The sequence below is a fragment of the Hydra vulgaris genome, chromosome 15 (genome assembly GCF_038396675.1).
Source record: "Hydra vulgaris chromosome 15, alternate assembly HydraT2T_AEP".
Taxonomy (NCBI): domain Eukaryota; kingdom Metazoa; phylum Cnidaria; class Hydrozoa; order Anthoathecata; family Hydridae; genus Hydra; species Hydra vulgaris.
This window is the reverse complement of record NC_088934.1, coordinates 40,908,596-40,969,543: the sequence shown is the minus strand read 5'-3', so window position 1 is coordinate 40,969,543 and position 60,948 is coordinate 40,908,596. Positions and strand designations below refer to the sequence as shown.

Below are 60,948 nucleotides of genomic sequence, written 5' to 3'. Positions count from 1 at the left end.
TACTTTTAAGTTTTAAAACTAAAATATTTACGTGCATTACTTATTTTTAATTGTAAAAGAAATCCCATGGTGATACCCATAAAATAGATCGTTAAAATTTCTGAATTAAAAAAACAGACAAGTTAATATAGCGTTGACGAGCTAATAAAAGTTTTAGTTGTACGAGATAAAAATTTGGAAAAGTTTAAAAATGTAAGCACAACTAAAGATCTGAGACATGGGGATATTTCGAATTTTCCGAAGAATTACAGAGTTCAAAGTGTAAACTCTGTAAAATTATTTTCAAAAAACCTGGCTCAACAACAATAGCTATTACAAGGTATTTTTAAAAACAAAACACAAAATTGAAATTCTTAAATGCAATAACTCTGCATTGGCTGCAGTAAACATTCCTGCTGCCAAAATACCGCAAGTTGAAAGTTTTTTCAAAGATGACCATTATACTCTTCCTTAAATTTTGAGTCGACTATTTGCTAGTGAAGGAATCAGCTTTCACACCATTGCTAAAAGTGAAACTTTGCGACCTCAAAGTCCTCAAACCGTTCACGAACTTGTCATTAAATACTTCACGTTAGTCAAGAAATAAGTTATAAGTTCTTTGAACATGAAATTTGAAGATAAATGTATATTTAGTTTTATATTTTATGAATATACTTCAGTAAAAAACAGAAGATATATGAACTTAAATCTACATCATAATGATGAATTTCAATCGCTTGGAATGATAAGAATCCAAGGTACAATGCAACAAAAGTTATTAAATTGATTAGTGATAAGCTTAATTCATTTGATTTAAATTTGGACAAAGACATTGTGGCTTCTGTTACTGATGGAGCTAGCTTAATGAAAAAAATTGGTCATGACACTAAACCTGAACATCAAATGTTTTACAACCACGCTATTCATCTATGTGTGATTGATGTGCTCTTTACAAAAAATATAGTTGATATACATGGTTCTGATAATAACCCTGTTGATGGTGATATGGAAGCTGTAGATTATGATCAAGGTTACAGTAATGATGAAGATGGGATTAAAGTTGGTGATTATATTCAATCTGTTCATGAAGTTTGTGAAGATTCTATTTCGTTGATGGAACTTTAATATCAAGAAACTGTGGTAAAAATAAGAAAAATTGGTTAAAAAATTTTGTAGATCGCCAGTGAGCAACGAAGATGAACTTCAACCAAATATAATTGAAAAGTTTGGAAAAGTAAAAAAGATATGGTTTGTGATTCAAGGACAAGATGGAGCAGCACTGTTGGTATGCTTGAACGTTTTTTTGAGAATGCAAACAGAAGTAAAAATAGCTCTAATTTGTTATGAATATTGATTTTCCTCTAACTAAAAATGAGCTTGATGTCATAAATAAACTTTGTATTGCTTTAAAACCAATAAAATTGGCCATTAATACTCTTTCAAAAGGATATGCTAATCTTTTGTATTGAAATTTTGATTGAATTTACAAAAAAAAAACTTCATGAAGCTAACACACCCGTAATTCAATTTGTTAAACAGACATTTGAATATAGAATAGTTGAAAGAAAAAACATTTATTTAATTCATCCATGAAGTACTTGTCAAATCCGAATGTCTTAAGTAAAGATGACCAATTTGGCAACAAGATTAAAAAAAAGACAATTACAAATCTTGCTACTTATCTCATTCAGCGATTATTTCAGCCATCTGAAGATAGCTTTGATAATAATAAGGAAGTAAATAGTATAACTGATAGTATAACTGATAATGTAAAAAATATCAAAAATGAATTGAATTTAGCTCAACAACTCAAACTTTTTACTAAACAATCAGACACTGAAACTTGACCATCAGGAAATTGGAACAGACGTCGTTGGGAAAAAGAAATGGCTGTTTTTGAAACTAGCAAAGCTAGGCCCAAGAATTTAAATTTACTTTTCAAAGCTCTTCAACCAATTTCTCCTACATCCGTAGAAGCGGAGAGAGCTTTTTCTAGTCTTGGACTTTTTGCTACTAAAATAAGAAGTTCTTTAAATGACGAAACTTTAAATGCACTAACTTTTTTTAAAACAAACTATAAAGAGTACTTTGATGTTATCTACTTTTTTCCTAATTAATGATAATAAACAAATAAATACTTTTACTTTGTATTACTTTTGTCTGATTTAACATTACTAAAATAAAGTTCGAAGTAGTTCGAACTTTTTCCGTATTAGTTCAAACATGTTCAGGTTCGAACTTTTAAATAAAGTTCTAACTGAAGTCCTATTGATGTAATTTAAAATACTTAATACTATTTATTATTGTATTGTTAAACGGTATTTTATATTTAAGATATCTAATTGTATTTGTATTGTTTTTATAAAGCGTATTTTTTTTTTGGTTTATTTTACTGCAGAAACTTACTTCTCATGAAGAGTTTTATTATCTTTTTTTTTGCACATAAGTCTTCAATTTGAAACATTTTTGAAAGTTGACGCTAGGATAGGGCAGCCGTAAATGTCGGACTACCGACCGGAACTTATGCAGAACATAATATTACAAACATTCTTCACTCCCCTTTACTCTCCCTGACTTCATTATCACTCTATTTTATTCAATCATATATTTCAGATATTCTGGTTTTTCGTAGCAGCTCTTTTTCCTTATTTACATAGTTGTAAAATTCACAACATAAAACTTTTAAATTCATAACACGTCGAATTATACATTTCATTGTGTCGATAGAAAGCAAATTACGCTCTTCTGTCCATTGAGTTTGAATTAATGAGAACACGTGTTCAACCTACACATTATGCGGTGGAATGGCGAACAAGTAATGGCACATTTTCAATAGATTACCTTTTCTTTCCGTCTCTTCAGTCTTAAAAAAATACATTACTATGCACATTATTTCTATTTCATTTTCATAAATAGAATCTGTAAAAAATATACCCTTTTCACTTAAATATGTAATGGTTTTTGCAACGTTTTCCCATTCAGGTACTTCATTGAGAAGCATCCACGAAAAAACATCATATTTGGCCATTGCAACTGACCATTTTGCTAAATAATTAATTCCAATGTTAAAAAAGTTTTTTACATCATTTCAAGTTCTTCTTCTTTTGTTATAGTAATTTCATTATATTTTCTAAATTTGTTTTACGCTTGGCTAGTTTGAATACCTAAAAACTTATTACTTAATCTTTCAGTTAATTGTTTTTTTAATTCCTCTAAAATATTTTTTACTTCAATAACAGTTACAATCAATTTTTTAAGTTTCCTAATTTGTTCTTCAAACAAACACATCTGACTGTGTACAAATAAAGTGTATACTTCTTATAATGGATTTTCTTCCAATGGAAAAAAATCCATTATTAAAATCTTTCTGATAATGGATTTTCTTCCAAGAAAAAATTCTTCAATGGTTTCTACAACTTTAGCATTCTTTCAATTGCTGGAAAGAGCGATAACCAACTACTTCTTGAATGTGATAATATGTTATTATATGTTAACTCGGCGGACTCGCAGAAATATTTAAGTTTTTTATTCCTTACTGTATTTATTTAAAAAAATTTATGAAATTTTAAAATTACAGATTCTATAGTATTTAACAAGACATCAACGGCAGTAGAAGCTGTATTATGAATAATGTGTGCAGGACAACCGACTCCTTCTATATTTGCAGACAATGTTTCTTTTAAGTTTTAAAACACATTACTTATTCCGTGCCTTTCTGTCCCTCTAAAATTAGTATTATCAGCTCCAAATGCCACCAGGCCTTTTGCTATTATAGCTGTTCAATGTATTTCTACAAAACGTTGTTATTGTATCGGCGGTTTCATTAGACAAGGTTTGTAACTCAAGGAGTTTAACTTTTATTTCATTTTTTCTTCTTTTAATACAAAGCCATTTTTTTGTAAAATTGTCTGAAAAGTGACACTACCTTTTTGGCATGCTTGTTAAATTACTCAAACTAAAGCAAATAATTAAAATTTAAAAACAATATTGTGCTAATAATAAAAAGAAATCAATGTCAATACGCAACAGATAATAAGCATGGTGTTGAGTCTTAAAATTTTAAGCACGCTTTTTTTAATTAAAAAAAATAGTGAATTAGGTAGTCATTGAATTGCCAAGCAAAATTCTGTTTCTTTAGAAAAATTTTATCAAGTTATCACTTGCGCAACAAAAAATGTTTCTTATTGTAAAAGGTGGTGCTCCGTGCGTTCGAATATCAATATTTTTACGAATTTTAAGAGATTTTTTAAATATGTCTAATCATTTTATATTGACCGGGACAACTAGACTTTTGACAGGGACACAGAGCTTAAAACCGGGACTTTTCCCGGTGTATAGGGACGTATGGCAGACCTAACGGTGGTATAACCGCGGAGAAGGATTTAACCGGGAAGCTCATCCATCTTTCCTAATCAGTGTCGCTGATTCCCCCTGAAACCACCTTAATAATCACTATAAGAAAAGGATCTCTTTACTCCACCACCATCAAGTTCTGAATCTCATTACCTTTTCCTTAGGGAATAAAAATATTTACTGTAACTTAAGAAACAGTTGATTTGAATTTTTGTAATAATGTCCTGCATAACTGTGAATGTATCTTTCACATGAACCAATGTTCTAGTAATAACAAAAAAAAATAGTTGGACATTTTTATTATTACACAATTTTCTTTGAATTAATTATTGTAAATAAAATTAAAATACACATAAATTAATATATTATATATTCTTTTATTCATTCATCATTATTTTCTTCTTCTTCGTTTTCTACTTCTTCGCCAGCTTCTTCTTCTTCTTTGGCTTTTAAAGCTTTTTCTTCTTCAGCCGTTGGATCCTCTTGCTCGGTTGTTTCTGGACCAGTAGGAAATTCTTGCTGGACATCTGGTGGAGCGGGTGGATTATAGTATGAAGGCAAATACTTTTGACCCCAACCAACATATAGGTTTTCAAAAAATCTAAAAAATAAAAAAGTATTTTAATAATTACTCGTATATTATATAAAAAAAGTAACCGTAAATACATGAACAAGTTACATATTTTACTTTATATGGATACAAAAATCTTTAAATGACCAAACTTATTGTTAACATTGTTAACTATTGTCAAAGAGTACTACGGAAACTTATCAAAAAGTTTAATTTAGCGGCGCACGGAAATATTTCTCATAGGGTATTGGGTCCAGAAGACAGGGGGTGAGGTCCTTCTACAGAGGAGAAAATTAGCATTCATTGAAAATCATATTCTTGTAAAAAGTCTAAAAGAATATTTATTAACATTACCAACACTGTATACAATTTATACTGTATAATCCAACACTGTATAATATATACTGTATATATTAGGAGATATTACCTCACCCGCATAATTCATCACATATAGTCTAAACTCATTAGTACTTGTTTCTTTTGATGAGCATCAATCTACAATAATGGTTCTTAACCTTTTCGTAGTCACGAACCACTTTCAAAATTTTAGCAATCTGATGGACCCCTTCCAAACTTAATTGCAAATGTATATATATAAAAAAGAAACTTAAATACGTTTATACATACACCGTTATTTATTAGTATCAAGTTAAATTAGGCGCATTACAGTTGTTTAATGAGATGGCTGCAGATGTTTCTTTTTGATAAGCACACTAAACTGAGGTGCTGTCTTAGACAACATAAGACGCATTTCGTCTTTAACGTCTACCGGTTACGATTTTGAGTTTTTTGAGAGGTTTTATATCATTTAAATAACTAAACATGTCGGCTAAGTAAGTTTGTCATTGTAAAAAATTTTCAGTCACTAAAATTTTGATACAATCCGCTTTTATTATTTTTCAAAAATATCGAGACTTCTACGCGTAACTTGAATAAACGCTTCAAAACTTGTCTTTTTGATAATCAGCAAACTTCTGTATAATACAGTAGTATTTACAGCAGTATAACGTGAGTCGCAAAGCAGAAATTTTTATTTCATATTTGGTGTTTCTAGATGTACATAACGTACAAACACTTAAAAGTGGCTACACTCTGATACATCTGGACTCTCATTCAGTTAATTGCACATATCTTACTTATAACTATTATTTAAAAATATAAAAATTTCAAAATATTTAAATTAAAAATTTTTTTTTTTATTTCGAAAATTTCAAATTTTAAAAACATAAAAAGTTCAAAAAAGCAAATTTTACGGACTCCAAAACGCATGGCATGGTTCTTTGAGGAGTCCATGGACCACAGGTTAAGAAACCCTGATAAACAAAATAAAGCTTTTAGAAACAAGACCGACTTCGCAGCTTATCCAAGCAATTTTTTTGTCTACAAATCCAGAATGTTCTATTAGCAGGTCATTTATTCTTTGCGTGCACATTGCAAACAGTTATAAACTAATGGAGCATATAGAATTATTCAATTTTATTTGTTTATTTTTTATTTAATTATTAAAAAATTAAGTATCTAATTATTTTTGCACCCACCCAATCTCTAAGTTTAATTATGGAAAAATATTAAAAAACTTTGACCTTAAAACTTAATTGGGGATCAAACCCGATTCCTTTTCTCCCGATTCCCTTTCCTCTTGCCTACACACCAACTACTAGAACTTGCAAGGTAAAGCCGATATAAAAATAATTACAATTATTACAAAAACCTTTTGGTAATACTTCAATATTTATAAGTCATAATAGTGCCACACCTAAATATGGACAGGAACAATAGGAAAATAACATGTTTTCTGACTTCTCGATAAGCTTACTTCAAATTAATAAAACATTTAAAAATTACTGAACTTTTCCATTATAATCTTAGTTAAAGTTATGATAGAAGACATTCTTCTTCATTTTTTAGTAAACTCTGTGGCACAAAAAAATTCAAACTTTTCCTGACAATATTAACTCTTTAACAACCTTAGGGCTAAACAAGAGGATTTGCTGATAATACAAACATACATTCCAACCTTGATAAAAAGATACAACTAACGCATTTTAAATGTAATTAAAACTGCACTAGCTTACTTATCTTGCAATTTTACAAAACACAAATGTTTAGACATATTTTCTGTGCAATTTAACTGTTCTATGGATAAAAGGTGTTGGCAGTGTGATGGGCTTTGAGATTTTTAGGTTCTGAATTAATAATGAATATATTTACTACGCAATTGTATTGTTTAGATATATTTATTGGATTTTAGTAAAAAGTTCAAATAAATAAATAAAATACGTAAGAACACTTAAACATACTTTGTAAGAACATAAAACATACTTTCCCTTAGCTATAGACACTGCACCTGGCCATAAATTAGAATGCGCAACTGCTACAGCATAGTCTGGTAAAACTTTTGATGATATACGAACACTCCAAGCTCTATGTACTCCAACATCTATAATGTAGAAATGAAAAAAACAAATGTGTTACTATTTACTATTACAATATATTATAAGAACCTTTATCGCAAGTATTAAATTTTAATTATTAATTTTAAAAACCATTTAACTGAGTTTGTACAAACTTATCTTTACTTTTTTATCTCCTAAACTAATCTTTACTTTTTTATCTCCCCTAAACTAGGTTAAACCTTGACAAGAAAGCCCATGTAGCGGAATTCAATATCAAGAGCACATGCACAGAAAAAAATCCATCACTACACCACTACCTCTTTCTTTTTTATTTTTATAGTAAAACAGATTGATAAAAATATTGTGAAAAAATACTAAACAAAATAAAATACTCGAATCATCTGCAACACTTGACAATATTGTTGGACCAGTTTCAGGCTTGATGGATTCTTTATTTTCCTCCTCTTCGCTTTCCTCTTCATCTGTATCTTCATCTTCTTTTTCGTAAGGATTAAACCAAGAACATCTACCTTGCGGCAAGAGGTAATGAGTATGGTGCACCCAACTTGTCATTGATGGGTCTGTTAGTTCATTTAGAGAAAGACCCTCAAACTCATCGTTGACCATATAAGACTTGTGAGCTAGAATAAATAACATTAGAAAAATCAAACCAAGATAGACCAAACATTTTAAGGAGAATATAGTTCAAACAAAACCTTCTTCAAGATCTTCCTCCTCTTCATCATCATTATCATCAAATATGTAGAAACCAGCAGGACTAATTTGAGTGCAGGCAGATATTCGAGAAATTTGTGCACGAAGTAACTGAGATTCATTACCTGGAAATGGTGGATACGATTTTATCTAAAGATGATCTTTAAAGTAGAAATTTTTAGGAAACGTTTTAATTAAAGTCCTAACAACCACAGAGCAAAACATTAACTGTCATCTTTGCTTTGTCACTTTGACACGCAAAAATTAAAACTTTAAGAAAAGTGACAAAATTGGGTTTAAAACGAAAAGCAATTTTTATTAATACTATAAAAATAGTTTGCTCATAAATAAGTAGCTAAAACATTAAATATGTAATAAAACATGTAATAAAAAATGTAACAAGAAAGAAAGAAATACTAACAAAATATCTAAAGAATTGAGAATGACACCTTGAGAAAACTATACAGGAAAAAAATCAGAATAACCATAGAAAAAAAAAATTAATTTTGTTTGTTTGTTGCATACCATTATAAGTCAAAATAAAATAAAAATTCATCATGGATTTGTTTTTGTATTTAAGTAGAATGTTGAAAAATTATTAAATTTATCCATTCATCCAATTCATCCATTTAAATAATGGTGCAAAGTTTTACATCATTTTGAATTTTACTTTAAAAGAAAAACCAAATGGGAAAATTTTGATTATGATTATAAAAATGGTTTCAAAACTTTTATAGTTGAAAACAAGTTATCAGATGAAATAATCATTTCCATCTCTTGTTCTCTGTTAGGGGTTAATCATTTTTTAAGTTTAAAATAGAACTCAAATTTAGTTTTACATAATTGATATCTTTACAGCTTAAAATAACACATCACAGTTATTTAAATTTTAAAGGCAACACTCTTACTAAGTCCTCTAATTTACACAATCTTAGATTATCTTTCACAACTGACTTTATTTTTTTTTTTTTTTTTTTTTATGTATATATTTCGCAGTTTTAAAAATACTGCAATACCAAAATGTATAAATAAATAAGTACATGGCAGGGGCAAAAAAAAGACAAAAATAGTCTTATCACTAAGTTCCGTAGTTTACATCGTATTTTTACATTATAAAGCAGTAGTTTTATAAGATAAATATTTTATTATACCGTTAAAAATTAATTGAAATATATTTTTATTTAATTAACAAAAGCCAAAAAACAAAAAAATATGACACAATTTAATAAAAGACAATAAAAATCTCAAGGTGTACAAAAAACAAAACAAAACAAAGTTATATATAAGAGCTGATTTGAAAATAAAGTTATAAAAAGAACTATTCGTTGAAATAATTTTATTGATTGTTAATCAATAATTATTAATGGGATTAAGAGTTATTTTTTACATTGTTTAAGTTAATAATATCAAGAACAGAAAAAAGCAAACCAGGTGGCTTGTTCGCATAAGGAAATTAAAAAGATAAATAAAGAAAATAAAAACCAGAAAATAATAAAAAAGATTAAAAAAAAAAAAAAAAAATTTTTAAAATAACTTAATTCATTGTCAATAGTAAGATGTTTTTGTTTAAGTTTATTTTAAATTTGTGAAAAGAAGTAGTAGTTTTGATGTCGTTATTAAATTAAGAATTCCATAATTTGGGTCCTCTATTTGCAATAGAGAATTTGGTGGCCGTATAATAGGTTTTGGGTTGAATGTAGTTTTGATTTGAAAATCTAGTAGAGTAAATATGATTTATTTTATTAAAAAAGGTATTAAATATTAGAGGTGTCATTTTATTATCAATTTTATACATACAATTGAGTATCTGATAAATGTTTAGATGATAAACATTGAGTATATTAAGTTTATTAAATAAACCTTTTGAGGGCGTTAAACTGTTTACATTTGAAACAATTCGTATAGCATGTTTTTGTCTTCTGAGTAGTTTTTTTATTTTGGTTGCGTTGGTGCTGCACCAAGCAATGTTCCCATAATTAAGGTAGCTGTGAATAAAAGAAAAGTATATATTTTTTAAACAGTTTTGGTCTAAAAACCTTTTAGCTTTATATAATAAGCCAATATTTTTTGATATTTTGTTTTCTATTATACTTATGTGTTCATGCCATGAAAGATTTTTGTCTAGAAATACTCCTAAGAACGCGCACGAGTGCTCTCTTTTTATAATAGAATTATCAATACAAAGATAGAGAAGTTTTAACAAAATAATTTTTTTTTCGTGGAGTCTATGAAAAAGAGTGTATGTGGTTATAATTATATTTAAGGATAGTTTATTCAACTTGAACAACTCAGTTAAATTTGTGAGTTCCTTATTGACTGTTTCAAATAAGAAGTTGATGTTACTATTAGAGTAAAACAAGTTTATATCATCGGCGAATAAAATTGAAGCTAAAATATTAGAAAACCTATGTAAGTCGTTTATATAAACAAGAAAGAGTAGTGGTCCAAGTATTGATTCTCAAGGAACACTGCATGTGACTGTCGTATATTTTGATTTTTCTTCGTTATACAATATATATTGTTTTCTATTTGTTAAATAACTTTTAAACCAATCAATGTTTGAGTTTTTTATGCCATAATGTTTTAGTTTAGCTAGAAGAATGTTATGATCAACTGTGTCTTGTGGAATGTCTTGACTTATTTCCGAATTGTTTGTTGTAAAGAATGTTATTACTATTTAGAAAGGAACAAAGTCTATTGTACATAATTCTTTCTAGTATTTACAACGTTTGAAACATCACCGGATTTGAAAATTGGTACAACTTTTGCAATATCAAGTTTTTCAGGACAAATGCCTTGTTTTAAAGATAGATTAAAAATGTGTAATAGTGGAATAGTTATATATTTTATCGATTTTATAATGACGCAACTACTAATATCATCATATCCTAAACTTTTTTTAGGTTTTAATAAAAACATTGCATCAAACAGATCTTTTTCCGTAAGTTTATTATTGTCTATTACATTGGTAATATTAGAATTTAAAAAAGATTCGAATTTTACTTTTGTTTTTTTTTGACTTCACATGGAAAACATATTTACAATCAAGTCATGTCTTTTCTCCTCTAGACAAGGTACAAAAACGTATTGTAAATGTAGTTGGACCTGCTTGCTACCAAGCTTTAACTCCCCATCATCATAATGTTGTAACTTTTTTTCTTCTAAAAATACTACGATGATCACTGCTCAAATGAGTTATATCTTGTTTCATCAACCAAAACTCACTTTGGCATGACTCATCTTTTTGCTTTATTTGTTTCCTTACGATCTAAGAACTTTATTTCGTCTAGTTTTTTTAAATAACTTCAATAGTAATAACTTTAACTAACTTTTTTCTTTTTTTTAAATATTTATCCTTTCACCAAACATTTTGTAAAATAAAAGCAGTAAATCAGGTTTGCATGCAATACTTTGCAACTAATCATGCAACTGCTGCTACAACTTGTGTTGTGTGAATCAAATTGTGTAACTGCTGTTCTTATGAGTATTAAATTGTTTCTATATTTAAGAATGTTTAAAAAAAATGTAAAGCAATTATTGAAAAAAGACAAAAGATATTGTTGAAAGTAAAATGACTGCAGTAAAAAATGTTTTACTATTCCATTTTTTAGACTTTTATTTCAATGTTGCTTAAAATGAAAGTAGGGAGTTTGATATTGTTTTGTTAATGTCAACAAAGAACGCACTTAAACTTTTTTTTAAAAATGCTTTAAAAATGTTTTGGTGGGTGACTTTATTATTTTTTTACTTTATTTTGGGTTGTAAAAAATCTAATATGTACGTTTAGTGTTTTTTTATGCTTTGGACTGGGTGTTTTACCCTATCTATACATACAAAAGAATAACTACCCCTGATATGAAAATTCAAGATCCATTTTACTTACTTGAGTATCTAATCGACCAGTAAAGAATTTAATAATTTTCCGTGCAGCAACAATTTCTGCTGGAGTAACATGGGGTAACTTGATCCATGGTTCACCAGCTAAAAAAAAAATTACAAAATTGGATAACTTGATCCATGGTTCACTAGTAAAAAAAAGAATAAAAAATAAACTGACAAAAATTTTATTTCATGAAATAAAAAAGTGAAAAACAATGATGTAAAAATAATTTTAAAAACCTACGTTCATTGCACACAAAATAAACTTTTTTGTTTGAACCAACTCTATGTGCTTCTCTTGGAATTGGTGGCTTTGGTTTCCATTTCTTTTTTAGTGTACTTTTCTCTCTTGGTCCATCCCCTTAATCATTAAACAAAAAATGTTTAAAAAAATAAAACATTGAAAATCATATAAACATTCAAGCAAAACAAAAAAACTGTAAACTTTACACTAAATTTATAAACTCTTTAGTTTAAATATATTATGTACTTTTATTTATTTTGTTACTTAGAGATACTTAATTTTATTTTCAAAAGATCACATCCCTAAGAATGGGGGAGTATTGGGGATAAGGAGTAGTGTCAAGGAGTATTTAAATACAGTCTTCTCTTAAACTATTGACCATATCCCTTAATGGATTATTATATGGATATATATATATCCCTTAATTTTTATCCGATTAGTTTTTTAATTATCGATCAGTCTTCTTTCTGTTATTAGCAAGGTCTTTGAGTTTTTGATCAACAAATTTTTCACATCCCATATTGAGTCAAATAAATTACTATCAGAAAATTAATACAGTTTTCGATCTTCTCATTTTTTGGCTGACTTGCTAATTGCTGTGACTGAAAGAAATTATCGTGCATTAGATGGAGACAGAGGCTAGGGCTATTGATCTTGACATATCTAAGGCTTTCAACAAAAATTGACATGCTAGTCTTCTCCATAAGCTTGTTTTATATGGTGCACCTGGGAAAGCCTTTGAGATCATCAAATCATTTCTTTCTAACCACTTTATTAAAGTCATCCTCAAAGGCCAACACTCTTCTTTATTTCCAGTAAGTTCTGGGATACCTCAAATTCTATCTTTGGTCCTGTTTTGTTTGGTATCTACATTAATGAACTTCCTGACAACCTTACATCTAAAGTAGCTCTTTTTGCTGGTGACTTAACTTTATAATACTGTCTTGATAAAAAGTTTTCTCTTTTCAATCGCTTAGAACAGACAGCCAATTTTGATTCTGATCTCACTTCTGTAACAGATTGGGGCTCACAGTGCCTTGCAAATTTTAACTCCAACAAAACTCAGTTATTTACTTCAAACAACTATTGCAGTACTGTCAACATTCCTATATTAATGGATGGCAACCCTCTCACTGAGTCCTCTGCCTTACGTCTTCTTGGATTATTGTTTACTACTAACCTTTCATGGAAACCATAAATACCATCGATTGCTAAATTAGCATCTGCTAAGGTTGCTTCTCTTTATCATCCTCACCATTTTCTCTCTCCTGATTCCATTCTCTACCTCTACAAACCTCTTATTCCTTCCTGTATGGAATACTGCTGATATATTTGGGCTGGTTCTTCTAATGATGCTCTTTCTCTTCTAGACAAGGTCCAAAGTCCAAAAATGCATTGTAAACGAAGTTGGACCTGCTTTGTTTGCTAAGTTTGAAGCTCTTTCCCATCATTGTAAAGTTGCATCTCTTTCTCTTTTCTACAAATAATATTATGGTTGCTGCACAAAGGAGCTATCATCTCTAGTTCCATCTACTAGAACTCAATCTTGCTTGACTCATCATTCAGCAAAGTCTCATTCTTTTACTGTATCTGTTCCTGCATGCTCTAAAAACTTTTATTTGTCTAGTTTTTTCCCCTACAACACTTTGGAACTTGTAGTAGTAGTGGTGTGTAGTAGTGGTGTAGTGGTAGAGCGCTCGCTTCATAAGCAAGAGGTTCCGAGTTCAATTCTCATCACTTCCCTGGTAGTACCGCGCTCAACTTGTTTCTCCGCACAGCGGCCTTGTTCGTCAAGGTTCCTGTTTCAGAGTTATAGAGTTGAGAGAGGGTTATAACCACATGTAGCCTCCTCATCTGTAGTGGCCTTCTTGGCCTTGGGGATGAATTACAAAAAAATATATATATATACATATATATATATATATTAGGGTGGCCCTAAAAACAACTTTTTTGAAAAAAATCTGCTCCCACCCCTTAAATGTGTTCTATATAATACGAAAACACTAGGTTTAAATTTTTTTTTGAAAAAAACATATTTATAGAGGTCCCCCAAGACCCTTTAATATTTAACGGGTCCCTAATATTTTCAAAAAAAAAGTTTCTCAAAAATAGGTCAACCTGGTACTCAAATGAAGCACAATTATATAAAAATTTCAAAAATAATATTCATTTTGAAAAATAAATTTGAAGTTTAAACTTATTTATCACAATTATCATGAAAAATTCACTTATTTCATTTTTTGCTAAAAAACAAGATTTTTACGTAGTAAAACCTAAAATAACTATATTATTTCAAAATGAATGTTATTTTTGAAATTTTTATATAATTTCGCTTCATTTGAGTACCAGGTTGACCTATTTTCGAGAAACTTTTTTTTTTAATTATTAGGGACCCATTAAATATTAAAGGGTTTTGGGGGACCTCTAAAAATATTTTTTATTCAACAAAATTTTAAACCTAGTGTTTTTGTATTATATAGAACACATTTAAAGGGTGGGAGCAGATTTTTTTCAAAAAAATTGTTTTTAGGGACACCCTAATATATATATATATATATATATATATATATATATATATATATATATATATATATATATATATATATATATATATATATATATATATACAGGGGCTATTCTAGGAAAAATATTTGGGCAGCCGTACCCCCGTCCTGGAGAAATTTAGCGAAAATATTGCCAAATATAAGAGTTTTTTTTGTGAAAGAAACAACATTTGCCATAAAAAACATGAAAAAAAAAAAAAAAGAACCTCAATTTTTAATTTGGGCGGCGCCCAAGTACGGTTGACACTGAAATGAAAACGGTTGTTGAAAATGGTCTAAAATAGCCCCTGATATATATATATCTATCCTTATATAGTAGTCGAAAGAGACTTTAATGGTAAAAGAAGTCTCTTTTTTTTTCTTAACGTTTTTTTTTTCACATTTAAGCAACATCAACAATTAGGCGACATTTTAATGTCATTTTATATAGAATGACAAAAAAATAATTGTACAATTAGAAAAGATAGAAACATTTTAAAAAGCATGCATTAAAAAACATATTATACTTAATATTTCCAATTTGTCGTATTTGGCAAGTGTTTTACATTAAAACACTTGTCTCTTAACATTACAATTCAAAGAAATACCAAAATTGACAATAAAGAGTTTTTTGTTAAATGATATCAATTTTAAAATTGTTTCGATAATGCTTTTCTAATATTAATATTAATATTGCTTAATATTAATATTGCTTTTGATAACACTTTTTTGCTACCTTTTGCAATAACTCTTCAATTTTAAAATTAAATAAAGCATGTTTTACAGAATAAATTTCATTAAATATATTCTAACATAATTAAATCAAAATTTTGAGAATATTTGTGTCCGATAAAAAGTTTAGTAAATAAATGCTGTTAATTAAACTTTTAAAAGGTTAAATCATTTGCTATTAGCCATTTTAACAAAAATCTTTTCGCTGCAACCATACATTTTTTTGAATAAAATTTGGCTGGCATAACATTAAAAACTAATTAAAATTTGATTAGTAAATCTCTTTAAAACCGTAACAAACTATATATTGATAAAAAGCTAAACAAATGAACTTTTCAATTAAATAAGTTATTAACACGCATCATTGAACAATAAGAAATGCAAAGTGCTTAAACCATTATAAATAATAACTAAGATATTAAAACTCATTTAATGTAAAAAAATAAATGTTTTTCTTCAAAAGACTATTGTAATTAGTGAGCAAAATACTTCTACACTTCTACAAGATAAGTTTTACAGTGTCTTTTTTATCAAGGATTTTTACTCAGGATTTTTCAACTTTGTCAAGTGATAACTTTTTATAATTACACAATATGGCTCTTTATTTGTTTTTGATTATGTAGAGAATTAATTAAACCTTAAGAACCAAACAAATTATGTGTCTAGAGTGAAAATTTATGTACAAAACAAGATAAATTGTGCTCAAACGCTGCTACCAGCAGTTTGCAGTCAAAATTTTATAAAATCAAAAGCCACTGTCAGCGGTAGTGAAAGAGTTAAATAATACAAAATAATTTTTTTAATAGAATCTTATTAAGAATAATAATCATTTTATAAGAATAAATATAACACAAAAATAATTTATAGCAACAGACAAGCTTGGAATATCTGAAATATTTTATTTATATTTTTAATTCAAAATTCGTAAAAATAACCAAAAAAAAGAGCTTAAAATGACTAAAAAAATTCTATAGTAATATACGATGAAAAAAAAACTTTTATATAACCATAAGTAACTAAACAAAATCTTTAGTAATCTTTAGTTATGAAATCTTTAGTAATGAAATCTTTAGTAATGAAATCTTTAGTAATGAAATCTTTAGTAATGAAAAAATAAAAATAAAAAATAAACAAAAAAAGAATTTTTAGATTTCTTATCGAATATTTTGTTTTACTCAAAAAAAATTCAGCCTAAACATTTTCTTTTATCATTCTTTTTAATACAAACACAACTTGACTCGGCACATTGGGATACCTTTAATAGTGGTTGCTTGCAGCCTTGTTGGGAGTGAATCAGAATAAAAAAAAATAATAATATAAGAAAAAAATGGATAACAATACCTTACAAAAGAAATTTAATACAATTTGGTGAGCCAAAAGATATATTTGACGGTCAAAGGTTGCCAACGACTTGTAAAGTTTTGAGAGTTTATTTTCACCATCATAAGAATGAAAAACTGTAACAAAAAGAATCTGTTAAAATGGCCGTTCAACAGCTATGCGAAATTTGGGCCAAACCAAGGGTACCAACAACTGAACTGAACTTTCTAATATCATTAGAAAATTTGAGGATTTATTAGACGGTTACCGGAACGTCTGTTGCAATAAAAGTAGAAGAGTTGTTGCTCTAGAAACAGAACTTGAGCAGTCTATCAGCGTGTTGTTTGACATTTCTCACCATGATTGCATGAATTTGATTACAATTGAAAAAGATAAACTGTTTTTGATCGATCAGCAGTCTTAAAGGAAACATGCCATGAGTGGTGTGAATACCAACTTGTCCAAGAAAGAAGAGAGAAAGGCGAAAAGAGTGTCCAAAGAGGTAGAACAACGATCCAAAGAAAAAGAAAGAAAGAACAGTGCTGCTGAATCTGCAACTTTGTCCAGAGCAGGCCTGTTCACTAGTTCTGAAGCTGAATCATTCCAAGATGAGGCATCTGGAGAAGAACAGGCCAGCTTCAATAAGACTCCAAAACGTGCAAAAGTAGTGGCTAAGTATGTTTTAACACCTAAGGTTTCAGCAGTGTTGGATCGTACAAATATCAGCGACAGAAAAGCTGCATTTATCCTCACAGCAGCAGCACAAATATTTAGCAACCAAGATGTAACTATCCTGCCACTGTCTACTAGTAGTATTAGTAGAAACAGAGGAATGCACCAAATCCATCAAGCTGACACCATGAAAGCTTCATTTGCTGCTGATGGCCCCTTGTTGGTCCATGTTGACGGTAAACTACTTCCAGCCATGCGCGGTGAACCAGAGAAAGAAGACTGTATCGCAATTCTGGTAACAGGTTGTCATACCGAGAAACTTCTTGCCATCCCCATAATTGGACAGGGAACAAGAGAACATGTGGCACAGTCAACATTTGCAACTTTACTGGAGTGGAATCTGACAGAGCAGATTGCTGGAATATCATTTGACACAACTGCACTTAACACAGGTCGTTTAAAAAGATCTTGTGTTTTACTGGAGAAGAAGTAAGGCAAAGAAATACTCTGGCTTGCTTGTAGACATCACGTGTTTGAAGTGGTATGTGGAGACATGTTAAGAAATTGTTTGGTCTGACATCTGGTCCAAGTATAGCACTATTTTGTTGTTTTCAGGAATTCTGGCCTCAAATAGACCATGCTGATTACAAGTGTTGTATGGATAGTCGATTAAATGCCAGTCTTGACAACCTCAAGCATGTGGTCATTTTCGCAAAGAATGTTCTAGTGGGACAAGAAGGATGTCTTCCTAGAAAAGATTACCAAGAACTTTTCGAACTCACATTAATTTTCCTGGGATACTGTCCTCCAAGAGGTAATAGTTTCAGAGTTCCTGGTGCATTCCATCATGCAAGATGGATGTCAAAGTTGCTATACAATTTGAAAACCTTTCTGTTTCAACACCAATTCAAACTGACAAAGCATGAAAGCAGTGCTTGCCTAGAGTTCAGTTTGTTTGTCACACTGATTTATGTGAAGGCTCACATCTCCAAATGCATCCAATGCTCTGAGCAACAATCTGAACTTCATTTGAGTCATTGCAGACTACCATTCAACTAATGATGCAGTAGCCAAAACAGCTGCCAGTGCAATTGGACGCCATTTATGGTATTTTAGAAAAGAAATGGTACTTTTTAGCCTCTTCTCAGACATGGTGACACTGAACACAAATCAGAAAATGGTGAGTTAACTATGAGAGCACCCAGCAGGGGTGAAGATCGTTCAGTCAGACATACAGGAAAAGAAAACCTCAGCACAAAAACTCTCAATCATTTCATTGGACCTGCATCTCACCTGTCCTTTGCAGCCCTTCAAATTGACACCACTTTTTTGTCAGAAGATGTAGATAAGTGGCCAGAACTGCCATCGTTCATCATTGGAAAGAACACTGCCAAACCTTTAAAAATAATCAAAGACAGCGCTGAGAGAGTCATTGCTTTAGCCACTACATTCAATTACTCACTGACTTAACAGAAAGACCAGAAACAATATCTGTTTTAAATTGTTGAACAACATCGTAAACGCTCTCCTAACTCAAAGAAAGCTAGGCTATCTATCTATCTATCTATCTATATATATATATATATATATATATATATATATATATATATATATATATATATATATATATATATATATATATATCCTTATATAGTAGTCGAAAGAAACTTTAATGGTAAAAAAAGTCTCTTTCAACACTTTTTTTTACATTTAAGCAACATCAACAATTAAGCGATATTTTAATGTTGTTTTATATAGAGTGACGAAAAAATAATTGTCCAATTAAAAAAAAGAAACATTTTAAAAATTGTATTAAAAAAATGAGTTGTTAAAATATTTAATTTTTTTCTTGATATCTTAAGAAGTATTTTTTTAAAAATCTATTTTGCAAACAAATTTGCTTGTCAAGCCTTTTAAAATTTAGCTAATAGATTCAATGCGAAATAAAACTGTCTGCAAAAAATTAATTAGCAGAAAAATTAATAGGCTTAAAAAAATAAATCATTAAACTAATTAAATAATCAAGCTGTTAAGTAAAATTGAATATATCACACTAGGCACTTACATAAATATATAATTGCTCTAAAAATAAAATATAATCAAGTAAATTGTGTCAAAGAAAACAACATTGTCTTCCCATCAACATAGGTTGATTTAAAAATTAAAAAAAAACCAAATTGTCCTTTTACTACAAAATACTATGAAAGAGTATAAAATTAAACTACCCATAAGTTTTTGAAAATCTAAATCACCCAGAAATTATTAAATAAGTAATATAAACAAAATAAACAATACATGCCGGTATCATCTTCTTTTTCTTCAGTTTCAATGCTATCCTAAATAAGTTAAAGTTTTCAGACATTGTAAATACAAGAATTAGCTTTATAAAAGTATCTCTAAAAACTTCATTTCTACTTAAAAAAGCTGAACAAAAAATCATGAAAACTCATGATTGATTAATTTTTTAATAAAAAATAGTTCACCCATTAAAGTATAAGTGTTTTGGGGTTCATCAATAAATATTAAAAATGCTGCAAATGATTGTAATCAATTAAGATACCAAATTCAGTGGTGTAACCTCAAGTTTTTTCCTAGTTGCCATTCTGGCAACTAACATACCATTAAAGTCTTACTCGAGTTGTCATAACATACCATTGAAGTCTTACTCAAGTTGTCTGCTATGATTATCAGTAATCCGGTATGTTAAATTTTTTTCTTAACTGTAGGGAAACAACGGAAAAAAATTAATTAAAATACCGGATTTCTAAAATATGAATAACAAAAAACTATTTAATTAAAAATAAATTATTTAGTAAAAAAAATGGAATTGAGGATTAAAAAATAGTATAAACAAATACTGAAAATTGTTTAATGATATTAAGTTAAGTTACAAAATACACCTAAAAAATGATCATGAAAAATTTTAACAGAAGTAATCTTCCATTTAAAAATCGGTTGCTTTTTATCCATGTAACAGGGCTTGTGATGAAGTGAGCGCGATTGCGCTCCGCTCGTAAAACGCGTCCGTAAACGCGTCCGTAAACGGTATTTTCAAACGTTCTAGGCGCGATAAACAACGCTCGTTCAGCTTAAAACGAGTGTATAAAATAACGCTCGTCCAATAGTTCGGGATTATTTTTTTATTTTCATAAAATATTTAAAAAAGATTTATTATTAAAGATATTCTGTTATCAAAGCACTGATATAAAATATAAAGCACAACGTCGTTCTCTTTTGCACTAACGTAATGAATGAGCAGTTTAAAGTCGTTAATAGTCACTAATTTCAATAATGGAATGTGCACGTGGAAACACAATGTGAATATAAAATGGGCAAATAAAATGAGAATAGAAAATTAAAAAAACCATTATAAGAAAATTGAAAAGAGTATTTTTAATCTTGTGAAAATATCAAGTAAGATTTTTTTGTTTTTTTGTTTTTCGTTATTCACCTCCTCAAGGCCGAGAAGGCCACTACAGATGAGGAGGCTACTTAATAGTAGTTATAACCCTCTCTCAACTCTATAACTCTGAAACACGAACCTTGACGAACAAGGCCGCTGCGCGGAGAAACGAGTTGAGCGCGGTACTACCAGGGACGTGGTGGGGATCGAACTTGGAACCTCTCGCTTATGAAGCGAGCGCTTTACCACTACACCACTACCGCATTTATTTGATTTATTGTTTGTAATATTCCACACATCGTTTATAATAAAAATAAATATTAATAATTGAGTAATTTTTAAATTAGTTTTTGTTCATGGTATAGGTTTTTTATTAACTATTATTTATTTTAACTCAAATTTAAAACGATTCTGTTGTTTAGAATGTTCGCAATCAAGGACATTCGAAAAGGAAACAAAGTAATGATGTCAACATTTATTAAATGGAAAGTTATTACTCTTATTTATTATTATTTCAAATTATTCTTGTGTTATTTTTTTAAGATAAAAAAACGTAATTTAAAAAAGAAATTTTTGAAAAAATTAAATAATTAATTTGAATAAAAAATATCAAGAAATATAAAAACCATTAACCGTTAATTAAGTTTACAGCATAACATTTTAAAATACTTATATCAAAACAACGAAGCAAAACTAAGTCACTAAATTATACTTCAATACTAAATCAATAAGAAGTTACGTTTTTGTTTGATATTATTTTTTTATAACATAAATAGTTAAAAATAAAATCGCGATCTGACAATATACAAGAAGTTTGGAAGTATAAAAATCTAATTCGTTGAAGTAGTTTCATGAGTGTGATACTAATTCAAACATTTTTTGATGAAATAATTATGTAACAAATAAAAAAAGATATAAAAAATAAAATACTTTTTATGAGCATCGCCTTCAGCAATTTTCATGATCGCGCTCGCTGACGTTATCTCGAGCGCACATTATCACACTCGATGAAAACATATTTTAATTTTACGAGCGCGATATAACACGCTTAACGATTTTCTTCATCGCAAGCCCTGATGTAAGCTGGCTTTTTTTGCTGTGTTGCACCCAATTTATTCCCAAATTTTGGTTTGAGAAGCCATGTTTAAAAAATTGTTGAGGGCTAAAGTTTTCTAAAGTTGGGCCATTAAAATATATTTTAAGTTGCATACTGAATAACCTGTTAAAGACAATAACTCTTTTATTCCCTTTTACATTTTTCAATGAGCTGAAGTCGCACTCTGCATCTGCTGAACTTACTGTTAAACTGATTTCTTACCAAGATTTTGGTGGATTTCTTACCAAGATTTTTTTTTACACATAGCCTAGTTGATCATGTGTTCTTTCAAAAAAATCTACACTGGTAAAATAGCACAAATATCTACACCTTTGCATAATATTTGATCATTGACAGCTTTATCAGTAACTAGAGGATTGGTGCTGGTGTTGAAAATATCTGTTTTACATATTTTTTTCATTTTAACTTAGAAAGAACTAACTGTTTTTTCACCTCTTACTGCAAAGCAAACTCTCTACAGCATCAAACCTACTTGGCAAATTAATACATATGGTCTTTGAAAATTGCCCTTTATTATTTTAACAATGCATAAATGATTGTTTAAAGAAATATTCCTATCATTAAAATTGTAGGAAGTCATAAGCTTTTTCCAATAAAAACCCAATTTTGAAATCTTTCTAAATTAAGTATCGATTGCTCTTACACAGACTTTACTTCAATGACAGTTACATTATTTTTCTGCGTAGAAAGAAAATTTAAAACAATTATTATAAGATAAGTTGCAAGTTTAACTTAAGAAGACTGCAGTACTTATTTTAGAAAATATTGCTATTGCTTGACATACAACTAAGAGGTAAGACTGATAATCAACAATATAAGCAACATGCTTTTGACTTCTGAGCTGCTCAACAGAGATTGCAAAGTAAGTAGCAATGTGAGCACTTTTCCTGTTTAATATATTTTCAAGGCGTTTACTATGGTAAATATCTACAGAGTTCCATTTATGTGGATCAATAAACTGCTGAAATTATAGTGAATGAATGATAAAATACGAAGAGCTTTTTGCAGAGTTTAGAAACTGCAGCCATTGCAGCTGTCTTTCCTTGCAAGTTGCAAACAATGTGATATACAATGCGTACCCATCATATAATTACATTAGAGTTTTCTTTCATCTTTGTAAACCTGAATGTTTACAAGTCAACACAATTGCTCCATCAGTAGTAATTCTATTCATAAATGGAAAAACTTTTAAGGATACTTAGCCATGTGATCACTTGGTCATCTTTATTATTAGTTGGTGTATCCAATTCTTCATCACGTAAGATTTCCAGGTTTATCCTCGATAAACGTTGAACTAATGTCATCATTGGCGTTTTGTTGTTCCTGTATGTTAAAACAACTGTATTGCGCATTATCAAACCCATCAGCTCCAAGAAATGAAACTCATGGTACCCACTTCAATTTTCAATTCAGTTTGTAAGAGTTTTAAATATAAAAATAAATTCATGTAATTTTTCTGCATTTGGTCTAGTAACACAATTGATGGCTAAGAAACTTTACATTAATAACATTAATTTATTAATGTTATTAATGTAAAAATATATACAATTAATGTAAAGTTTACTTTACATTAATTGTATAACAAATGTATAATAAGCATAGCTCAAATTCAAAAAAAAAATTTTTTGGCTTATTTTTTAGCTTTTCTTTTTTTAACTTAAAAATATATTCCCGATAGTTATACCAAATTTAAGAACAGAGTTTCTGTTGTGATATGTGTTCCCTACATCTATACATGGAATACAAAATCTGTAAAAAGTTTCCATTTTACTAAAACAACATACACGTTTTCAAGTCTTTTGATATTCTGTAAGAGCAGTCTGAACTCACTGTGCTTCACTTAAGAGACAATCTTTTTCTTTCAATTGGTTTTGTTTCTTTCAATTGCTAGTCCATTTAAAAAGTTCAAAGATTTGCAATCGTTTCATACATTTTCAAAACGGAAAGTTATAGCTCCAAAAACAAAAGGATACTGTTTCAAATCACCAAGTAAAGGAATATAATTTGCTTCCAAGTTGTTGTTTGCAAAATGTTTTAGCTGACAATATTTACAGATCATAACATAGACAATCCTTTCATCTTCTTTTATCAGCTTCTCTCCTGTTACTCTTTATGCAGCATCAGTAACTTTATGCTTACAGAATCTTTACAATACTCATAATATAAGTTGCCTAATTTTGAGTATCGAACCAAAAAAACTCTGCAAGCCAAGCGATCTAAAATGTTCTTACTTGTTTGTTTTTATCACACTCTATGTCATTTCCGTTTTGTTTTTTATTGTGCTTTTGTGGATCAAATCTGAAAAAAAATAAACTTTTTTATGAAAATAATAATATTTTAATATTATCACTCAATCTTCAATCATTTTATGTTGAATGTTTTTAATTTAATTTACAACAATTTACAACAATATACAACAACTTTTTTTAGAAAAAGTTTCTGCATTATTAATTCAAAAAAAAATAATCAATGTTTAAGCTTTTGATTTATAATGAAAATTATTTTAACTCTGAGGAACAAAAAGTTATTATATAAAAAGTTATTATAGCATTAGTAATGATTCATGTACCCATTTGCTGCTGCTGCCCAGCATGCTATGTTTCTTAAATGTAAAACTAACTAAATATATCGGAATTTCAGTTACAGAGCTGTCTTTAAACCTAGTGTTGCCACACTTCAGCAAACCAGGTGTTTTATCTTTAGAGATACAGTACCAACAAACTAGCCCACACAAACCAATAGGAATGAATTTGGATAATGGTCAAAATCTAAAAACAGGTTTTTGGAAACTAATAATGTGTTTTATTCAAATAAAAAATTGACGTCAATATAATGTTTTCTTTAACGAGTTTTTTAAAAACTTTGTAAAATTATTTTGTTTTATAGTCTGATGATGAGACTGTCTCTATTGGTCTCTAAGTATTACTAATAAATAAATAATTGTTTTGAAAGTCTCCATAAAAAGAAATAATTTAAAATAAAAAAAACAATTTTACTCCCATATTTCGACTAAATTGACTGTTAGTTAATTTAGTCAATTTTAAAAATGTATTAGTTGACTTTAGTTGACTAATTATCATAACAGACAACTTAAGTAAAAAATATACGATATTTCAGTGGCCCTGGAAAAAACTGGAGGTTCCACCCCTGCTATATACTAGCAAAAATTAAAAAAAGAAAAGCAAAAATTAAAGAATTTTTTCTAACATCAACTTCTTTCTCATCTTCCCCTTCACCTTCTTTGAATTCACCTTCAGCAATAATGTAATTAGCTTGGGTACCAAATATTTTACCTATATGAATAGAATCAAATAAAAAACGGAAACAAAAATACTGGAAAGTTTTAAAATAATGTTTTGTTAAACAATATATATATTATTTATGCAAAAATAGTTTAGTAAAAGATAAGGTTACACTATTAACAAAAATTCTTTAATTGAATTAAAATGATCTAAACAGAATATATACTATAAGCAGATATATTGCCCATCATCATTAAAGTACATTATGAAAGGTCATAATCAACAACTGGCACAGCAACAAGTACTGGACCACATGCAGAGAAAGAAATTTTTCACAAAAAGTGTTGTGTCCCAGTGGAATACCCTGCTGCAAACAGTAATTGATGCAACCTCTGTTAACATGTTTAAATATCGTGGGATTTAATTATTATAAATAGAATATTCAAATTGGTAAAAGAGAAACATAAAAAAATAATGTCTTATAATATATTCTTATAGTATGCTAATAGTGTGAGATAGATGTGTTTGAGTATTAAGACTGCCAGTATAGAGGTGCTTGATGCAGCATTTCTTTATTGATAATTTTTAAACAAATAGTAGCAAACATTGTTTTTATTAATTTTCAAAATGTCAACAATTCTTACTCTTAGATTTTTAATATACAGGAGGGGATATTAAAAGTAAGCTTATTAAAAGTAAATCTTGTAAATTTAAGAGAAAATCATGTAAATTTCAATTTGTCAAAAATTAGGTCTTTATTTATTTTTCACCATAGACTTTACCAAAACTTACATGAGCATATTAAATCCAATTGAAATTATTATGAAACAGCTGTTAAAATGCGCATTTGACCGCAAGCCACACTATTATTAAAATTCCTGTTTCGTAAAAAGTTCCTATCTTCCTTTTTGGTGGTGGTGGTTTGTGATGATAATAATGATAATAGTAAGGATGATGATGATAATGATGATGGAAGTGGTGGCGGCTATAGAGATTTATGGCATTACTTAAGTAAATGAACGTGACAATGGAAATGGCAATCAATGACAATGATGAATGACAACTAACTATTGATAATGAAAAAACCAATATTAAAGTAAACATAGCAGAAACCAGATCATGTATCTATAAAAAAATGGAGCCATACCCCAAAATCGAACGCTTGCAAGGGGAACATTAGAAATAAGCTCCTTCAAAGACAAAAATATATGATAAATTTCTTCTTTCCCAATGCCAATTGAACCTTGTTCAAAGTAAAATGCCAATTGCGAACAATTTGGTAAAGAAACTTCAAAAAATTCTTCCTCATTTTCAACACTTTCATCTTCTATTTTCTAAAGCATAAACAAATGATCGTATATATTCGTTTTACATTTATCTCATTTATATTTTTTACAATACAATTTTAATTTTCATTTCTTGAACAAATAAAATAATATAATTACCTCAAACAGCTTTAGTTTTAAAGCAGCATACTCGATTTGCTTAGATGAATCAGTTAACATCTACAAAGAAATTTGCTTATATAAATCAGTAAAAATCTACAACAAAATATTGTTTACATAAATCAGTAAAAATCTACAACAAAATATTGCTTAGATAAGTCAGTAAACTCAATAAAAATATTTTGCTTAAATAAATTTTTTACTTTTTTTATTTATTTAAGGAGATAAACTATTAAGAACAAGAAAAGTTCATAATTATAGATAAATAAATTCAAACTAAAAAAAAAAAGAAAATCTTATTTAAGATATGTATAAGAAAATCATATTTGAGAACAAGGAAGTTTAGGATTTAACAAACCAGCATTTAGTCTCCCTTTTACTAGTTTTTGTTACTCTAACAGAAACTCTTCTTAATTACTAAAAGGGTTATACTAATAAAATAACTAAAAATACTAGAGTTATACTAATAAAAAGACTAAAAAAAACTATATATATATATATATATATATATATATATATATATATATATATATATATATATATATATAGTTTTTAAAACAGAGCAATAATAAATGGGAAAAAAACACATACTAAAACTTTTTAGTCCCTATGTAATAAGTTATAAATAAATTGAAATATTTCATGACCCAAAGGTAAATTACTGCTGTAGAGTGGTAGCCCTCCGATGAAAGAATATGAATTGGTGTATACAATTGCAAATGAACTACAAAATCTACAAGAATCCATGATTATGAGTGTAATCAATAAAAAATCGATTGAAGAAATAAATAATGAGGCCCTAGAGCAGACAAAAATAGGACTACCCATTAAGAGAGTCAAATATAATAGCCGTAGTTTTTAAAGAGTCTGAAAATAGAAGTAATGAAGATCTTAAAAAGAATATTTTGAAGCAATCAAAGTCAACCACAAGGAAATTATTCACGTTCATTGTTACAAAAAAAGAAACAACCCGCCTAGCAATCACCAGAACATGAACCAGGACAACCAAAATCCAATTGGTGTAATAAAAGTTGTGTTCAAGTCAACAGATGTAAAATGAGACACTCTAGCAAAAGTTGCAGACCAAGAAGCTTTAATAAACTATATAACAAAAAGAAGCAAAAGAATGAAGACCTTATGAAAGCTAACCTAAATGAATCCTTTCGATGGGTCATCCACAGACAGACTGGATCTGTGCGTTGCATTGACACATTCCAATCTGCCGATAACAAGAAGTGTGTTTAGATTAACAAACAACAATCAGATTAAACAGCAACAACAAAACTCAATAAAAATTATCCTTAAGCCCTCACTAAAACCATTAACACCACTACCACCATGTCAATCAAGACTATTGCTGGCCGCCAGTAAATCAAACCAAACTAAAAAAATATTTCTTAATCCACATAAAGAACTTTTTCTGGGCAAATAATCCTCGTCTGCTAAACAAAGACAATGAGATAAACTAATTGCAAGAGTTGATAACGAGATAGCAGGGTTAGGGTGGTACTACACCACTTTATCAGAGTTTACAGCTAACACTTTATTTTTACATGATGGTTTTGCTTGTTAAACTTTGATTTATGAATAAACAAATTCAAATGAATAGAAAATCATTTATCAAACTTTTTTCATTTTACACTGTGTTTTATCAATAAAGACTCATCAGAAATGAATGTTCAAATTACTAAAACTTTAATTTATACCAAATATTAAGTTATAGGAAATCATTAATGTCTTAACTTATTTCAAATTTTTCCTGTAGGCATAACATGCATTTTTTGGAAATATTATTATATATTATTAGGTACTGTTTTAAGGATGGACCAATTCAATATAAATATTTTTCTTTCAACTCCCATATCTATTTTGACAGCATGGTGTCTTTTGAATAGTTTTTATTTTTAAAAGATTGCTTATGGTTGGCAAAACATTTTTCCACATTTTTCCATTCACCCTCGGTTAAGCTAATATATTATTTATCAGGAAAATTCTTAGAGGAAACAACACATTTATGTTGTTTTATGTACCACACTTTTTAATAAACATTTTCCACTCATCGGGCAATTATTCTTTGTTTACAATTACAATTTTCTGTTATTTTTTCATTTAGGATTTCTTTTTTGTTTAGCAAATCATTATTGCAACCATTTATAACTCTTTCCATATTTTTTGTGCAACTATAGCTAACTTCAATAGTATTTTGATTAAAAAATTTATGTAAATTATTAGAGGGCAGGAAATGCTTATTGACCAATTTTAAAAACACTTTTACTATGTTAGTGGAAATATTTTTGCAATATGGGGGGTTGAACCAAATTACATTTCTAGTTCTAATTCTCTTTTTTGTTTTCTTTTTTTCTGGGTCAAATTTTAGTTCAAACACTTGAAATTCACTTTTTTTAAGGGTATTTTGTAAATTCATTCAGAGGAATTTAATACATTTTCATTAGAGAAATTTTGGTTTAGCCTGTTATTAATTGAAATTGGGATTTGTTTTAGAATTTGGGGTTTGAGTTTGATATTAATATACAACAATTCGTCATTTGGTTTTTTGAAAGGCTATTTTAAATTTTCAGAGAGTTAATGTGGCATTACTTCACAATTTTTAAATATTTGTTTAATTCAATTTGAAACCCAATATTTTAAAAATTTTTTATATCTTTTCTAATTTTATTGAGCTGTGGACCAAATTGTTCATGCATTACTATTAAACCATTATCACAATAAAAGCCTAAATCAATAATATTGATTATTTTACTTAATAAATCTATAATACATAGTCCAACAAATTCACAAATTTCTGCTCCATCGTAACTGCCCATTATTACATCAAAGCAGTATGTTTTTCTTTTTCCAAAAAAAAACAGCTCTTAAGAGCTAGCATTTTTTTTCCCCGAACACTCTGGTTCATCATCAAGAGACACTCTAAAGAGCCAGCCTCTTTTATGCTATCTACTAAAATTCATTCTCTTGTTACTTATAATTCAATTAAGTCTTATCCTTTTACTGTGACTGTACCTAAGTGCTCTAAAAGTTCTTATTTATCTAGTTTTTTTTTCCTTGAACATCAGTTCTTTGGAATTCGCTCCCTTTATCTTATTTTCCTGATTCATATAATTTGCTATCTTTCAAGTCATCTATTAATCATTATCTTGCTCTATAAACTTCATTTTTTCTCTTCTGGTAACTTCCAACTCTAAAAGTGGTTGCATGCAGCCTTGTTGGAAGTGAAGATGTTTAAAAAAAATTATATAAATCTATTACAAAGGGTTAATAATTTTTGTAATTTTACTGATGATGGACTATGTAGTTTGAAACTTGTTTAAACAGTGTAATTAATTAGTTTAAACTAAAGTTTAACTTGTTTAAACAGTGTAATTAATATCATACAAACATTTATTTCTATTGTGCTTAAGTAATTTAAAAACAGAAAAAAAAACTGTTAAAAAAATACAAATTTGACATTGAAATAAGATCAAACAATAGTTTTCATGTTAACCAGGAACTGTTCTAAGTGTAAAATATGCACAACACACTAAACAATCACAGGCAATAAATATTTGTGTAGCTGATCGAGCAGTTATCAATTAATAGAACATTATCTTAGGCTCTATATAGATAAAATTTATGTGTGATTCAATCACTGTTATTTTAGCGGTGCGCTTTAAAGGTGAAATAACTCAAAATAACTTGAAATAACGTACAAATTAACTGTAATAAACTTAATCTATTAAAATAACTGACCGATAAGACAATATGGGATACGGTTGACAAATAATTAACCCAAAATAAACTGAAATAACATACAAATTAAATTTAATAAACTTAATCTATTGAAACTCTTATAATTGACTTATATTGATAAGAAATGAAGTAATGAAGACATCTGCAACAGTAGCTCATCAACTTACATCCAAATATTTATAAGATACCCAAATTAAGGGCATGCCGCTTTTTTAAAATATCAGTTGTCTAAAAATATTTTTCTGAACATTTATTGGAAACCGCACCCTCTTGGGTACACCACTTATTAACAAATTTCTTATTATTTAAAGTCGTTATAAAGATAAATTTAAAGAAGACAATCCAGTTAATTTCTGTTCATTTGCCAAAGCATGCTTTTTTTGCTATTTCAGCATGGTCATTGATCGTTCAGCTGTTGGGCTTTTTTTTTGACCTGATTTCTTACTGCCTTTGGGCAGTAATTGAGCAGCACTTTGAGTTTTCTGTCAGTTGATGTTGTTTGGTATCCTTGCACAGAATAACTTGTTCATTGCTTTCTGTTTGTCTTCAGTTGACATCTGTGACCATTGCTGTGGAGAAATAACATGCTGTTGATACTCTGGTGCCAGAGTGAATGATCCTGTACCAGTAATAGCTCGTTACTGATCCTGGTAAACAAAATTAGTTTACCAATGTAGGTTATGAGGTAGTTAGTAGCATTAACATGACACTTTTGTTGAACTTGATCTAGATTCCAAATTTGTGTGATTAGTTCCATTAGTGGTTATGGTTTCCAATTAACTGCACATTTCAGAATATGGTTGGCAGACACTGCATTATTGTTTGTCCAGTTATCTTGGACATTTTTGTCAAGACAAAGTTGGATCAACATCTTGTCCTTAAATATCAGGACTAGACATTGATCCAAATGCTTTAGAAATTTGTCTCTTTTTTTTGTTTTTGCAGATGTTTTGGACAAACTTGATTTGTTCTTCAAATACTATTGAGTCATCTGACAACACTGCACCTTGACTTCTAAACAAACCATATATAACCACTTGACGTACTTTTTTCTCCTGTCCTACTTTGTCTGCCAGATATAGCGCTACATTTTTTTTAGATGTCGGATACGCAAGACCTGATTGGATTTTGGAAAAGCAAATTTTTGGGGTGACATCATAGCCTTTTCTTGATCAGTACAAAAATTAAAATTTTCAGTTTTGCATGACAATTCTTTAAATTCATTCCGTAAATGCGTGAAGAAATGTGCACATGTACCATCAAATGCATCACCATGCAGGAACAATGGCTCAATGAAGACAATGATCAGATTTAATTGAAGATCTTTGCGGACTACAACTGGCATCTCAAATACTGTAACAGTGACATACACTTCTCCAAGATTAAAAGATCAATCAATCCCAACTACTGATACACAACCACTTGAACACGTAGCGTTTATTTGCTGTATTTTTTTTTCCAAATAAAGGATTACATTTGGAATTTTATTCTTTGTCTGCTCTAAACTTTGCACAAAGGGGTGATCATGAAGAACATAACTGACTTGTTGAACATTACCTATGAAGTTTCTTTGGTTTCCTGTTGATCTTAATGTCTTGTTTTTCAACTTATCATAATATTTTTCATGGTTTAGTAGTAGATCTTGGTAGATCGCTCTAGGTTGTCTGGTTTTTGCTTGTTTAATAGCATTCATTGCTGATCTGGATGTTCGTACTTAAGTAGATTGTGCACTGTTACTGTTTCCGTGTAGACATGATCTTGGATGTTTTCCAACATATTCAACAACACAGACATGTCTGTGTTGTTGAATACATTGGAAAACATTCTGGATCATGTCCATATGGAAACAACAACAATGTTTCCATGTGGACAGCAAATACATTGGAAAACATCCAGATCAGCAATGGATGCTATTAAACAAACAAAAATCAGACAACCTAGAGAGATAAAGTTGGCAATGTCTCTTCTTCTATCCAACGGATGCATTGTTTAAAATTATTGTTTGCTCGTAAACAAGCATAGTGCTGATGAAGCTGTATGACTGCAGATGGCAATGGCTGTGGCTCTAAAACATTGTAAGTAAACATTTGTTACTTTTAACAGTTTTAGAATATTTTCCAGTCCTTTTTATGACATTTTTAAAGTGACCTAAAGATAGACCAATTTAAAAAGAAACCGGAGAAATTCCACTTGCTCCTGTCCATGCCCCACAATCATCAACAAAGCAGCTTCGCAAACCATTTGTACATCTTTGAATATTTTCTTTATTCTTAACAAGAAAATATACATTTTCTTTTGGAATGGTTTCTGATATACATTTTAAACAATTGACTTTTTGAATATATTGTTAACCTCTGAAGCTTCTAAAAACTTTAGATTGTGAAGACTGTTGCTGGCATTTTGCTGTGCCACTATTTTTTGGTCACTGGCACCTTCAGCTTGTTTTTTGTGAATATACCTCTATTTCATTGTCTGATATGTCTGTGTCATTGAATGTTTATGTGAGATCATTTTAATTGGCCAGTGATGTAGTGCTTCTAAAGAAAAAAATATATTGTGGATTAATCATTATACATTTATATCTTGTTATATCTATATTTATATAGCTTGTTTAATAAAATTTACTGATTTTATTTTTTGGTTGACCTATATATTGTTTGCAATAATTATTGATTGTGTTATTTAGTCAGCCTGATTCTGTCTGAAACACATTTATCCAAAATGTTGAAGTCAATCTCACTTGCAGGTAGGCGCTTGTCAAGATAGACAATATGGTTGTAAACTTTTGTTTCTTCACTGGCATAAGTCCACACTTCTGCAGTTTCAAGATCCAATATTATTCTAACTCCTAATCCATAAACAACAACAGTGTGAGAATGTGCGATATTGCAGAAACTGCTATCAGCAGAAAAAACAGAATGAATCGATATTGCAAGAGCAGGACTTAATGCATAAATATGCATTAGTTCACTATATGCGGAAGTGGTGTAGTGGTAATGCCCTCGCTTCATTAGCGAGAGGTTCCGAGTTCGATCCCCACCATGTCCCTGGTAGTACCGCGCTCAACTTGTTTCTCCGCGCAGCGGCCTTGTTCTTCAAGGTTTGTGTTTCGGAGTTATAGAGTTGAGAGAGGGTTATAACCACTATTAAGTAGCCTCCTCATCTGTAGTGGCCTTCTCGGCCTTGAGGAGATGAATAACAAAAAAAAAAAAAAAAAAAATCTACTAATAGACACAACAGCATGCAACAACACTGGATATGTTGGTGTTTAAATTCTGGTGTCTGTGATTGTGCATATTTTTTGGATGATGAATCATAGCAATCTAAAAATAAACCTTGTATATTTATATATGCAATATATATCATAGAGAATTCAACCTTGTACATTCAATGTATACCTTGGTTTTCATTTTTTAAACTATTTTAATGATATAAAAAAACTGATATAAATGTACTAACATTTATATCAGTTTATATCTCTCCACAATAATGGATTCTAACTACTATTTATTAGAAACTAATTGGAAGGAAATAATGACCAGGTAATATAATTTTTATTTTTATAAATTATATTTACCTAATTTATCCATATAAACAATATCTTACATTGACTTAAAGTTAGATTAGATTTCAATCTATAATAATTCATCATTAAAAATAAAAAAATAAAACAAATTACACGCAACTTGATTCCTACATACAGTATACATGCATTCTCTGTTTTATTGAATGAAAGTTTGAAATATTTGTATAATAACATCTTTAACAGATTGAAATCTTTAATAAATTTTTGAAAGCCCTACTTTGCTTTGCTGGTGGTTGCCTCCACGGGGAGTTAGCTACAGCTGCTCAAACAGCATTTCAAAAAACATTATAAGTCACAACAAAAAAAATAAATTAAAAAAACACAAAATATTTGTATTTCACCTGGTGATTGCAAGAGCATAAAAGTTAAAGATCACATAGTTTTATTTTATTTATTATATTTATATAATCATACTACTTTTAAAAACTGAAGATATTAAGTTAGTTGGATTCTATGGCAAATTGTGTGCAGAAAGTTAAGCAGCGCAAGGAGGACACACAAAATATTAGTGTATAAGTTTTTATTATATTGGAAAAATAAAACTTAAAAACTTCTGAATTTTTATTGTTTTTGATTTTGATGCAATTAGTTTGTACAATACTGTATATATATTTATATATATATAATCCATACAGAAATTACATAGGACACTATTTGTCTAATTAAACATTGTAGAAAAATTATAAAATTTTTAAAATAAACTTGCAGGCTACTAGATTTTTCAAAAAGTGAGCTAGAGCACGTTAGTAAAATTAAGTAGGACAAAAAAATAATAATATTCGAAAAATATTAAACTGTGGAAAAATACCACTGATGTTATTAATTGGTTTTCTAAAATAAGTTACAAAAATGAATGCACATTTACACAATTTGATAAAATAATTCAATCTAATCAATTGTATCATGATGATGGTTTTATAATAGAACAATAAAAATTATTAATTTTATTAAGTTTAATGCTGGTAAAATTAATTAATAAAATTAATTAATAAAAATTAGGGCCTCAACCTGACAAAATCAGAAAAAAAAAACACTATAAAAATTTTGGCTTCTAAATTGAAATAAAAATTAATTTGAAAATAGTGAATTTTCTTGATGTTATATTTAAACCTGTTAGAAAATTTTCACAAGCATTATAAAAAATCTAATGATGAATTATTGTATATTAACACAAATTCAAATCTTAAAACAAATTCCTATTTCAATTAATGATAGATCAAAATAAAACTCTTTTGATAAAAATATTTTTAACTTATCTAAACTTCTTTAATTTAATTTGGTCCAACTCACAACAAAACAACAAAATGATTTCAACAAATATTGGAAAAGCATTTTTTAAATTAAAGCATTTCTCTTTCTTCTAATAAATTGCACAAAAGTTTTAACAGAAATACTATTAAAATAAGTTATAACTGAAGCTACCGAAGGAGAAACAGCCGGCCAAAACAAAAAAAAAAAAGATAAGTGTTTTTACTAATATCAGAAATTATCCAGGTCATATTTTAAAGATTAGTAAAATTTTTTCCTAAAATATTTTTTAAAAATATCTGGAAAAAATCAAGAAATATAAAGGCATTTTGTGTAAATAAGAAAATCTCATGTGCTTGAAAAGAAATTTATTATTTGCACATGAAAAATGTTTAAATACTTTAATTTCTTTAATAAGTAAAATAGTTACATTAATAAAATGAACAATAATAAAATTTAGCAATTTTAATAATAAAATTTAGAGGTGCGAGTAACAAAGTTGCAGGTTTGAATCATCCATTGAAAACTTATTTTTTTCAATTTTAGTTTTTTTTCTTTTTTAAATTATATTTTAAAGTAGTTTTATTTTTTTAACTTTTATTGCTGTTTATCATTTTTTATTTCAATGTTTTATAAAATAAGTGCATCAATGCCTACATAAATCCAATGTAATAACCATAGTCATAGTGGAGTGTACATACATTGACTAAGGGTTTAGGTTTTGGCAAGCATTCTTTTATATAAAAGAAAAGTATTTCAACACTTATTTAAATAGAGTTTATAAATTAATTTAATTTATATAAAAAAAATTGTTTAACTAAATGACACTAGATTTTTAAGTGAAATAGTCAAAATAATTAATAATAAATATGCGCATACAAATAAGAAAAATTAATTGTACACACATACAAATAACACTCAACCTAAAAAAAATATTTATTTCATATTTACATACATATATACATACATATATATATATATATATATATATATATATATATATATATATATATATATATATATATATATATAAATTATGTTAGTGTATTTTACAAATAGAGTGCTCAATGTTCTTAAAGAACAGACCAATAATAAATTAAATATATATATTATATATAAAGAGCATGCTCACCACCTGTTAAGTTTTAAAATCAGTTTAGCAAACAAAATTATTAACTAATTGTAAACAATAACCTGTTAAATTATACGAAAGGTTGAAAATATTTTCAAAATTATTATTTAAAAACTATTTAAAAATGAATCAATACATTCTAAATATTGATCAAAAAAAATCTTTTACAGAAAAAATCTATTAACAACTGTTATAAAATCTTTTTGGGTCACTATCATTTAGCTCGTAAGTCATATATGCCAAAAGCTAATGGATGAAATGATCAAAAAAAATCCTTGGTTAAACTGTGAGTTGAAGCAAACAATAAAAAGCAAAAACATTATGTATTTATGAAACAAGAAGCTCAACTTATATAATAATGAAGTTGACTTGAAGAGTGAATATAACAATATGAAAATGTATAAAAAAAAAAAAAAAAAAGAAACTATTGTCATTAATAAAGTACAATTAGCATGCACCTTTAATGACTATTTTAATTCTGTTTACACATCTGAAAATTGAGAGACACTACTAGAATTTAAAATTAGATGCCAAACTATATTAAGAGAAATATGTTTCTGAAGAACTGGTAAGAAAATATATACTAAAAACAGACATCTAATATCTATGGGTCCTGACTGAGTTCATCCATACATGTTAAAGTACTCTGCAAACAGTATGAGTTTACCATTATATCATATTTATACATAGTCAATTTCAAGTAGTTTGATCCAGGAAGAATGGGAAGAAGCAAATGTAACTCCTCTTTTTAAAAAATGGAAATAAACATAAACCTTTTAACTATCATCCAACATCGTTAACTTTAATCCCCTGCAAGATCTTAGAATAAATCATATCTGGAATTTAAACAATTGATTAATCGAATTATTCAATTATTTTCAATAAACTTTTGACTAGACCTTTTTGATTTCAGTAAACACAATCTAAACTTTGACTATTTCGTGACTAATAATGAGAGATCAAATTACTAACAACAAATATTGAAAGAGATTTAGGAGTTTTGATACCAGACAATTTCAAATGGACTATGAAGATCAGAGCAGTAGCTTCAAGAGTAAATAGTAAATTAGGTATTATTACCAAAGCTTCAAACTATAACATTTGTGAACCTTTCAAAAATCTATAGAGTGCATGCATAAGACCATATCTCAAATTCACTGTTCAAGTATGGAACTCTTACCATAAAAATGATGTTGATATACTCGAAATGTGCAGAAACATGCAACTAAGTTGTTACCTGAAATTAGACAATTATTATACAATGAAAGATTGATCAAACTGAATCTAACAACATTGTCTGAAGTAAGAAAACGTAATGGTTAAATTCAATTTTATAAATTTTCTCACCATTTTGAAGACATCTCATAGTACAACCCACCTAAGTTTTGCATCATTTTTGTTACCTGGACCAGTTGCCAATACAAGAAAGAATCATATAGTTTATTCATTTAACAGGCTAAATGCCAAAGTTGTCTCATAACTAAACTTTATAAAACATATAAATATTATTTATTTATTGTCTAAATTAGTAATTGTTAAATTATTATCCTTAAAGGCTGTCATTGATTTAGACATGGTGTTAAAAAATGGTGTGCAATACTTAATATATATATATATATATATATATATATATATATATATATATATATATATATATATATATATATATATATATATATATATATATACATGTATATATATATATATATATATATATATATATATATATATATATATATATATATATATATATATATATATACATATATATATATATATATATATATACACACATATATATATATATATATATATATATATATATATATATATATATATATATATATATATATATATTACAGCAAGAATAGTAATAAAGTAATGTATTTCATATCAACTTTCATTATAAAAAAGTCAAAAACTATAAAATAAAAATAGTAAAAACTTGTTAAAAAAACAAAAAAACAATATACATTTGTTTTACCAACAGATAATCTCTCATCTCTCATGTAACTTTCAACCAGATCTGTAAATGATTTAATATATTATGTTTTTATATTCACACATACATACATACACACATACATACACACATACATACATGCATACATACATACATACATACATACATACATACATACATACATACATACATACATACATACATACATACATACATACATACATATTTAAATAATATTTATAAAGAACATACACTTTCAGTTATAAAAACTGTTATCAACATGTGTCCTGTTTAAAAACTACAACAAAAATAACTTCAATTGCACCACGCTGAAATAGATTGCCTGCATATAAAAATTTTAAAATCATGCATGTTATTAAAATTTAAGTGAACTCTGAAAGTTCTGATAAAATTTAGCATAGTACATTTAAGAATTATCTAAATAAAATAAATTTGCTGAAAATAAATTTTGGTTTTTAATAAGTTTTTTATATCAAAGTTGTCAATTAAAAAAAAAAATCTTTTTTTAAAAAAAATTGAACTAAACAATTTTGTTTCATAATTTTATTATAAAATAACATTAGAAAACTAGTTAAGACAACTTTTGGTGTTAAATTTGTGATACTGTGATGTGTTATGGGGAAGTTAAATTTGTAATATTGCAATGTTTTGCAGGCCTTGTTAAGAAGTATTACTCATCTTTCATTTCACATACGAAATGGTAAAAAATATTTAAATTATCACTTAATATTGTTTATCTGGCGTTTACTCAGAAAGTGTTAAGTCATCAAAAAAAAGCAATTAACCGCAACTGTGAATTTTTTTGTTGATGAAACTAATTATTTTATATAAATTTTTTTTAAGTAAAAGACTTTAAATTAAAAATTAATAATTAAAAACTCAAATTTAGTTTTGAAGGAATATAAAATAGTTGGCAAAACATAGAATATAAAATTTAGTTTCAAAGAAATGTAAAATAGTAATACTTATTAAGGATGTTTTTATTTTTATCATTTTATTTTTACAATATAAATTAACAATATAGTTATCTGTATAATTCGAAAAAAAAAATTAAAAAACATTTATTTATGCCTAAGATATATATATATATATATATATATATATATATATATATATATATATATATATATATATATATATATATATATATATACATGTATATATACATATATAGCAGTTAGGTCGGCATTGCCGACTCTAATTCCGAGGGTTGTATATATATATATATATATATATATATATATATATATATATATATATATATATATATATATATATATATATATATATATATATATATATATATATATATATATATACAACCCGTAGATGTTGTCTGAAAGTTTTTTCCATATTTTGTTGACAAAAAGTAAAAATTAAAATGCAAGACCGGAATTATTTTTTTTTATTAATTGATAGACTGCCTGCCCAAACCAAACCCTCAGTCGATGTAGCAACACTCCCTTGCGAGTCAGGCTAAAAGATAGTAGATGTAGCAGCACTCCCTTGCGGGTTAGGCTATTTGTCAGTCAATGTAGCAGCACTCCCTTGCGAGTCAGGCTATTTGTTAGTCGATGTAGCAGCATTCCGTTGCGAGTCAGGCTATAAGATAGTCGATGTAGCAACACTCCGCGCATGATTTAGAGTAAAAAAAAATAAAAATAAATACATTTTATTAAAAAAACTAAAAATAAAAACATTTTATTAAAAAAAATTAAAATAAAAACATTGTTTATATTGTTAAAAACATTCAGAATGTTTTTAAAACATTCTGGTCAATTAAATTTGTGTTTTTGTGACTTTTTTAAAAAACGATTTATTTGTAATTAAATTAATGGTTTTTACTTTCGTCCAACACGCAAATGTTGGACGAAAGTCAAAAGTAATTAAAAGTGACGTATGTGTTGGCGTAAGAATCACTTTTTTCCTTCCGCTCTTCCTAAAGACAACAAACTATAGATATATATATATATATATATATATATATATATATATATATATATATATATATATATATATATATATATATATATATATATATATATATATATATATATATATATATATTCATAAAGTTTAATGTCCATGGTTCTACTTTTGTGTGAATGAGTTTCCACAATGCCATTTTCTAACTTAAATAAGCCATCATGGAAGAATTAAAGCAATCTTTTATAACTAGATGCCCTTACTGACATTAACCTGTTTGCAGATCAAGACCACAAGAATGATTATCATCTACTATAGAGTATATTAATGTTTGCTTACTTTTTTTGCTAATCTTTATAGCATATAACTTTTTCAGGAAAAAAAAAGAAAAAGAAAATTGCTGCCCCAGCCCAAACCCTGATTCGATGTATCATCACCCAGTACCAGACTATAAGTCAATAACTTGTTCACCCAGTACCATACCAGTACCAGGCTAAAAGTCAATAACTTGTTCAGCTGTTCATTAACATAAAAAAAAAAAATTAAGTTAAATTAAAAAAAAAAAGTATAATACTAAAAATAAAATCCACCAAACAGTAACAAGCAACTATATGTAAAAAAGTTTATGAAACAACATACCAGCAGCATTATCAGGCCTTTCAGATAAAATTCTTTCCAGTAGTGCACAAAGCTGCTGATGTCTAAAATGAGTTTTTAAAATTCAGAATTATTTACTTGAATTAAAAGATTCATTTGATAATAATTAAATAATTTTCAATCAAAAAACAACTTAATACAGCTTTTATTATAGATAAAATAAATAAACTTATTTATTAAACCATTGCTTTCTATTTAATTAAGCATTAATTAGTTTAAAAAAATCTGAACCTTTGTGCTTTTTCAAAACTGTATTTTAAACAGAAATGTAATAATAAATTATTATTAATTAATATTAATCATAAATATAAACAAAATTTTAATGTTTCATAAAAAAAAACCACAATGAAATTTTAATTGTTTCTTTTTTTTTAATCACCCTATTTCCTTTTATATTACCAGAGAATGTTTAGTGAAGCATTTGAAGATACTATAAGGTAGAATAGTGAAGGATTGGAAGATACAGAGGAAGAAAAAAAACAACCACTCAATCCAATGTATCCACCTATTGTCTTATCAATTATATTTAGCAGATTCTCTTTGCCATTTATGGACTATGCACTATTTGGAACAAGCTTAACTGTTAAGCACATTATTCAATATAATAATTATGATCATGTAAAACATTGCTGCTGATATTAACAACAAATTTCATTGACTCTGAAACTCATTATTTTCTGGAAATTAAATTAAAAGGTTTGAAGTTTCATTAACTGTTATTGTTTGATTACTGGAATACTATTAATCAATAAAGATTCTTGTAAACATGTAGTTTAAAAAAGTTGACAAAATTGATTTAAAAACAAAAAACTATAGTATAATAAAAATAACAGACTATTATAGTTTATGATATAATAGAAAAAACATATACTTATTTAGACTAGATATTGCGCTTTAGGGGTAAGCATAATTATTCTGCTAACCAGCCTCAAACCCCTTCTTCATCTATCAGGCTGGTGTATGTGTAAACCTGTTGTACTTTGTTTCCTACCTAAGATGATGAATGCTGAATCTTCTTGACTCTTCTCATAGGTTTTTGTTTGTGCCTCCTTGAAAGTGACTACACCACTCTTCCTGTTATCTCCTTTATGAATGAGTCAAGTTCTCCTTAAATTTAAATCATGACAAAAGTAACCCAAAATATTAAACATAAAAAACTATTCCCACCACCTGTCTTTTAATATATCTTTTACTAATATTCATGATCTGCGAAGTAACATTCCACCAGTTGAATCTTAACTCTCGCAAAATTTACCAGACTAATTTAAATTCTATTATTCCTTCTACTGATCTTAGTGTTAATGGGTACTGTCCTTTGATTCTAATAGTCACATGCTTGGCTTGGAGGTATACATACGCATCAATTCACCCAATTGTCATAAAATCAGGTTCAATTCCTTTGACCATTCTTTTAAGTGCTTCCGCTTAGCACCTCTTTGCTCTATTACCTTTCTCTTTGTTCTTTATCAGTCTCCTTCTACCCAAGACTGTACTTTTTTAGATGTAATTTCTGATCAAATTGACCATGCCCTCTCTCTTTACCCCTCTGCCAATATTGTTGTTATTGGTGACTTTAATGCTCATCACACTGAATGGCTTGGCTCTTACGTCACCGACCCTGCTGGCACTAAAGCCTATAACTTCTGCATTTCTCAATCTCTTAGTTAATTAACTTTGTGACTTATTTTTCTGACAACCCTAATCATTTACCTTCACTCCTTGATTTATGTCTGGTCTTTGATCTTAACTTGTGTTCAGTTTCTCTTTTTTCTCCTTTAGGTGGTTCTGGCCATCCAATGATCTTTTTAAAACTTTTTTCTTGTACTTCATCTTCAGACTCACACTATCATCGCACTACTTACTACTACCCTAAAGCTGAGTAAAACTCTTTTCATGATTTTCTTCGTAATGGTTCTTGGGCTGATGTCTTTTCCCTCTAAGCTAAAAAATACACCTCCTATGTGACCTTCTGGATTCAGGCAGGAACAGAAGCTTTTATTCCTGTTCTTTTATCTGTTGTTCCAACTTTAAAAACTCCAGTGAACATTCTGAACCCTTCACTTATCGTCCAATCAGTCTTCTTTCTGTTATTAGCAAGGTCTTTAAGTCTTTGATCAATCGTTATCTCACATCCCATCTTGAATCAAATAACTTATTGTCAAACAATCAATACGGTTTTCAATCCTCTTGTTCTACGGCTGACTTGCTAACTGCTGTGAAAAGTTTTATCGTGCATTAGATGGAGGTGGAGAGGTTAGAGCTATTGTTCTTGAAGATTTTCTTCTAAGATTTTCCACTAAGTTTGGCATGCTGGTCTTCTCCATAAACTTATTTTATATGGTGTATCTGGGAAAGCCTTTGAGATTATCAAATCGTTTCTTTCTAATTGCTTAATTAAAGTCATCTTTAAAGGCCAACACTCTTCTTTATTTCTAGTAACTTCTGGGGTACCTCAAGGGGCTATCCTTGGTCATGTTTTGTTTCTTATCTGCATTAATGATCTTCCCAACAACCTTACATCTAAAGCAGCTCTTTTTGCTGATGAACTTTATATCAACTTTATACTTCTGTCTTGACGAAAAGCCTTTCAATTGCTGAGAACAAGCAGCCAATTTTGAATCTGATCTCATTTCTGTAACAGATTAGGGCTCACAGTGGCTTGTAAATTTTAACTCCAACAAAATTCAGTTATTTAATGCACACAACTATTGCAGTACTGTTGACATTGCTATATTAATGAATGGCAACCCTCTCACTAAGTCCTCTTCCTGGATTATTGCTTACTACTGACCTACCATGGAAACTATATATAGAATTGATTGCTAAATTAACATCTGATAAAGTTGTTTCTCTTTATTGCGCTCACCATTTTCTCTCTCCTAATTCCATTCTCTACCTACAAATCTCTTAATCATCCCTGTATGGAATACTGTTATATTTGGGCTGGTTCTTCTAGTGATACTCTTTCTCTTCTAAATGGGGTCCAAAAACGCATTATAAACCTAATTGGACCTGGTCTATCTGCTAAACTTAAACCTCTTTCCCATCATCGTAAAGTAGCATCTCTTTCTCTCTTCTACAAATACTATAATAACCGTAGCTCAAAGAACCATCTCTTGTTCCATCAACTAAAATTTATTCTTGCTTGACTCACCATTTAGCAAAGTTTCATTTTTTTACTGTATCTGTCCCCTTAATGCTCTAAAAACTTTTACTCGTCTAGTTTTTTCCCCCGCACTTCAACCCTTTGAAATTTTCTTCCATCTTCATGTTTTCCTGATACAACCTTCAACTTTTGAAGTTTTCTGTTCACTCTTTCCTTGCTCTATAAATCTTTTTTTTTCTTCTCGTAACTCCCAACTTAATAGTGGTTGTTTGCAGTCTTGTTGGTCTTTGGACTGATGTCTTCTCCCTCTCAGCTGAAAAAGGCGCATCCTACATAAACTCCTGGATTCAGGCAGGAATGGAAGCTTTTATTCCTGTTCTTTTATCTGTTGTTCCAATTTTCAAAAACTCTGGTGAAATTTTGACCTTTTTGCTTATCCTCTAATCAGTCTTCTTTCTGTTCTGAGTGAATCAGGATAAATATATATATATATATATATATATATATATATATATATATATATATATATATATATATATATATATATATATTGGGTTGAGGAATAATTCATGAGCGTTTTTTTCAAATTTAAAAATGCATGCAGAAATAAAATGCATTGGCAAAATGTTTTATGTTGTTTGAAAGAGAATGTTTTGCTCTACAAGATAGTGTGTTTTGATTTGTTAGTTTTTTTTATTTTTGTGTATTTTCAGATCATTAAAATGGAATGTCAAGTGGACAAAACTGAACATTTCGACACCATTTGCTTTTTGCAAATGGTGTCGAAATTTTTGACGGATCACACACCGGTCTACCAATTGAGTTCGACGAAGAGCGATTGAATCAACTTCTTCACGAAAATCCATGTCAAACGACCAGAGAATTGGCGGAGCAGATGGATTGTGATCAAAAAACTGTGGTGAACCACCTTCACTCAATGGGCAAGGTTCATAAACTCGGCGCTTGGGTGCCACACACTTTGAGCGAAAACAACAAAAATCAACGTTCCACAATCGTCACCGGTTTGCTCGCTCGACATCGCTCAACACATGGTCACAAACAGCGTTTTCTTTACCGCATTGTCACTAGCGATGAAAAATGGTGCCTTTACGTCAATATGAAGCAGCGAAAAGAATGGCTCAGCCCCAAAAAACAAGCGATTCCGCGAGCAAAATAAGACCTTCATCCTCGAAAGATCATGTTGTGTGTATGGTGGGATTGGGAAGGCATAATTCATTACGAACTGCTTGAGCGCAACCAAACAGTCAATGCGGAGCTCTACGTTCAACAACTGCACCGACTCAACGAAGCAATTCAGCAAAAAAGACCAAATAGGCGAAATGGCGTTCTTCTGCAACACGACAACGCCCGTCCTCACATCGCCAATATGACCAAAGCCGCGATTCAAGAACTCGAATGGGAAGTGCTGCCTCATCCTTCATACTCTCCAGACTTGGCGCCATCAGATTTTCATCTGTTTCGATCGCTTTTGAATGCTTTGCACGGTAGTATCGCTCAATAATGACGTGGAATTGAGGGCTTGGTTGGACGAATTCTTTGAGTCAAGACCGGGAGATTTCTATCGCCGAGGCATCGAAAAACTTATTGAACGATGGGAGGAAGTCGTAAACAACAACGGAGAGTATATTATTGATTAAATCGTTGTAGTTTTTTTGTTTAAAATAAATTTGAAAAAAACGCTCATGAATTATTCCTCAACCCAATATATATATATATATATATATATATATATATATATATATATATATATATATATATATATATATATATATATATATATATATATATTAACTATAATAGTTATTATATAACTATTATAGTTCTATAATATATAATAGAGTTATATAGTTATAAACATAGCAATAGAATGCAGGTTCTCGAGTAGGAGAACATGTATCTGAATGTAAAAGTGTTATGAGTGGAGTTTGCCAAGGATCTGTACATTAGGTTTACTACTATTTATTATAATAATAAATGATTTATGTGTTAGTCTAAACAAAGTTGTAAAGCAGTTTGCTGATGATACAAAATTGATTTTGGCGATAGTAGATCAAGAGAACAACATAAATCTTCAAAATGATATAGATAAATTAAACAAGTGATCAATAAATGGTTAATTAAATCAAATGAAAGAAAAAAAACAAAAAACTATGCACTTTAGTAAAAGTAATCAAAAACATGATTATTAACTAAAGAGTTTTACGCTATTAAAAACTCAATCAGAAAGTGATCTTGGTATTATCATAACAAATGGCTTAAACTGGAAACTTCACATTAAAAATGTGATAAAGAAAGAAAATAAATAACTTGGTTTGATTAACACTCTTTTAAATATTTAAATGAATCAAAAAAAACTTTTATATAAAACTTTCTCATCTTGAATATCTTGCAGTAATATGGAGTCATTTTAGAAAATATGAAATTGATAAAATCCAAAAAATTTAACATAAAAGGACAAAAATGGAAAATCTAAAAGGTTTATTTACAATGAAAAAATATCATCTAAAAATCAAAACTTTAGAAAATAGAAGGAAAAGATTATACTTTATTCAAATGTTTAAAAAAATTTCCATAACCCTATCAATCACTTTGTAACAACTGCAAGACATAAGAATTAGAAGAGAGATACTAAGTACAGGTTCAAAGAATGAAACAGACACAACTTCAAAAAAACAAAATATCTAATGATTGGAACACCTTGCCACAAGATGCAACAAACTCAGATTCAATTAACTCTTTTAAAAACAAGATCAACTCAATATTCAAATCTATATTTAAATAACAAAAGGTGAAATTGAAATTCTATGAGATTTCAGTCTTAACTCAATGAGTTAGGTTATATGTATATGTATATAATTTATATACTATATACTCTACTCCGATACTCTAAAAAAGACACATCAGAAATGAATGATCAAATATGTTTATGATTGACGAAATGTTTTTCCATTCAACCACTGTTAAGCCAATATTTTGTTATTGGGTACATTCTTAGAAAAAACAACACAATTATATATTACACTTTTCAATAAACATTTTCCACTTATTGGAAAACTTAATTTTTGCTTAACAATGTAATTAGTAATAACCAAGATAAAGATAATTACAGAACTAAAACAAAAAATACCCCACCTTTTACATCTGATTTTAAAAAATGTGCAAATATGACCTTTTGTACTTAGAACAAGTTGTGGCATATAAAGTAATGAATTTCAAAAAGAACTAAAGGTAGATATTAAAAAATTAAATCAAACCTTAATGTTTTGGTTTGTTGATATAACAAATAACATTTACGTGAAAATATTACTAATTCTTATGTAAAAGACCCTAAATATTATTATTATCTACTTCTATTTTATTAGTTATTTAGGTGTTCCAAGGAGTCATAACAGTATTATCACAGAGCACCGCTGAATAGTATTTAATCAAAAAGTTAATGCCTCTTTCCTTACCAATGATGCATATACGGCCAAACTCAGTTTTGAACCAAAGACCCCCACTGAAACCAGAACTCTAACCACTACACCACAACTGCACTGAAAATTTGGAAATTAATAAGAAGCCCAAAGCGTTGTTAAAAAAACCAACCCTGGAAACAGAATTGAACCAAATCTGCCCAAGCATTTGTAACATTAAAAAAAAAAAATCATTTTTCAAAACAATAAACCAATTTTTTTAAATAAAGTAAAAATTTACTGATAATGATTTTTTTTTAAAGTATAATTGACAGTTGTATATAATTTTTTTAATTTATAATATATAAATTGCTTAAGTATATTTTTTTTTATAATAAAGGTTATTCAAAAATAAAAAAATTATTTTGTTTTTATAAACGATGACTTTCTTCAAAAACAAAAGTCTCTTTAACAAATTTTAGTATAAGAATAATTAATGTTAATACATTTAAAAAGATAAACAAAATTTCATTGAAAAAAAAAAAAATTATAGAAAGTGGTTACAATTAAATGAGTTTGATCTTTAATGCTTTTATATTATCAAAACGCTTTTTAATGAAGTAACAAAACACTTCTAATGAACTTTTAACATAAGAATTAATAAACTGTTGTTTTTTTCAATATATATATAATTATGCATTTTTTATGATAAATGTTAATCTTTTGAAATAAATTTAAAAAAAAAAAGTATAAATGTTAAAACAAAGAATGAAATAATTTTAATGTCTAATTATTTACTCATTTACATTTACATTGAAACTGATATTTTTAAATTAGTAAAAAAAAAACACTAATTTAAATCAAGAGTGAGTATATTTTAAACAATCATTAAAAGTAATTTTTTTCTTTGTTTATTAATGTTTGTTAATGTTCTAAACATTAATAAAGATAAAAAATTACTCCGAATGTAATTAAAAACATTAAATAAACTTTAAATAAACTTTAAAAAAATTTAAATAAACTAAGCATTTTAGTTTGTTGAGTTTTGTTTTAGTTTTTAGTTTAAGTAACTTCCATATAATTAATAGGTTTTGTTAAGTTTTAAACAAAAATTGGATTTGATAAACAGTTTTAATTGCATCAATACAGTTTTTTTGTCAAAAAAAAGTTTTTTTGATATTTTAGATTGAAAAATACTAAAATTTTCTATTTCAAACTTTAACTCAAATAATAAAATTTAAATTAATATAAATAATATATAAATAATATTTATTATTTAATAAGATTGACCATTAAATTAAAATTAAAATTAAATTATAATAAATCTGCATGTGTAAATAATAAAATAAATAATACAAAAATACAATAAAATAAAAAAATATTGTTTAAATGCATCTTAGACCTTAAAACATCCTGTCTTTTTTATTCCTAATTGTACTTTTATTGCTAATTGTATTGGACAGTAAACCATTGTATAATAATGTTCTATGTCCGCAGAAAAAAATTTGATTGTGGTTATGTTTTTTTACAAATTATTATTTATCTTTTTACAAATGAATTTTTTTTTTTTTTTTTTTCAACATCTTCACTTATAACAAGGCTGCAAGCAACCATTATTGATGCAAGCAACACACTATTAGATGAAGTTTATAGAGCAAGATAACAATTGACAGACAACTTAAAATATTGAAAATTATATGAATTAGGAAAACAAGATGAAGGAAGGGAATTCTAAAAAACTGATGTTTAAGGAAAATAACTGGATGAATAAAAATTTTTTGAGCACTTAGTAACAGTTACAGTAAAAGGATGAGACTTAACAGAATGATGATTATTCTCGAGTCCTTTAAACAAGGGGGGTGGGGGGGGGGATTACAGGGAGGGGGAAATTTTAGTCCAGATCTAATAAACGGATGGGTTTTATTAAAAGGGCAGATGGAAATTTTTTAATGTTACAATAAGTATTTTTTATAAAAAATTCAAGTATATAAATCCAAACTAATATTTTTTACAAAACTTGCATAAAACTATATAGTTCTAGCGTGGCTTGCGATCGCAAGTCTTCCTGTAAAACACTACTCTTAGAAGTAAATTTTTACAACTTTTTACTTTTGCAACAGCAGAAAAATACTATTAGACATCATAAACTGGTTCCCAAAACTGAAAATAAAAAAGACTGTACATTTATTCAATTTTAAATTAATGGTTTTTACCACTCAATGACATGCCAATCAATATAAGCATCTGCCATTTTTATCTGCTTTACTTAAACAAATATTTTTAACTATAAGTATTCCTATTTCTTAAATGCTAAAATACTTTTCATTTTTAAATATCTATTATCTAACATGGACTCCACACTTTTTTAGTTTAAGACATTTTATGACACTCAATAATTTAGAACAGCAATTACAAAACTTGTGGATCTTCACTATGCAAAGTGTGAAATTTGAAATTAGGAATTTAGCATAAATATAAAAAATGTTATATTTATTTAAACCTAATTACATTTTGATTATATTTTTTATTTCCTTCAGGCATTGCCTGTCAGACTAATTTTATAGGATTTTCAATATTTGACTATTTATGGTCATAAGAAGAGGAAAGTTTGTGATGCTTTTTCCTTTTCATAATCTTATTGCTAGTTTCTATAAGCCCACCTTATCAAAAGTGGCTGTGTTAGTTTTGGGTTGAGTATTCAATTTTTGTTATTTAATTTTTCAAATTTTTTTTTATCCACTTTTTCTACCTGTTTTAAGTTACTTGGTTTATCTATTTTTGTGGTGTCATTTTCTGTAATAGGCTCTGGTAGAGATATTGGGGTTATAGCTCCTGTTTCTAGTAATTTTTTAACTTAACTTTTTTGTTTGTTTTTTGTTTCACTTGTATTTACCGCTTTTAGTGATGTAGAGTCTGGTTGCTCTGTGTAGGTTAACATCATACCCATCAATTTTGGTATATATATATATATATATATATATATATATATATATATATATATATATATATATATATATATATATATATATATATATATATACATATATATATATATACATACATATATATATATATATATATATAATATATATATATATATATATATATATATATATATATATATATACACTTTATTATTATCATTATTATATTTTATTTTAATTCACCTCCCTAAACCAAGAAGGCCACTACTGACAAGGAAGCTACTAAATTGTGGTTATAAATCTCTCTCAACTCTATAACTCTGAAACACGAACCGTGACAAACAAGGCTGCTACAGAGAAAGAAGTTTAGCACGGTATTACCAATGGCATGGTGGGGATCCAACTAAGAACCTCTCACTTATGAAGCGAGTGCTCTATCACTAAACCACTACCTCATTATATATTATGTATACAATACATATATATATATATATATATATATATATATATATATATATATATATATATATATATATATATATATAAATGTATATTGCATACATTGACTATAACGTCTACAGATGGCTGTTTTAGTATAAACTTATTAGTGCTAGTTTATGTGCAACATTACATTTGGGATGCCATCTTATTGCTTAAAAAAGAATAACGTACCCAGTTCAGATTTTCTGTACCCAATCTAATTCTCAGTTTGGTGCATATAAATTTGATAAAAAAGGATATACAAATGTAGATGAAACCACTGCCGCCAGAAAAAGTAAGTTCAAAAGTTATTATGCTGCATTAATCAATCTTATTGACCATAAATCAATCTTAGTGGAACCAATCCAATAAACTTAAACATCAAATCCATGCATAGATTTGACATTTCTATTAATTTTATTTCTCTAGGGTTTAAGTTAAGGTATTTTACACATGCATATTCTAACTAAGTATATTTTCCTAATTCTGGATTTAAATACTTAAAGGTCTTCTTATATGTAAGAGCATTGGGGCTTTAATGGTGCTTAATGTTAAAAAGCAAAAAAAAATATTATTAAAAAAAGGGCCTCAGCTTGTTTTGTTTCCTGGTGAATTAATTAACAAAATTTCATTGTATTAAATTCAAAAAACTGTGCAATTCAATTATAATTATTTAAATTAGAATGAAAACTTACATTAAATTAGGAAAATGTTTTTGAAATAGCAGTCTTTAAAACCTCATTTAATTCATTATTTTTATTAGCAGTTTTCCTATTATTAGTATACTATATAGAAATTTATTACACAAACCCTTTAAAAATAAAAATCTTACATAACAGTTCCATCACTTGATGGTTTTATTAAATAACTTCCAGCATTTAACAACTCGTTTTCCAAATTAAATAATGCTGTTTCGACCATTTTTAATGTAAAAATGGATTGAAAAAAAACTGTTTGGATATAAAGACTTTTCAATAAAAAGGTATTCTGATAGTTTCCAAAAAACCTGCTACATAATAAAGTAATTTACGATTGTTTAAAACTAAACTCAAAGTATATTATAATCACACAAACAAATAATTTCTAGGGTACTGCGTGCAATAAAAAAAACTTAAGATGTTCATATTTGTTGCTAAGAGTTACGTAGGGACACAACGAAATAACCGTAAGTTAATCAACTTTTTAATTACTTGACAAAAACAGCTTTTAAACTTTTTAATTTATTGAAAGAAAATTAGACCGTCTGCTTTTAAACAATGTAACTGTTTGGAATGGCATCTTAACATTTTATTTAAAGAGGTAAAAAAAATTTGATTTTTTAAAATTGAAGACTTTTGACTTTTTTCTGGCATATTTGAAAGTAAACCTATTAAGAAATTGAATAATGAAACCATATTTGAAAACTATCATTTTTTGTACAATATATAACATTTTTTATGACCAATTTCATATAGATTTTGTTATTTCAATTTTTGGCGTCAACTATAAAACAAGTATGTTAAATATACTTAAAACTACGTAGGGTAAACCACCCGGTCCTCGACGTTTTTTTTTAACTTGTCTTATATAAATAATAATTTCTAACTCGTTATTTCATAAATGATCGATCTTAAAGTTTTATCGTATAAAGGGATAGTTGCTGTTTACATTACACTTAGAGTGAATGACATTCGAAAATAAATAAAGGACTTATAGCTCCTGAAATGCTTAGCTTCTTATTAATGCTTACGAATTGCAAGCTCAGGAGACGCACGTTTACAGCCATTAAGATAAAAGTTAGCTTTTTAAATTTTTTCATTGAAGGAGTCTAAGCAACGAATACCTCTTTTGATCCCAAAATTAATACAGAACAATAAAAAATAGTTAAAAAACACTTAAAAACACTTGTTATTATGTGCTTTTGAATTCGAACTGTTAAATCTCTTTTCTCAAAACTTAAAAAAAAAAACATAAAATTACGTTCTATATCTGACTTGATGATATCTTTAAAGTAACTCTGTTTTGTAAATTTTTTTGCAAAATTTCAATAAAAGCGAACAAATTTTTATGGGAAGCATGTTTTTTTGGATTTTTAACGCAAGCTTACCACTGTGACATGTTTGACCAAAAAGCTGGTTTCCCTGTTTTAAATTTCTTTTTTGTTTGACTATTGCAGCGTTAATATAAAGTTTGATGTTTAAATAATTTAAATATCTAGAAGTTCTAAAGACCAATCATTAATAGTATAAGGAGTTTATCAGGTTGTTGGCTTGTAGAAAATGTGAAAGTTCTGTTTGGAAATTTTTGATTTAAGAGTAAGTAACCAAGAAATTTATGTGTCTAGTACCGAACAAGAATAATGAGTGCGCGAGTATTACAACTCTTGCCAGAAAAAATTCCAGTAAATTGGGAGCGCATCTTTAAAGAATACATAAAGACACACTCACAAAGTTTACATGGAAGAATAGAAAAAACGAAATGCAGAAAAAAAATTTATGAAAATACAATTAATGAAATCGGTTCTACATCTTTCCAAAATAGTGGAAAGACAAAAACCCAGACAATAGGAGAGTGCTTTGACCGCCGAATTGATACGTGGCCAAAGAGTCAAGTGCGTCAGGATAGCGTGATTGAAATGGCTGTCAATACCAGGTTCCCACTGACATTGCTAGGTCAGCTGTCATTCCTTAAGGTGTTATTTATGATTATATTAGATCATTTTAGGTTTACCATAATTTACGTAAAATTACCGTAACTTATGGCAAAGTAACGGAATTTTAAATATAAGAGGTCGTCCATAAATTACGTCACGCTTTAAGGGAGGGGGGTGAGTGGTTTGATTCTTGTGACGACTCATACGGGTCTTGTTACTAAAAAGTGATAAATTTGTGACTAGGAAGAGGCGAGCGGGGTAAGGGGTCACAAACTGTCGAAAGTTGCGTGACGTAATTTACGGACGACCCCTAACCATTAATTGCAGTAAATTTTCATTGAAAGTAGTTCACCGATATTTAATTTACCTGTAATTATAGTATCATTAATGAAATATTAGACTAACTAACAACACTAACTGTTTTGCATTAAATTTTAACTAATATAAATATTTCAGGGTCTGCAACGCTGAACAATGTAAACAAACGTTTTTACTACTAGTAAAACAAGACTGAGAGACAAGTTGAATTGTGCACGCAAAGTAAAAGTTTGTTTTGATGGGAAAACGAAGATGGGTCTTACAACATCTTTCCTTGGAATATCTGCGTGTTTCTATATCACTGTTAATCAAGCACAAGATGCTTGATTAACAGTGTTGCTACTATTATTTCTTAAGTTGTTTGTTTTTATCATTAATAACTCATTAAAACTTTATTTGTAAAATTCTTTTAACACAAAAAATGGCTGACAGAGCCCTATTATTCTCACGCGACGTTTTGTTGATTATTTTAGACAATGGATCTAATGTGGTTAAAGCCAAAAAGACTATTAAAAGTGCATATTGTGCATGAAAATGAAACTGTTGAGGAAGAAATCCAGTCTTAGTTTGACCCAACAGATTTTTACTTGCCAGAACATATTCCGTGTTGTCGAATACCTTGTATAGCTCAGACACTTCTTATAAAAACAATTTACGTAAGTTATAGTGCAACAATCTCAGAAATAAAATAAGTTGTATCAAAAATCAGGAAATCAAGAGCGGGAATTGAGAAACTCATTGACATTTATAGAAAATCTGTAATCACTGAATGCACAACAAAGTAGAACAGTACATATCAGTTGATAGACCCACCGTTGTAAATAAAGACATCGGTAAATGAGGTTCTAACAGTTGGTATAACTTATTTTATTAGTGTATGGGGGAACCTGTTGTACCTTTGACCACGTTGTACCTTTGGTCACTCTACTCTGTCGGCTTACTATTATTTAAAAAAAAACGTCAAGTGCCATTTGAAATAATAGTATTGATGACTCTTCTTACCGTAAAACATCATACTTGGGATAGATGGTATCGATCCACAAGTAATTATAAGTTTTGGCTCTTAAAAAGTAAATATTTGTGTTAATCTTATTCTGACTTTAAAAATGTGATAAATTGTTGTTTGATTCATCAATGACATTATAAACATTACCCAACATCATTTTTTTGTTATGGAAAAGTTTGGATGATTATGTCTGACCGAAAATGGTGATTAAGACGATAGTTGCTAAAGAAACCCATCTCGTGTACCTTTGACCAGACTAGGGTGTTGTACCTTTGACCAACAAGAACTAAAGAAAATATGTGACTTTATCTAAATAGTTATAACAACTGATTTTATTTAAAAAAATTAGTAATACTATTAATAATATTGAGTATTATAACTTCGATACACAAGTCTTTGCAAGATTGTAGAGATTGATTTTTCTAATTTTTTTAGACAATCAGGATTGATTATAAAATAGTTAGATTTGTTTTTTTATTGACATATGGTAGGCCAGAAGTTGCTATATAATATATAACAAACTAAAACATTAAAGAGGTTCAAACATTGCATGATTTTTAATAATAACATTTTGGTCAATGGAACAACGCACATCGGTCAAAGGTAAAACGTACGTGTTGTACCTTTGACCAATTGAATTCTTTTTTAAAACACGGGGAAAAGATACTTCTTGGTTGAATGAAAAAAAAGCCCTAAGTATAATTTTTGAGCAAAATATGAGAGAATATTATATAGTTTGAATGGTTTAAATTTACTCAATAGACTACGCAAAAAACGCCTTAAAGAAAAAAGTGGTCAAAGGTACAACAGGTTCCCCTACAAATTATTTTCTGGATTTTATTAAACTCACTCAACTGGAGACTTACCTTATTTAAACTAAATATTAAAAAAATGATATTAAATGGATAGAAGTTCATTAGTAATTATCATTTAAAACAAGATAGGATTTATATACTTTAGTTAAAGTTTACTAATAAGAAACGTGCGTACGCAATTTATACACTGTCCTCGAAAAGATTAGCAATTAAATGAAAAACAAATATTTTTTCAACTTCAATTACGGAATACAGCAACTTTTTTAAAAAAGGACTCTTTAAATGATAAAAATGGTTAGTTGGGAATATGCTTGTAACCGACAATAAAAAAAAACAAACAAGTTTCACTCAAAAAACAAAAAAATCACTGAAATGGTTTTTATTAAAACATTAAAAAAAGAATTATTCTAAAGATATTCTATCTGATATTTTCAACCATTAGTAATTGTAACTATTCAACAAAAGGTTTATTAAAACTCGAGCAGTTAAATAAAAATAAAATACTTTATTTTAAAAGTATATGTAGCATGGGCGCCGGCAGGCAAGGTCAAGGCGGGGGGCGGCGGTTGCTTTCCCTCTCCCCCCTCCCCCCACTCCTTCTTTCTGGAAAAGCAAAATAACAAATTTTAATATTCACAAAATCTATTTTAACTGTTAAAAGATTTTACTTTGATATCTCATCAATTTAACTAATTGAACCTGTCATTTCGAAAAGGACACAAGTCCATTTACTAAAACTTTTCAAAATCAACAAAAATTTGATTTTTATTAAAATAATGTCTAGGTTGTTAAAGAAATTAAACATAGAAGTAGATAAATAAAGAACATATATAACTTATGTATTTTTTATTTTTTATAAAAAAAACATAAATCATACAGAAATTTTTAATTCAAACTTATAAACTAACTGCTAAAAGTTTTGGACTTATGTCCTTTTCAAAAAAAAATGACAGGTTCAATTTTAGTTTACTCACCGTAATGTAAATGACTACAGTTTAAATGAAATGTTACTATCAAATGCAATGACTTCCACGATGGCGGAAGCTTTTTTATAAAGGCTCTTGTTCGAATTAATAAAATCGATGCTCTTAAATAAATTCAAGAACAACTTGGAAAATCTAAAATCATAAACTATGATCCAACTCAAAAACTCCTTCGTAAAGTTCAGAATACTTTACGAAATCTGAAAACAAAGTTTACAAAAAATGAATATAGATCAATTTATCCTAGTGACGCCACTCCTCTACGATTATATGGTGTCATCAAAGCACACAAACCAACTAATAACTACCCAATGCGAATTATAGTAAGCACAATAGGATCACCTAAATATAAATTATCAAATTATTTAGTAAATCTCATTCAACCTACCTCCAATCTTAACAAAACAAAACTTCGAAATTCAAAACAATTTGTTGAATGTGCTTAATCATGGATTATCGATCCTGGTTAATTTCAAGTTTCCTTCAATATTATTAATCTTTACCCTTCAATACCAGTTAAAGAATCAATCGATATTTTATTAGAACAACTCCGTAACAGTCCTGTCTTTAATTCAAAATCATCTTTTTCAGAAATAAAAATACTTATAGATTTGTGTTTGTCAAACAGTTATTTTTTACATGAAAGAAACATACACACATTAGAAGATGCCGGTCCTATAGGCTTATCATTAATGGTAGTAATGGCAGAGAGTTTTCTGCAACATTATGAAGAAAAAGCGTTAATACAGGCACAATATCTTACACCACCAATATGTTTAAAATTATTTAAAAGGTATGTAGACGATATCCATTCCCGTTTTATAAATGAGGCAGAGTCAGAACGTTTTCTCGACTTGTTAAATAATCAACACACAAATATCAAATATACAATTGAAAAAGAAAGTGATTCACACACAATAAATTTTCTTGATCTCTCAATAACCAATAACAAATCCGGAACATATCTTTTTAATATCTATCGCAAAGATGCAATAATGTGCAAATAAAGCCGCATTCTTGTCACGATCCAAAAAAAAATTATGGTGTATTTAAAGGTTTTATCCAAAGAGCTTTTGCATTATGCAGTAAAGAACGCATAAACCATGAAATAAAGTTTCTTACAGAAATGTTTATAGAAAATGGTTATAATAAAATAATACTTCAAAACATTGTCAAAAAAATAAAAAATAATAAGCAAAATAATCGACAAAACAACATTAACATCAAAAAACTAGAACTTAATTGTATTTCTCTACCATGGGTACCAAAATTAAATAATCAATTAAAAAAGGCATTTAAAAGTGCAGGCTATACTCCAGTTTTTAAATCACCAAAAAACCTTCAACTATTAATAACTCAAAAAAACAAGCCTAATCGTCGTTTTGGAAACATTATTTTTCTTATTTAAGACGCAAGAACACATTACATTAAAGTTTTATTATTTGTTTGTTTTTAACGTTTTTTTACATTACTTGAATAACGAGGGTATATATAACCCTTAGAAATATTGTAATTAAATATAAAGAAATTTATAAGGATAAGTTTACATACTATACCAGATGTTTCAACTTAATTAAATTATATAAAAACTTAATTAAGATGTAAACTTTTAAAAATTTGTTTACTTTACATTAGTTTTTTAACTAATCGTAAACAACCATGAATGTAAAATCTTTATTCAGAAATATATATGATTGATATAATAAAAAAAATTTTGAAAAAAAGTTTCTTCAATTTATTTAATTTTGTGGACTTTTCTAAATTTAGGTTTTTACAATTTTTTTTTTTCAGAATACTGAAAAAAATGTTTAAAAAACGACTAAGTAGTAATATTTTGGATTACTTCAGTTTTAAACGTGTTGCAACAACAGATGATTCCAAAAAATTACAGGAGCACATTGCTCTTCCTCAACCGGTAGTGGCACCAAGTGAAAGCTATTGTGATGCAAGACATCAACAAAGTGTTGATGCATGCAACGGAAACATGCAGAAAACGTCAGTAGTTGTGATTGCAGATAAATCATCAGAATGTAAAAATGATAACGATAACTCAGTTTTCGATGTTGGACTTTATATTCAGGCAACAGCTAGAACAAATGATGATCTCAAGTATCAAATACTAACCGAACCATTCAAGCCCCATGAAACTTATGATTTCAAAAAAGATGTGCCAGTACATGAAGCTGGAAAGCGACGGTTTAGACATGCATGGTTGGTTCAATATGCTCCTTGACTGGCGTACTCTTCAAAACTAAAAGGTGCTGTTTGTATATATTGCATTCTTTTCCCACAAAAAGTACATTGAGGTTTTCAAGGTGCATTTATTACTACAGCCTTAAAAAAATATAAGGATTTTAACAAATGTGCTCGAAATCACATTTCATCATCATGGCATATGTGTTCTCAATAAGATGCTGAAAACTTCATGGCAGTGAGAAGAAATCCAAACAAGGAAATTTTATGTCAGCTTGATGATTCTATAAAACGCATTGTTGAAGCTTTTTAGTTTAACAGACAGAAGCTCTTTTCTATCCGTTCAGCGATTTTGTTGTGTGGACCAAGTGATTTGGCTCTGCGAGGGAAGGAAGTAAAGGAAATATGCATCAGCTATTGAACTTTCAAATTGAGGCTGGTAATAAGATTATAAAAAATTACCTTGATAGTGCTGCAAAAAATGGAAAATATAAATCACATCAAACAAAGAATCTCTTGAATTTGTTCCACAGAAAAACATGTCTGCAGCTTCAATTTCCGACGCCATATTAAGCAAGTGTTTATCATTGGGTCTCAATTTAGATCTGTTAGGTCAGGGATACGATGGTTGCTCAACCATGACAGGAAAGGATAACGGCGTCCAATCAAGAACCAGAATGAAATATCCAAAGGCTGCTTTTTTCCATTGCTCATCACATAGACTGAACTTGGTTGTAAATGATCTGAGTGCACTTCCGCAAATTCGCAATACAATTGGTACTATCAAGTCAATTATTGCATTTTTCCGTAAAAGTCCTAAGAGAAAGTCAATGATACGCAACGTTCCTCTTCTCAGTGAGACTCGATGGACTGCAAAGTATAAGAGCATACGAGTGTTTTGTTACCCTGCTGGATGTGTTATCTAACAAAGCAAACGGAAACACACGTCATTCGGCATATCAGTTGTTGTTAGCATCCAGCTCAACAACTTTTTTATTTGGACTAATTATCATTTCATTTTACTCAGCTTTCCTGGAACCCTGTACTTAAGCACTTCAAGCCATTCAACTAGACCTTCCACAAGTACAGAGACATATTCACGAATCGCTCTTGATTATAAATCTACACCGTAACAAGGCAGATATGCATTTCATTGCAGTTAGCTACAAGTGAGTGATCCAGTTGTATGGAAAGTTGAACATTCAGCTAAGACCACCAAGGCAATGTTCAAGACAGTTATACCGAAACAACTGTGGAGCAACAAATACAAATGTCGAAGAATACTTTCGCCAGGCTATGTATATCCCTTATCTCGATTCATTAATCGATTTGCTTCAAACGCGGTTCTCAGAAGATAATATTGCCCAATTTAACCTTTGTTTACTTCATCCTGCAAAGAACTTTAACTCGTGAAAAATTCATTGAGAAAATTTCAACTGTCAATGAAGTATACAAAATTAATAACTTTAAACTCGATAGTGTAATTTGGTTTAATTTTTGGGCCATTCAATCTTTTCAAAACACAATGAACGAATTCACAGATTTAATACCAAGGACTGTGTTCTACCCTGCAGTTCGTGAAGCTTTGCTCATTTTAATAACACTGCCAACAACAACATGTACTGAAGAAAAATCATTTAGTACATTGCAGCGCGTGAAGACTACGATTAACCAGGTCCAATGAACGTTTGTGTTTGTGAACTTTGCATGCTGAGCGTGCATCGTGAAAAAATACGCTCCAGAAAATCTGAATTTATGGAACAAATTGTAAATAAGTTTGGCAGTAAACGTAGACGACTACAATTTCTATTTACTAAATAACAATGATTTAATTTTTGTATTTTTATTTTTACATTTTCTTTAATTTTCTGTTATCACTGGTCTAATAAAATGAATTGATTAATTGATGCATTTATGTAGTTTTTTAAATATCATTGTTGAAATTTATTTTGAAACCCCCCCTCCCTTGTAAAAAATCCTGCTGGCGCCCATGTATGTTAGTTAAACTTACTTTTCTTGCTTCACCCCCCTACGCCCTGCCCTCGGGACAGCCCTGCAAGCATAGTCCTAAACCATTTCAATGCGGTTGAACTTTCTAAGGGGGTCCAAAGTTGAGTTATTTTAGATTCGTGTAGTTTAACCACTTTTTCTTAATTAATTTTTATTTTTATTTTGAATTAATTAA

At 28.6% G+C, this 60,948-nt stretch overlaps 1 protein-coding gene across 4 annotated transcripts; it reads right to left on the bottom strand.

Annotated features, from left to right (window-relative positions):
- Window positions 1-4,626: 4,626 nt before the first annotated feature.
- Window positions 4,627-51,972, bottom strand: LOC100213424 (radial spoke head protein 6 homolog A). Of its 4 annotated transcripts, none has more exons than XM_065820129.1 (13): window positions 51,649-51,972; window positions 40,873-40,934; window positions 38,297-38,349; window positions 26,611-26,670; window positions 26,313-26,499; window positions 25,131-25,216; window positions 19,703-19,739; window positions 12,137-12,253; window positions 11,897-11,994; window positions 8,016-8,163; window positions 7,692-7,940; window positions 7,226-7,343; window positions 4,627-4,933 (listed from the first exon to the last, which is right to left on the bottom strand). In XM_065820129.1, the coding sequence occupies exons 1-13, from the start codon at window positions 51,735-51,737 to the stop codon at window positions 4,714-4,716; spliced, it is 1,524 nt and encodes a 507-aa protein (XP_065676201.1). In that variant the 5' UTR covers window positions 51,738-51,972; the 3' UTR covers window positions 4,627-4,713. The 4 variants fall into 4 exon arrangements, with proteins under 4 accessions (XP_065676201.1, XP_065676203.1, XP_065676202.1 ...); XM_065820131.1 differs by lacking the exon at window positions 51,649-51,972 and adding an exon at window positions 51,512-51,614; XM_065820130.1 differs by lacking the exon at window positions 38,297-38,349 and having other exon boundaries at window positions 51,649-51,799.
- Between the last annotated feature and the right edge of the window lie 8,976 nt (window positions 51,973-60,948).

What these genes read in the sequence shown, in the direction of transcription:
- LOC100213424 (XM_065820129.1), bottom strand. Translation starts at nt 51,737, where the DNA reads ATGGTCGAAACAGCATTATTTAATTTGGAAAACGAGTTGTTAAATGCT. An exon ending in AGAAAAAGAAGATGATACCG is followed by an intron (nt 12,254 to 19,702) that starts GCATGTATTGTT and finishes TTAATGATTAAG; the next exon opens with GGGATGGACCAAGAGAGAAA. An exon ending in GGAGGAAGATCTTGAAGAAG is followed by an intron (nt 7,941 to 8,015) that starts GTTTTGTTTGAA and finishes TATTTATTCTAG; the next exon opens with CTCACAAGTCTTATATGGTC.